The sequence below is a fragment of the Chiloscyllium plagiosum genome, unplaced genomic scaffold (genome assembly GCF_037043375.1).
Source record: "Chiloscyllium plagiosum isolate Xiang-an unplaced genomic scaffold, Cpla_swu_hap1 HiC_scaffold_15, whole genome shotgun sequence".
Classification (NCBI taxonomy): Eukaryota; Metazoa; Chordata; class Chondrichthyes; order Orectolobiformes; family Hemiscylliidae; genus Chiloscyllium; species Chiloscyllium plagiosum.
The window spans coordinates 19,458,747-19,529,584 of NW_028270153.1; the positions used below are offsets into that span (position 1 = coordinate 19,458,747).

The window sequence follows — 70,838 nt, forward strand, 5'->3', positions numbered from 1 at the left end:
TGATTTCCCTCTTAAGTATACTGCTTCTGCCTTTATACTCTTCTAAGGATTCACTTGATCTATCCTGTCTATACCTGACATATGCTTCCTTCTTTTTCTTAACCAAACCCTCAATTTCTTTAGTCATCCAGCATTCCTATACCTAACAGCCTTTCCTTTCACCCCAACAGGAATATACTGTCTCTGGATTCTCGTTATCTCATTTCTGAAGGCTTCCCATTTTCCAGCTGTCCCCTTACCTGCGAACATCTGCCTACAATCAGCTTTTGAAAGTTCTTGCCTAATACCATCAAAATTGGCCTTTCTCCAATTTAGAACTTCAACTTTTAGATCTGGTCTATCCTTTTCCATCACTATTTTAAATCTAATGGAATTATGGTCGCTGGCCCCATAGTGCACCTCCACTGACACCTCAGTCACCTGCCCTGCCTTATTTCCCAAGAGTAGGTCAAGTTTTGCACCTTCTCTAGTAGGTACATCCACATCCTGAATCAGAAAATTTTCTTGTACACACTTAACAAATTCCTCTCCATCTAAACCCTTAACACTATGGCAGTCCCAGTCAATGTTTGGAAAGTTAAAATCCCCTACCATAACCACTCTATTATTCTTACAGATAGCTGAGATCTCCTTACAAGTTTGTTTCTCAATTTCCCTCTGACTATTAGAGGGTCTATAATACAATCCTAATAAGGTGAGCATCCCTTTCTTATTTTTCAGTTCCAAATAACTTCCCTGGATGTGTTTCCAGGAATATCCTCCCTCAGCACAGCTGTAATGCTATCCCTTATCAAAAAGCCACTCCCCCTCCTCTCTTGCCTCCCTTTCTATCCTTCCTGTAGCATTTGTATCCTGGAACATTAAGCTGCCAGTCCTGCCCATCCCTGAGCCATGTCTCTGTAATTGCTATGATATCCCAGTCCCATGTTCCTAACCATGCCCTGAGTTCATCTGCCTTCCCTATTAGGCTACTTGCATTGAAATAAATGCAGTTTATTTTATTAGTCCTTCCTTGTCCCTGCCTGCCCTGACTGTTTGACTCACTTCTGTTCTCAACTGTACCAGTCTCAGAAAAATTTGGGGGATTTTTACAATAAGTTCACATACTTCTAAGAAACTGTGGTAACAGTGGGAAGACAAAGTCAAGGGCTGCCATACGTTGCATAGATACCAGTATTTGCATGCACAAGTCAAATGTATGAATGTAAATATTACATAAATAAATATATACAGTATATGTGCACAGTATGCATATAGTTATCAACAATCAATTTAACGATTTGAAAATCGCATTACGCAAATATATACTGCTGCACATAACTTGTGATGACACAGGTATTGAATCAAAAATGTGTATTTGAATCAACAATGTGCAAATCATGCCCTTTAAGGCTGCATATATGGTCAGGAAGAGAGCCCTGAGAAAACTAGTGTCAACTTATACATGAGGTATATGAAAAATACCAGATTTTTTTTGCCAAAAGCAAGGGGTTGCCCTATATACAAGTATATATGGTAGTGATTTACAGATATGACGAGAAATTTTTTTAAAGCTGAGGCTTTTGTGTCAATGTTGCTCACGGAAAGATGGACCGAGAACATATACAGGTAGCAGGTTTTCATGAGCTCAAGTTGTTAAGAGGTTGGAAAATGCAAGGCCAGCTTGAGTAGTTTGGTACAAAGATAATAAGTGCCTAACTGCTCTACATAAATGTAAAACAATTTCCAAGGAGACCTAGCATAAAAGCAGTTCTGAAACCTGAATGTATACATATCAAACACAGTGAGGAACACATATGGGTTTCGATAATAGTGTAAGAACAGCCAGAATGGCTTTTACTGACCATGATGCACAGACATGTTACTCAATTCTATCCAAGTTAATGAGACTGACTATAAAATGGGATAACAGGTGACAATGCTTCAGTCTCCTCTATCCAATTTCACATCAAACCATCTCTGGGTGGTAATTACATGCCAATTGTGCTTCACACAAATAAAATTTGAGCAATTAAATACAATACAATAAAATTCCAACCTACTATTAAAACATCCAAGCTGTAATATTTGGATCCTTTTTAAAAAAAACTCCAGGATCCTGATCCACATATTGTCCAAAAATGAATCAGCTTTACCTTGGGCATTAAGTTACCTGTGTACAAGTTTCAAAGAGATCAGTCTATTAGTTTTTGAGATGTATTGTTGACAGACAAACATACTAATCAACAGGGGCAAAAACATTATTTCCACCCACCTGCAGTGTCAAAAGTAATAATTGAGTAATGTGCAACACATGCATCATTAGCACACAATACTGAATTAAAACAGACATACCATTAAGGTCTAAAGAGTCATTTAGACATGATGTGGGAGGAGGATACATCTTTAAATGAAATCACAGCATTAAAAAAAATTGCAACTTGCTCAGCCCAGAATTATCCAGTTGCTCACAACCGACATTTGTTTATTCCGAGGGTCATTTCACATAACTATTCCTTTAATTTCAATCTCCTGCTTCAAAAAATTGCACTCGGTGATGAAATGAAAAATAAACGTGAGGCAATGAGCAGGCAATGCTTGTCAGTCCAAGTAAGAAGTAAAAACATCAGCAAAAAAGATCACTTTCAGCCTCAAGAAACACAATCACCACCAAATTACATTAGAATTTTTTTATTAAAGAAAATTGCTTCCTGCAAAGTTAAATAATACAATCGTCTCTCCTTGCATGCCATGGCCCATTTCCTGTTGTATTTTTCACACTAACTAGTAGATACTTGTGACAGAGGAACTGTATAAAGAATCTGAATCAAATTAACTGTACATTCTAACTGCATTAGGTGCTGTCAAGCATAGCACTTTCACTTCATACATTTGTACCTTGGGAGTAAACAATTCGTACCATTTATCTCCAAGTAAAAACGGACAACTCACATAATGGAGTGCTGCCGTTAAACTGTTTGGGGGAATTATTTTTCAGGAAAGGGTTGTGGTAATGCTGGGGAATTGTGGGGAGATAACAGTGTATTAAGAAGTAAACAGAAGACATTGATTCATTTTGCTCTTCAGCTTTTATGATAGCTAGACTTCGATCCGTTTCTCAAAATCTGAAACACCATCACTTCTAGTATCATAATATCATAATATCTGACTGCCTGTTCTACTTGGCCTTTGCCCATATTGATTGCCTGAGGCTGAGAGCCCTGATGGATCATTTTATAAGGTTTTTGCAAGTGTTACATCCAATTTATCAATAAACTAAAAAAGCAATGAATACCCTACATGGAAGCTTTTATCTTTATTCTGCTGCCTCTGATAGGGGGATGGGGGTGATATTTGAAAGTATAGTCCCTTACTCACTGAAAAGCCTGAGCAATACTACTTTTACCACAGACAAGGACCCTGCTACCACTGATTTACACTGAAGTAAGTCCTTACCTATTTACTGTTTATTTATCGAATCATAGAATCCTACATTTACTGTTACAAACTGACAAAACTATGCAGCTAAGGTGGTTAATATACATCAGGCTTTATAATCAACTCCTTCTCAATTTTGTAAAACCAACAAATAACAGAACGTGAAGACTATAATATTCTGGAGAGAAGAAGCAGTCCTAAAAGTCTAGGATATCTATATATTCTTGACCTGCTTAATAGGTGACACTATTCTCTAATTCACCTTTCCCTTTGTCAGTCATTTTTTCAATGCTGACCCAATGGACTTTCCTCTTGTCCCTTTGAAGTGCTAATTATGCATTTTTAATGTTTTATTATCAAAACATCATCTTGTTTCTATTCAAATACATTTTCAAACTGTGGAACTCTTTAAACCCTGGTCTTTTATTGCTCCAAAAAGGCTTTAAAAATCTTAGTTATGTGTTACTCTGCTCCATTCTATTAATACAGAGAAGGTTGTGAGGAGATTTCATGTGTTTCAAATCATCGTGGTTTTGACACTGTAAAGAAACAATTGCCAGGTAGAAAAGAATTGGTAACCAGAAGACAAAGATTTAAAGTGGCTGGCAAAACACACAAAGACAACATGAGGAAACATTTTTATACTCAGTGCTCTGATATGATCTGGAATGTACTGCCTGAAAGGGTGATGGAAGCAGATTCAATAGCAAAAGGGAAACGGCTAAATATTAGAACAAGAAGCAATTATAGAATATGGGAAAGAGCAGGGGAGTTGGATTGATTGGATAGTTTTACCAAAAAGGTAGCACAGGCTCTTTGGACATATTGGTCTCCCTTCATCTTGTATCATTCTATGGTTCTATCTGTTCCCTTACACTGGAGTTTTCAGCCTTGGGCCTTGGTCAAAACTTTCATTGCAAGAAACAAACACAAGATTATTAAGTATGCTAGAGTTCTTATTTATTCAGCAGCGTCTAAATGTGTAACTGTATGAAATTTTCTTTATCCAGTAGGACAAGGGTCACACATTTTGAAACTTAAACAAATTGCAAAATGTAACAGTTAAAGTCAACAGACATGAATTGTGTAATTTCTATCAGCAATGCAGCCACATGATAGATAGCACTTGCTGAGGAACTATGATAAACTGTTGTGAATAATGTCATCAATTGTTTCATCTTTATCAATGCTGAGCTCAGCATGGTGTTATGCTGTTGGCCTTGGCTGAATGATAGGGCTCCTGAACCATGAAAGTTGCAGGTTCAATTCTCACTCAAAAGACTTGAGCATATAATCCAAGCTGTTACTTCAGTGCAGTGTTGCTGGACTTGGGAGGTATCATCTTTAGACAAGACGTGAACCAATAGTCCTGTGACACCCTCTGAGGTAGATATGAAAGACACAGTGGATGTCCTTCTGGTCAATCTTTGTCCCTCAGCCAACATCACAAAAACAGATTATCTGGTTAGTTATCTCATTGCTGCTCAATCTGATTCTCTGCATTACAACAGGGACCACATTTCAAATGTGCTTGAAAATCTATGAAGTTACAGTGTTTCCAGAAACATATTGAATTACACACATACACAGAGATGAAGTGCAATTTTATGACAAGCTCAAGGAAACTGCTATAGAACTAATAAATAAAGGCAATGCCAACTCCATTAAACTGTCCAACAATTCAGTTGGCATGCACTTACAGCTTATAACTTATCCCTTACAGCCAGCCAACAGGACCACTGGGCCAGTTGAAAGAAGAGGTAGTGAGCTTTAACTTGGTAACAGTTTGCAAACTATTGGTGACTGTCGGATTAGAAAGAAAAACATGGGGAGAATCTTATAGGGCCCTGAACTACATCGGGTATGGCATGAAACACTCTCTTACATGCACTTTTGCAGGTGATGTGGGGCTAGGAGGAGGAGGCTTGTGGATGCACAGAGCACTTACACTGAACTGCGAGATATTTGCCACATGACTTGTGGAGCAAACTGGGTGCCCTTTTATTGCTGTGATAATTTAATACATCATCATCCTTGTAAATAGACATGGGCATTCTGACAAGGAGGGGACCTTTTTCAAACCTAAGAGCCTGTTCTGTTCCTTATGTTTCCAATGTAGGTTCAGTGCAGCTGTCACTGGGGGATCCAGCCACAGGAGATGTAATCGTCACAGTAGCTGCTTTGTGAAGAAGATGAAGGGAGTGCAGATGCACCAGCAAGCCCTGGAGCAGCAGCCGCCTGGTATGGAAGCCTCCAGCACAGGAAGAGCTCACAGCTGTAGGGACTCCTCAGAGTGCATTGTGGACACATGAGGACCACCATCTTTCATCTTCAAAGCTATTTTCTCTGGAAGAGCCAGCAGCAGTGTCATGTACTCTCTGTATGTGCTGGGACACAGTGAGCGAACTGTGTCAGCTGCTGGATTGGAACCATGACCTGAAGATACCAGTGGCAGGGAACAGGTCATCTGCGTGGAATCTCTGGGTGACTGGCTCCTTCCAGGGAGGGGCCTTTGTGAGATCTCCCAAGTGTCCACCCACACATTTATCAAAGTCACCTGTGTGAGAACACACCAGTTCATTTCATTCCCCTGGGACAAGACCAGTGCGGCAGCCTGGGCAATAGGAATCAGCAGCAAAGATGGCATCACCCAGGTGCAGGGCACCATTGACTGCACACATGTCACACTGAAAGCATTATATCAATAAAAAGGGGTGCCATTGCATTCGATTAATATGCAAGTGATCTATAATCACTGGAACCACTTCTTAGACCCAAGAGAGCAGCGGAGTAGGGCTCCTCAGCTCGGGTTTGTTCTCTATGTCCATTTCTTTTTTTGCTCTCTCTTTTGTTTCCTGTCCTGTTTTTTTCCCTTCTTTCTCGGTGATATTCTGAACTCCCAGGCTCAGCGCGGACTCTGACTCCCGGTCTTGGCTTGTACTCAGACTCTCGGCCTCAGCACCACCCAACATGGCAGTCTCTCAGCCTAGTGTTGCCGTCTCTCAGCAGCTCGGCATGGCAGACTCTCAGCAGTTTGGCATGGTGGTCTCTCGGCAGCTCGGCATGGTGGCCTCTCAGGTGCCCGGTCTGGCGGTCCCTCAGCAGCTTGTTTTGGCAGTGTCTTGGCTTGGCGTGGTGCTCTCTCAGCAGCCCGACGTGACAATCTCTCGGCAGCCCAGTGTGGTGGTGCCTCAGCCCATTTGTGGGGGTGCCTCAGCCCAGTGTGGCGTCTCACATCAGCTTGGCATTGCCACCTCTCAGTGCGGACATCTCTCAGCAGCCTGGTGTGGTGGTCCCTCAGCCCGGACTCTCGGCTCAGCATGGTGGTATCTCGACAGCTCAGAGTGGCATTCTCTCGGCAGCCCAGTGTGGCAGTCCCTCAGCAGCTCAGCATTGCTGTCTCTCAGCCAGGCGGGTCGTCTCTCGACAGCCCAGTGTGGTGGTCTCTTAGCAACCTGGCATGGCGGTTTCTCGGCAGCCCAGTGTGGCAGCCCCTCGACCCAGCATGGCAGTCTCTTTACAGCTCAGCGTGGCAGTCTGTTGGCGGTTCGGAGTGGCGTTCTTGTAGCTCAGCGTGGCCTCAGCATGGAACTGCAGCTTCGAGATGATTCCAGAGCATTCTCCCAGCCCTGAGAGCCTGGAGGTGAAGCCCAGTACGGTCTGGAGTCAAGGCTTGGGTGTGGACTAGGGGTTGGGTGCCAGCGTGGACTGGGTTAGAAAGACTGTTATTCTGTACTTCCTATTTCTTTATTTTTCTAATTTGTTTCCCTTAACAATCTGTACCCAGGTACCTTTGTACCTATGATGGTGTTGTAAGTGACAACTTGTAAACCTTTCACTGTACTCGTGTGAGTACGTGTGACAATAAAGCTAATTCTAATTTTAATTCGCGAGGTTTTCACCAGTACCCTGACAGCAACCACAGCTCTAAATCCCAGAGAAGCCCTACGTTCCTGCTGTGTTGGAAGAACTTGATGCCTTTCAATGCTGGTTACGGTGGACAAAGACTAAGAACTGCAACGATAGCTGATGATACCAGTGCACAAGTCCCTGAGGTGAAGGACTGATACAATGCTGCCCGCAGTTCTACCTGAGCAATGGAAGAGTAGGCTATAGGCCTTACGCCAGTCTAGTAAAGCTCCACTGCAATATACTCCATACAGACTGTGCCTCATCATCCTCTCATGTCGTGCTCTGCACAACGGGAGCACGCAATGAGAAGATGAGACAGATGTTGAAGAACTGAGAGGGTGGCAGCAGGTTTCTGAGGAGGAATTGAGGAGAAGGGAGCTCTCTGTGTGCATGATGGCTCAGCTACAAGCCAGGCATTGACACAACAACAAAGATTTCTAGGAAAGCTCAGTAGGTATGGCAGCATCTATTGAAAGAATCCTTGGGTCCAGTGCAGAACTGATGGCAGCTAGGAAAATGTTGGTTCCATGCAGAAGATAAGGTGGGGGTAGGGGATAAGGAGTAAATGATAGGTAGAGATTGAGCCCAAGGTGAGTGAAGAACAGTTAGACAGACAAAGGAATGTATAACGATCAACCTCGGAAAATGAATAGCAACAAATGGGGATTGTTAGTGCCTAACAATGAGTAGAGTCTGGATAACAATCTGTAAAAGCAGACCATATGATAACAAGGCCTGGTGTGTGAGGATTGGGATAAAGACGTGGAGAAAGTACCTCAAGCCCTAAAATTGTTGAACTCCATATTGAGTCCCAAGTGGAAACTGATGGTGCTGTTCTTCCAGCATGCACTGAGCTTCACTGGAGCACTGCACCAAGGCTGAGACAGAGATGTTGTCCAGGGAACAAGGTGGAGTGTTGAAGTGGCAGGCAACTGGACGTTGGGCCCATAACAGAAAGAGCCGACGCTAAAATTAACCAATTACAATTCCATGCTGTGCAGAGCAAGAGAATGTCTTTATCAGATGAAATGGAATCTCGAATAGATGGACTCTCAGCCAAGATTTACCCATCGCTGAAAGGCCTGCAGGTCTGCCAATGTTGAGACTGTCTTTGTATACAGAACCAACTACATCTGAGACAATGGGAGAGAATGAGTGAGGTGAAAGTGCCACGCTCAGTGTTGGTGTTGATGGTGAGAAAGGTGATAAGGTATTCTGAGTGAGTGAGTAGAAGCCACTACATCTATGCAGGGTTAGTAGTGATGGGGATTGGGGTGGGTAACAGCAAAGTGATGGAAGATGTTGCATGTAATAATGAGGGATGGGAGAGCATGAGCTTTGATGGGAGTTGGGTAGGGTAGCAGAGATAGATTGAGTGTGAGGGAGAAAAGTGAAGATGGTGGCACTTGCTTTTGTGGAGTGAAGAAGGTCATTGAGGATCTTCCAAACAGCAGAGACCGCACTGAGCCTGATGGAAACTGGAGTCCAGGCTGCCCGGACCTCCTGTCACAGCCTCCAGTGGAACACCTGAGGGAAGTGCATAACCCCTCTTAAAGCAGTATCCAACAGGTCCCAGTCCACAAAGTTGGCACCAATTCCCTCCCCCCCCCCGTGCTGAGTCCGAGGACAAATGTCAGGAGCTGCGTATGGCAGCATCGTCTTCCAGTGCATGTACTAGTATAAAGTGACCTTTTAAAGATGGCACCAATATCAGGGATGATTGACATTAATTAAACTAACAGCTTTACTGCCACCATGGGTGAGAATCCTGCTTAGGGCCCTGTCCACTTCATATTAATTGAGGACAGTTTTCCAGATGCTAGGAATCCAATGTGCCCAATCTCACATACAATCCTCCCAAGCCCCACCTACCCGATATCCACATCCACTTGGGCAGGCTCTGCCAAATCCAGCCATTGCATTGTTAGACACTTCAGGCATGTTTCTCCTGTAGTAGCCCATTGTTCACCAATGCACACATGGCTCTGTATTGTGAATGGCTCATATAATGGACAACAAACTAAGCTCGTAAAACTCAATAGACTGACCGGCAATGTTATAAATCATTGCATCATCGAATGCTCAGGGTGATGATTAATTATGAAGCAAATTATTTACTGTAGAAGCTAGGATGTTTAATTTCTTAGCCCCAAATTAAGTCAAAATTATTTCCTGCCATGGTTGATGCTTTGAAACTGCATCTGAGCTGACAGTAAATAAGCATTTATTGCATGTGCACACTGATAGAAAACACACTCTCACCAGTGACCTTTAAAATACATCAATATGAGACATCCTTAAGTCCCCGTCTCCTGAATCACTTAACAAGTAGCTTTGTTAAGAAGTGTTCGAAGAAATAAAGAAGTTTGTGCATTCACAAATTCAGGGGCATCCAACCTATAGTAATGTTTCCATTTGTTTCCTCTAGTCCAATGATTAGATTTGCATCCAAGCTGATTATTAAGGGAGTTGATAGGAGTTTGATTTATTGTTGTCACAGGTACCAAGATACAGTGAAAAGTGTTGTTTTCATGTTATACAGGCAGACCGTACCATACAAAGTGTAACAGCATAGCAAATCAGAATGCACAATATAGTGTTAAAGCTGCGGAAAAGGTGAAGAGAGAGGATCAGAATTACCGTTTGAGAGGTCCGCTCAAGAATCTGATAACAGTGGCGAAACTGGTTTCAGGTTCAAAAAACAACCTTCATTCAGCAAGCAGAATTTTGAATTGGCCCTTAGTCAATGACAACCCTCAAAAGGACAAACTTCCATCAGTACGTCTGCTGTTTAATTGCAAATAATAAAAAGGCTCAATCTCCATTGGTAATGCTGTGATAGTAATTAATTATATAATATTCTTTTAAAAGATTGCAAGCTGTATAATCTTTGATTAGCACAGTTATTCACCTTCAGCAATACAAAATGAATAGATTATTAACCTAAATATAGGTGTGTAACTGGTGGTGGATCTCATGCATAAGATCACATGAGGTAGTTTCCCTCATCCACCAAAGCAACCCAAGTTAACTTCAGTCAGTAATATCTTTTAATAGATCCTATTTAATGCATGTAGTTAGATTTTGTGAAAATGAGTGCTTTGCACGCTTTCTCATGGGGTGTTACACATGTGCTCTTTCAAATGTTGAAATGAAGCTCATTGAATTTTACATTTAACACCTATCAGATGTCAGAAGTGCAAAATGACTGTCAAAGATTCAAACAACTGCAATTAAACAGGGCACCACTATCCCATTTTGAGTTACATGGCAAATAAAGTTGAAATGCAGTGGTTGTAAAATGCATGCATGTATGTTAATCTAAATGCATCCCCAATATCCAGTGAGGAAGTCCCATCCAAATATTCAACTTACCCTGGAGTGAGAGCTGGCATTATTGTCACAGTCAAAAGCACAAGCTTAGTCTGAGCTAACAAACACTGTGGTCTAAAACCCACCATAAACTGTGCAGAGGAGACAGAATGAAAAGAGGACATGAAATGAAATGACAAAATTAGAGAGACAATAAGAGAAAGCATTGAAGAAAGGATGGACTCAGAAAGGTTTTAGTTTTAAAAATCTGCATTTATACATGCACATTTCAAAGGACTTTACAGCCAATGTAGTTTTGTATTATACATCTTTGAGACATGGATGTTGCTGGCTGGTCAGCATTTATTGCTTATTCCTAGTTGCCCTTGAGAAGGTGTTGGTGAGCTGCAATCTTTAATTGCTGCAGTCCATGTACTGTAAGTAAACCCACAATGTCCTTAGGGAGGGAATTCCAGGATTTTGATCCAAATGACAGTAAAGGAACAGCAATATATTCCGAAGATAGGATGGTGAGTGGCTTGGAGGGAAATTTGCAGGTGGTAGTATTTCCATGCATCTGTTGACCTTGTCCTTTCATATGGAAGCGGTCTTAGGTTTAGATCGAGCTGCCTAAGGATATTTGATGAATTTCTGCAGTGCATTTGTAAACAATACACACTGCTGCTACAGAGTGTCAGTAGTGGAAAAAAGTAAATGCTTGTGGATGTAGTGCCAATCACATGGGCTGCTTTGTCCTGGATGGTGTTATGGTTCTCGTGTGTTTTTGGAGCTGTATCCATCCAGGCAAGAGGGGAGTATTCCATCACACACCTGATTTGTGCCTTGTAGATGATGGACAGGCTTTGGGGAGACAGAAGGTGGGTTATTCACCACAATATTCATAGCCTCTGACTGCTCTTGTAGCTATTGTGTTTATGTGGTGAGAGCAAGTGAGTTTCTTGTCAATGTTAACCCCCAAGGATGTTAGTGGTGGGGAATTCAGTGATGGTAATGCCATTGCATGACAAGGGATGGTGGTTAAATTATTCATAATTAGGGATGGTGATTGCCTGGCATTTGTGTGGCATAAATGTTACTTGCCATTTGTCAGCCCAAGATGACACACACTGTGAGGTGAGCTGATTCTTTCTTCTCTTTACTGGAGGGTGGGAATTAGCCCTTAAGTTGTCATTCTATCACCAGTAATAGGCCTCATTTGACCAAGGGGCTGGGAGATGAAGCTTGAACTTTCCTCCCCAGGTCTTACATGAGGCAGAGGCAGGAAGATGGCTGAGTTCTGGTCTACCACCATCATATCTGGGAGAGGTGATAGCATAGTGGTAATGTCACTGAGGCTAGTAAACTAGCAACCTCAGGTAAATGTTTTGGAAAACATAGGCTCAGATCCCACCATGGCAACTGGTGAATTTGGATTAAAAAGAAATTGAAAAGACAGTTGAGCTTAATGGTATCCATTGTCAATCTATTTAGTCTATAAGCATCTTTCAGGGAGGGAAATCTGCCATTCTTACCTAGTCTGACCTACAGGTAACTCCAGAACAACACTAACATTGTCAACTCTCAACCCAGCTCTGATCAATTAGGGATGAGCATTAGGCAATACCCACATCCCACAAAAGAAAATAAATAAACCTAATAAACCGAAATAAAGCTAGTTCCCCTTCTACCTCCAAGTTCAGAGGATTCTACCATTCACACTGCACTCTCCACAAAGGTTGACTGAGCTGTTGAAACATTTCTAGCATTTTACTTTTGATTTCAGACTTGAAAGAACTTGACAGAGGCTGCTATCCCACCACTAGGTCACCCTTTATTTACACATACAGCCTACTTCACACTGATCCAGCTCCCTCAGAGCCAGCTCTTGAAGTGAAAAGAACCTCTGATGCTCCTGTTTGTATCTGTCAGCATGGCTCCCTGATTGGACCAAATCAGGGAACTCATATTCTATGAGGTCCAGCTGGCTGACATTGTTACAATCACTACAAAGTTCTGTAATATTTTTCTTTTGTACCAGAGAAGATGGCTATTTGACTTGGTAGAACTGTAGAAGTCCGGAGGCTAATCAAAACTGGTAATCCAAACTACTGCCCATTTTTTGGGACAGCTGCAAATACTTAGAGCACTTCTGGAGACCACTTGCAAATATTTACACAACAAAGGCTGGTATACTCCCAAGACCTTTCTCCTGACAAAAAATGTGTTAAATCCACAAAGGAAATAAGTTCCATTCTTGCATTAAACATGGTTTTGCTTTGTACATAACAAAAATAATATCCTTAACCTTAATGAGTTAACAAATACAGAAAAATGAAAGTCAGACAGACATTTATAGTTAATTCAGGACAGCCTGATATATCTTTAGGGTTCAATGTTTACTTATCAAAAGGTAGAGTTGAGGAGTGGGGTCATTGTCGTAAGCAGTAGGGAGGAAATTCAGAGGGGATTAATTTCATAGTTGTAAAACATATGCCCATTAAAATATCTCACATTTGATTGTGACATTAAATTTCATCAATGGAGACATTGGCCATTAGCTCAGATATTGGGGTATGTTTAACAATCCATCCTAGAAAACATTACTACAGATTACTGGCTGAGGCAGTGAACCAACCAAAGTCAACTTCCAGCTTTTGCATCCTAACATGTTTCGTTTATTGGGATCGTTACTAGTGACTACTAAAGACTTAAAACAGATGCTTACTTTCCAGTTCCTGCAAGCATAAGCAACCACAATACTCCACTGAGCTTAATACATTGAAGAAATAAAAAATGTCTCCAGATTCTAACTACTTCATGTGTGTGGCATATATTTTGAAAAAGAAAAGATAAATGCACATGACATAGCCGCACCACATCTGAAGCAACACCAGAAAATTATTGTGCATGATACAAAACACCACAGCGAAGCAGATCAATCCATTGTGGACAGTCAGTGGTATTATGAGGCTATGACTGCCTATTTGATTATAATGTTCCAGCAACTGGGCCTTGAGAAAAAAAGCAAACGTGACAACTGTTCTCAATGCTCCACAGAGGAATGAGTGAATAAGTATGCATTACTGAGACAGGTTAGAACTTGCTCCTGACACCATGTTATGGCCATTTGTATGATAAAGTGTAAATAACCTGTCAGACAATAACTAAAGACTCCTCTCCTGTACCTTTCCCTGAGGACTCAGCCTCTGAACAGGAGAAATAATTGCTTTAACAAGGTGGGAGATTCCAGTGATTGTTTGCCTTCCATTGTCTTGCTGCCAGATGGTGGAAATGATGTAGTGCTTAGGAATACAATTCGCAGGTCATGACCCAGTGATCTACAACACAGCCCAAACAAGAAAAGAAGAATGGAGAAGTTTGTGAAATAAGGGAATCTTCTTTGAAACAGTGATAACAATTGCACAGTTACAATTTTTTTTTCAATTCTTCAGAGATTGGGTCAATGATAAAAAATGTTGTGTTAGATTCATTCAGCCCATCCTCATAACTAACAAACTAGCTCCAGAATCTGCTCTCAAGCACAGCCTGTTAATACTATTCTAATGATGTCCCGAGAGGACCGTAATACCCTGTCATAAACATCACTTCCCTTCAGCACGGGCATATTCCAGCTCTTCCAAAAACACTTAAAGATGCAATAAAAACAGAAACACAAGTTCACCAGCATCTATAAAGAAGAATGATAGATTAATGTTTCAGGTAACGGCCCTTTTTCAGAATTCTATTTCAAGATGCCACTGTCTGTTCACAGTGATTCCAATGAAGGGTGTGTTACTGAAACATTAATATACCATTTACCTTTGTAGCTATTAAATGTATTTCAATTTTTAATTTTAAATGTTTGCCTTTTGTAGTTTTTTTGTATATATAGCCGTCCCATTTCTCAAATGCCAATAGAGAGAATGTTCTTAGTATATAGCATTACCGTTGGAAATGATTCAAGTACTACAATTCCATTTCTGGATTTTGACAAACATGCTTACTTTACTGGTGTAATGTAGCTCCCCTAATCAGACTGTCTAATCACTGTTATGTACCCATTATAAGAACACAGGAATAGTAAAAGGCCATTTAGCCCTTTAAACCTGCTCAGCCATTCAATAAGATCATGACCCGCTTGCATTAAGTACCTGCCCTGACTCTGTAAGTCTTTACACACTGAATTATTGGGTTTAGAATGGACACCTTCAATGAATTATGGATGGAGATACAATAGTAAATTTCAAATTAGAAATGGATAAATACCTAAAGGTAAATAGATACAGGGCAAGAAAGCAGGGAGTGAAGCTAAACCAATAGCCCACTATAAAGAACCAAGAACCAGCATGATAGACCAACTGGCCTCCTTCTGTGCTGTGTTATTCAATAGCATACATTTATGTCATTATTATAAGATGGACCAGAGAACAGAGAATTAACTACCCTACAGGATTATATTACATCCCTAGAGATCTATCGTTCTCTTTTCCATTAATACCTTGATGCCCATCCTGTCTATCATTTACTACAGAAGAAGGGCTCATGCCCGAAACGTCGATTCTCCTGCTCCTTGGATGCTGCCTGACCTGCTGCACTTTTCCAGCAACACATTTTCAGCTATCATTTACTATAGAAGTGTAGAATTCTCCTCTACTTTCACAGGTACTGAAAGCAAACCCAATCAGAGACTGTACTGATAGGGGCAAGAAGGCAGAATAAGCTTTTCGATCGCGGATCACCTTTTTAAAAAGGACGAGAAGGCAAAAGGTGAAAACCATTTCATAAAATCTGTTTTTTTTTCATTTATTAAACTGTTTTATTTCAACATCCTTAATACTCTTGGAGTAAAAGTGCAAACTTACATTTATATCATTAAAAATTACACAACACCAGGTTATAGTCCAACAGGTTTAATTGGAAGCTCTAGCTTTCGGAGCGTTGCACCTTCAGCAGGAGGTTGTGTCATGATCTCCAAATCATGACTACATTTATATAGCTTCTTTTGTAACATTACATTGTCCGAAACATACTTTCCAGCAATTTAAGTACTGTTGAAGTGTAACAATGTTATACTGGAAAAAACGAGATTGCCAATCTGCACACAGCAAACTTCAACAGCAGCAATGTGAGAATGATCAGGTAGTCTGTTTTCAGCAGTGTTGATTGAGGACAATATTGGCACGAACAGCACTGGCAATTCCCCTTTTTCTTCTTCAACGAAGATAAAGCATATGGAACAGATTGGCATGAAGTGCCACTCAAGAACTGATAACATTACTGCTATTTAAAAATAAATCAAAATATTTTGTTAGTTCCAAAATAGAGTGCTAAAAATTACATCTACACAATTGAAGCTTGAAGCAAGTCAATGAGCTGGATAGATCTCAGTATCTGAACTCACATGAAAACATACTTTAAATTGTGCTTTACAATTGAATAAAAGTTTCTGGCAGAACCCATTATACAGGAGAATAGGGAACAAAACCAGATCTTGAACAGATCTATCATTTTAGTATGTTTCTATCCTCGAGACCTGTTGAACATTTGGAATTTGAAATCCCCAAAAACGTTTGCTTTAGATTAAAAGAAAACAGTCCTTGTATTCACCCAAACTTACCACTGAAACATCCTCAAGCAACAATATGTTCATAAATTCATTTCATTCTATTAACTGTCAATTAGTTAATCCAACATCCATGTTTGACTAATTTGAAGGTTTCTGCTCAATCTTATGATGCTCCTGTAATTAATTCCATTTTCCCATACGCCCGACCCTATGCAATAAATTATGTTCCATATCATCAATTTATAGCTTCTGAAAATAATTTATTGTCAGAAGTTGTGGGAAGAATAGATAGCATGGTAGGCAATGGTGGCGATCACAATATAGTTTGACTTTGCTGTTGGACTATTGACCAGATTTGAATGACAGCATAGGAGAGTCAATCATTACAGAGGGAACAGATTGGAAAATGAAGTTGAAGACAAAATGAATCAGCCACAAACTTTTCAAGAAGTGCAAGCTCAAGAAGTTGTCCCATTTCCTCTGTTTTCACAATGCTAATGATGTTTCGGAGTTCAAAATAAAAAGAATTAATGATAACTGGGATCAGACTAGATGTACTTAGTTTCTGCTTCACCGATATTTTGCACAGGGGGTGGGGATGAACATTACGATTCATTTCCAAAGTGGGTTTTGTGGCAGCTCAGAAAAGCTGATGTTTATCCATTATCCATGAAATTGGAGAACATATCTTTGACCTATAACCTAATTATTGTGCCTTCCCCTCTCAAACCCAAAGCTATGCCATTTGCCTCATTGAAAAGAGTGGAGTGCATTTTACACTAACAAGAGCCCAAGTGGATCATAATTACTCAGTACTCTTGCGACTGTGTTCTGAGTTCACTGGTACTGCACAAAAAAAGCATTGAACCATAGAAACAATTCACAAGGCAGTCAATAGAAAAATAATTTACAATTATTTGGTAATAGGAATTAATCAACAGCATAACAATAAACTGGCACCAGATCCTCAAATGCTCCAGAAATGAATTGAAATGGTGGCATTTTTAGATATTTTCTAATTAACCAGCATTAGAGATATTATTAAACTTTTAGAGCAGGTGGAACCTGAACCCAAATCTCCTGGTTAATAGATAGGGACTATCACTACACCAGAAGAGCTTTTAGGGTAGCATTTTTAGTCAGATTTAAAAAAAAAGGAATATTAAAGTGCTCCCGTTAAGAGAATTTTCATTTATTTTATTTTGTATTTTGACTGCCACTGTTTCTGTTAATGCACAGCTGTTGCAAAGGGGTGGGGGCTGGATGATAGACTGTTACATAAACAAAGTGTGTTACACCATTTACCTGCAAATATTATAAGTGCAGAAAAAAATATGAAGAGTAATGGGTTTATCATGTTAAACAAGAAAGTTGTAAATTATGTTTTTGCTCATGGTAAATGTAGAGCTCAGCCAAACACGGATTATGTCAGCAACACTTAGCGTTACGTGTGACACTGATAAGCCTTGACAATTTGTGAACACAGCCTGTGACAGCTAAAAAGCACAAAGCTCACTAGACTAGCAGCCCTCAATCAGGCTGCGAAAGAAACTGTCACCTCACACACATACATATATATAAAAAAACCACACAGACATGGGATGTTTCTCGGCGCCTGTCATTTTCCTAAAACGAAAAAAAATTCATAAAAGAAACTGTTGCTGCCAAAAAAAATTGTCTGACCATGGCAAAGTACAGCAAGACAGATGCACTGCTCGATATGATAGAATACCTTTACCATGGATCACCACTCTTTTTCTCCCTGCACCTTCTCTTTCATGTTACTCGCCTCCATTACTCATAGCAGATAAGAAAATGTGAAAAAGTAATAATAATTAGACAAGGACAAATGGCTGGACATGGATATGGATGGCTTGTTCCACTAAATAACGGCCTGTTACCATGCCAACTCGCCGGCAGAGTGCTGATCTGACAGAGCGCTGAGCCGCTAACACAATGGCACATCATCCGTTATAGCAAGGCTCGGGCACTGTTCACTGAACACGAGACAGTGCCCAGGGCCTCATGCTCCATCAGTTAAAGTCAAGAGAAGCTATTTTTTTCATTACACGGAGCCGCACGATTTGGTTGGAGCAAATTAGGCAGCAGCTCAGTGCATCAGGAAAATCCATGGTCCATTTACGGATTCAGACAACTAGGACAACGTGAAAAAGCATGCTTACAGAGCCGGGAACAGGCTCCTGATAGTGCTCTATCAGTGCATTACACAGAGCAGTGTATCAGACAGTGTCACTTAGCAAGTGGGCAGAGGCATGTTTTAGAGCGCAATGCAAAACTGTAGCACAGGTAGGGGCCATTACAGGGCAGTACTGTACTACAACTAGAAATCAACAATATACACAGCAGAGTATAATAGGTCAATACTTGACAGGATTACTCAGGATAGAACCCAATGCAAGGAACAATGTGTTATTCAGCGTCACAGAAAAAGAGTCAGTACATCACTCAGTAGAGTATGACGGAACATTACCAATAACGAAAGTCTCACAGGACAATTGCTTACACGGCTCAGTAGCATACATCAGGATCACAAAATCAAAATAACACAGAATCTGGAAATCTGAAATAAAAAGAGAAAATGATGGAACTGCAGAGTTTATGGAGAGTGAAACAGAGACAAACCCAGACCCCCCTTCATTCAAAAATCTAAAAGAAACGTTGTGTCAGAAAGAAGGTTAATGGATACAACTTAGGGTGGCACGATTGCTCAGTGGTTAGCACTGCTGCCTCACAGCGCCAGAGACCCAGGTTCGATTCTAGCTTTGGGCGACTGACTGTGTAGAGTTTGCACATTCTCCCTGTGTCTGCATGGGTTCCCTCCGGGTGCTCCGGTTTCCTCCCACAATCCAAAGATGTGCAGGTCAGCTGAATTGGCCATTCCAAATTGCCTGTAGTGTTAGTTGCATGAGTCAAAGGGAAGTGGGTTTGACTGAGTTACTCTTCAGAGGGTTGGTGTGGACTTGTTGGGCTGAAGGGTCTGTTTCCACACTGTAGGGAACCTAATCTAAATTTTGCTTTGTATCATAACATGGGGAAACTCTTGGGGCAATACTTCCTCAGGCTTTTACACTGTAGGAAAAGTATTGATGCGAGTGATTAGATTAGATTACTTACAGTGTGGAAACAGGCCCTTCGGCCCAACAAGTCCACACCGACCCGCCGAAGCGCAACCCACCCATACCCCTACATCCACCCCTTTAACCTAACACTACGGGCAATTTAGCATGGCCAATTCACCTGACCCGCACATCTTTGGACTGTGGGAGGAAACCGGAGCACCCGGAGGAAACCCACGCAGACACGGGGAGAATGTGCAAACTCCACACAGTCAGTCGCCTGAGTCGGGAATTGAACCCGGGTCTACAGGCGCTGTGAGGCAGCAGTGCTAACCACTGGGCCACCATGCAAAGAACACTTTTAAAATTTCGTCCCAAAAGCCAACATGAGTCTTCTATCATGTCTTAGACTGGTTGTGACATTGAAGCTAAGAACTTCTGAACCAAAGTTAAATCATGTTCAGCCCAGGATGGTGAGTGGATGATTCACCTCTGCCTCCTCCTGAATCTCCAGCCTCACAAATACCAGTCTTTAGCCAATTTGAATCACTTCACATGAAATTAAGAAAGGACTATAGACACTGAATACTGAAAAGGCAATGGACCCTGACAAACTCTCCAGCAATGGTACTGAAGATTAGTCAAGCTTTTCATGTAGAACTACCGTACTGGCACTTATCTCACAATGTGGAAATTTGCCCCAGTAACCCTGTCCTTAAAAAAAAGTCAAAAGTCATACAACACCAGGCTATATTCCATCAGATTTATTTAAAATCACAAACTTTTGGAGTACTGCTCCTTCGATCAGGTGAAGTGATGAAAGAACAGCGTTGCGAAAGCTTGTGTTTTGAATAACTCTGTTGAACTATAACCTGGTGTCATCTGACTTTTGACTTTGTCCACCACAGTCCAACATCAGCATCTCCACATCACAAAGAGCAGGACAAAGCAAACCCAGTCCCATCAGTCTACTCTCGATCCTCAACAAAGTGCTAGATGATCAAGCAGCACTTGCTCAGCAAAACTCTGCACCAGATAAGAGCCCATGGTGTTAGGGGCAAGGATAGAAGATTGGATGACTGGGCAGAAGGCAGAGAGTGGGGATAAAGGAGATCTTTTCAGAATGGCAGTGGAGTTCCATAGGGGTCAGTGTTGGGACAACTATTCATGCTTTACATTAATGAACTGGACGAAGGAACTGAGGGAGATGTTGTTAAGTTTGTAGATAACACAAACTGCAAGTACTGTTGAGGAAACAAGAAGGCTGCAGAAGGACTTGGACAGTTAGGAGAGTGGGCAACCAAGTGACAGATGGAATACAATGTGAGAATGAGGTTATGCATTTTGGTAGAAAGAATAGAGCTGTAGACTATTTTCTAAGCAGGGAAAGGCTTTGGAAATCCAAAGCATAAAAAGACTCAGGTGTCCTAGTTTAGAATTCTCTTAAGGTTCAGTTGGCAGTTAGGAAGGCAAATGCAATGTCAGTATTCATTTTGCACGGGGTTGTATACAAGAGCAGGGATGTACTGCTGAAGCTGTGTAAGGCTCTGTTCAGACCACATCTGGGATAATGTGAGTAGTTTTGGGCCCTGTATCTAAGGAAGAATGTATTGGACTTGGAGGGGATCCAAAGGAGGTTTACAGAAATGAAGCCTGGATTGAAGGGCTTGTCATATGAGGAGTGGTTGAGGACTTTTGGTTTGTATTCAATGGAGTTTAGAAGGATGAGGGGAGGGAATCTCATTGATCTAATAAAATAAAAACTTCCTGAATAGAGTGGATGTGGAGAAGAAGTTTTCACTAATTAAAGAGACTAGGAGCCGATGCTATAGCCTCTGAGTGAAGGGACAAACCGATAGAATCAAGATGAGGAGGCATTTCTTCAGGCAGAGGGTGGTGAATCTGTGGAATTCATTGCTGCAGAAGGCTGTGGAGACCATGTAACTGAGTGCATTTAAAAGGTAGAAAGGTTCTTGATTAACAAGGTCAAGGATTATGGGGAGAAAGCAGGAGAATGGGATTAAGAAACCTGATAGTCATGATTGAACAGCGGAACAGGCACAATGGGCTGCATGGCCTTATTCTATTTGTATACCACATGGCCTTCTGATCAATGATATTCCATTTGGGTTCCATCGGGGCCAATTGTCTTCTGACCTCAGTCTTCATCCAAAAATGGATAGAAGAGCTAAATGCGACAAGTAAGATGTGAATGACAGCCTTTGACATCATGGTAACATTTGACTGAGTATGTTGTCAAGGAGCTCAGAAAAACTGAAAACAACAGGAATCAATAGGAACACTCTGCATGAGCTGATGTCATACCTAGTACAAAGAAAGATTTTGAGGTTGTTGAAGGCCATGCAACCATCACAGGCAAAGGACAACACTTTCTTGGTGTAAAGTTCTATCTTTGACAATCAGCTTCAGCTGCTTCACCATTGACATTCCTTCCATCATAAAGTCAGGAATAGGATACTTACTAATAATTGCACAGTCTTCAGTACCATTTGCAACTCTTCGGAAACTGAAGCAAACCAGGTCCTTATGCAGCAAGACCTGGGAAATATTAAGATTTGGGTAGCTAGGTGGCAACTAACATTTGTACCAAACAAGTGCTAGGCAATTAGCATTTCTAACAGAGTAAATCTAAGCATCTTCAATTGATATTGAACTGTATTAAAGTTGATAAACCCCATCACTGCCAGACTATGGGTGTTAACATTACCAGAAATTGAACTCAACTAGTCGCATAAATATAATAGCTACAAGAGCAGGTCAGATCCAGAGAATTCTATGGCAAGTAACCATGAGGACCATGTCTTTTATATTTTTTTTAAAACAGGTCTGAAATAAGAAAGAGTTGCTTTTAAAACTAAAGTGCTTGAAACAGTGGCTACAGTTTTGAAAGCAAGTAACCCTGATAACCATGGTAGGTATTGTGTAAACAATTATTTGAACAAGCAATAATTGAAGTTCAGATCTGGAGCCAAGGGATGCAGCACTTGTTGGGAATGAGAAATTAATTGGTCTGTGAATTAGTGACAATTATTAATGACAGAGACCATTCGCTTGTCGAAACTGTGTGATTTGTACTTGGGTGGCTGAGCAGTTTGGAGCTGGAAGAAAATTACTGACACAGAAAGAGAGAGAGAGAGAAAAGAAGTGCGCAGATCTTCCCCCAGCCAAAAGCTTCCTGTTCTCTGCTGTCAAAAAGTAAGTTTAAACTTGAAAAAAACCAGTTACCTTTCCTACAGCAGTTGCTGTAAGATGTGACTTTTGAATTGGTAAATCAGAGACATTTTCCAAGTACTTCTTACACAAACCTGTGGATGCACACAGAGAAACACATTGCCAGAACTGGGAAGTAATGGCCATTGAACTGACTTTCCTTTTTCTCTGTCTCTGTCAATCATCTGTTGCCACTATTTGTGTAAGGAAGAGTCTATAATGGGATTATAGTTATAGTTAATTGTGTTATATTCTAATTGTTTATTTTATATTTTACCTGTAGCCAGAGTCTAATCTCTTGTTCAACCAAGAAATCTGGTCCATCACTTTTAATCAACCTTGTTCTGAAAGTCGGTGGACTGTGTATATTTTAACATTTAATAAAATCCTGGAAATAGCAGGTCTTGATTTACAGTATGTTATCTCAGTGAGTCACAACAGCACTCAATTCCTGACATCAAATTCTCGATATCAACAACTTGTACTCTCCACTTGCTTTGATGAGTGTGATTTCAACACTCAGGAAGCTCAACACCATCCAGGACAAAGCACAGTTGATCAATACTCCAACGACAAAATTCACTTGCTCTGCCATCAATATACAATAAACAGCAGTGTGCTGTTTATACAAGATGCACTGCAACAACTTGCTAATCCTCTTTCAACAGCACCTTCCAAATCCATGATCTCTACCACCTACGAGAACAAAGGGAGCAGGCGCAGGGGTGTACCACCACCAGCAAACTCCTCTTCAAGCCACATGTCATCCTGATATGGAACTATATCACCATTCCTTCACTGTCACTGGGGCAAAATGCTGGAACTCCCTTCCAATAGCATTATAGGTGCTCATACGCTCCATGGACTACACTGCTCAAGGTGATGACTCACGATCACCCTCTCAAGAATAATTATGGATATGCAATAAATGTTTGCTTGGACAGTGACACTACATTGTATGTAAGAACAATTTTTTTAAAAATGGGTGCCCAGGTAACTTAAGTAACAGACAGTATACCCTCTTCATTGTTGGACAACAAAATCCCATTGACTGGATGAGTGCACAAGTTAACCCATTTCTAAGTCAGAGACCCTCCTATTATTGGCTAATAATCACCAATAAGAAACTTGCAGACAGAGAGACTGCACATCCCTTCGTCTTAGGCTAAAACACGGCTTTCATTCAGCTCCTATTTCTAAGCAAATGTATCATTTGTATTTGATATCGATAGAGAAATTCATGCAGTGATCTGATATTTTGTCTTCCACTCTAAGCATTAACATTTGTAACTAGAGTCACTGAAGCCAAATTTAAATTGGCCAAATCAGCACTAACAACCTTGAAATGGGATCTAATTAACAAAAAGACTGAAAGCACTGCAGATGCTAGAAATCAGAAACAAAAACAGAAATTTCCAAAAAAACTCAGCAGGTCTGGCAGCATCTGTAGAGAGAAAGCAGAGTTAATGTTTCAGATCCAGTGCACCTTCTTCAGAACTGAAATGAGATCTGCTTGATTAGTAAGCATTGTAACCGTGCCATACTGACATGGCTTATCTCTGGACGACTGGATGGTTCAACAGCTTCCGGTGAATGTCTGTTTTTATGTGCAAATAATGAAAGTTGCCATAGTTCCATTGTAAGAATTCACATTGGAGAAAGAGATGACTGACAGCAAGTTTAATCTGAGGGTCACCACGTTCAGCTGAGGGGTGAATTTGAAAAGGCAGGGTGTTCATAGTGGTCTCATCTGATCTGAGAATTGAACCCATGCTGTTGACATCATTCTGCAGTCATCCAGGCAAGTGAGCTATCCAACCGCCACAAATATCCCATGAGTTGCTTGTTGTCTGTATTGGGTCTTTCACATTCATTAGCATTCACTAACTTGAAAGACCCTATACAGACAACAAGCAAAACTAATGTGATTTAAAAAATACCATGCAAGGACTGTAACATTCTCTATATTGGACAAACTGGCAGTAAACTAGCCACCAGGATACATGAACACCAACTAGCCGCAAAAAGACATGATCTCTCTCACTGGTATCCTTACATACAGATGAGGAAGGACACCACTTCGACTGGGACAACACATCCATCCTAGGACAAGTCAAACAAAGACACGCAAGAGAATTCCTAGAAGCATGCATTCCAACCGGAACTCTACCAACAAACACATCGAGTTAGACCCCATCTACCACCCCCTGAGAAAAGGAACATGAAGTGACTTCACCACAGGAAATAACATCACCAACCCAAAGAAACCCAAACATATAAATAGAAAACAGGAATTTTCAGAAGTGTTTCGCCTGAGGCCCTCTGAAGATGTTACCTAGTAGGGTGATGAAACATCTGGAAATGAACCTTCCTGCTTAGCAAGCAAACCTACATCCAAATCCTCAACCTGAGCTACAAATCTCTCAAAACTCACAAATATCCCATTATGGCATATGTGTGCCTTCTAAAGTATCAAGTGGGTTGGTTACTGAGTCTATTCCTGAGTTCTGACCTCTGGTCAATTTTGCTGCCAGTGCAGACACAAAAACAGCTGAAATGCTTCCTTGGATCCGACAAAAATAATCAAAGTTGCTGCTGCCTTCCCTTGCCTCACCCTGCTCCTCCACAACCGGTGAACGTGGAAGCTTCCCCAGGATTAATCTTGCTGCTTTTTGGGTCATGTCTGACCCACCCAAAATTACATTGACCAGACTCTTCAGAATATGACATTTCTCCAATTTGGAAACCAATATCAGTATTGATCATTTCAGTTCTGGTATGACACAGCCAGATGCAAAGAGAACACATCCAATGTGTTTGTTGATAGAGTTCCTATTTAACACTCCCTGAGAAAAAGAACAGGAAATGATGTCACCACAGGAAATGATGTCACCAACCCTTGGAAACTCAAACATATAAAATAGAAAGCGGGCTACATTGCCAGTGCTTCATTCGGAGGCTCACTGAAGATGTTACCTAGTATGGTGACAAAATGTTAAAATGAACCTTCCAGCTCAGCAAGCAAACCTATATGCAAAAACAGAAATTGCTGGAAAAGTTCACCAGCAAAGTAATTCATTTCTAGAAGATTTTACAACTTGCAATGTGGACTTATAAGTTTCTTACATTTGTCATTCTTAAGATCTCTCTACAAATGGAACAGTCAACATGTTAGTAATTTGCATTGAGCGAGAAGTAACTTGTGATTACAATGCCTATTGGGCAGGTACCTCAGTGGGCTAATGTAAACAAGGCCCAGGCCTAATAATGACTCTGGCTTTAATCTTGCATAACAGGCAACTTTGGCTGGCCTGCCAATGTTAAGATCTACCCGACTGATGTATAAAGTTGTTCAAGATAGATATTAGTGATGCTAGCAGATGACAAAGCTTCCCCTATTACCCCACGGGCTTAGTATCCAATACAACCCTGGGAAATGAATTGATATCTTAATCGATACACTGTCGGCTGTAAACCAACATGTGAATAATCATTCTGCTTTATCTCAACCCAGATATGGAGCACCTCACAGAGTACAAAACTATGTAAATTGCTAATATGTTGGCTGTACCAACTTAGAGACTTTATGAATGTTGAGTATAAGAAATTTAAAAGTCAACATTGCAAAGCGGAAGATGTTCTTTCAAGTTACAGCTGACCTACATCGTTGGACAAAATAATGAATGTTTTCACTTTTCATCTGGCCATGCTATCGCTAATCTGGGAAATGATCGATACTACTCTGGTTGCAATATTGAAGATATGTTTCAGTCCCCAGTAAAAGACACCCCTTACTTCAACGTGGAGAAAATTATTGCCAAAAATTATTTTAAAACATATAGTACTTGTTACCTGACCCTTAAGGCAATAAAAAGAAAAATTGCTGTTTCCTGTTTTTTATTGTCTAATATAATCCAATCTCAAAACCATCATAAATGTTATATAGACCAGCCATGAATACAACTCAGCTTCTTTTCAATGACACAAGCAATTCTGTTGACATTTTCAACCCTGGAAGTGTCAGAACATCTGAAAAATGCTCAAATGGTAAGACTTTTTCTTATTTTAAACAATTTTGGTGCACTTTGGAAAAAAAAATTGATGCTTTATTCAATAAGTAACCATGGCAAACATTAAGACAAAACTAGCATGACTTAAAATGAATCTTGTAACAACAATACATCCCTTTTTAATCAAGCTGAATAAAATTATTTACACTCACATTCATTTGTCATTCCCTCAAGAAGCATCCTTGAAGAGCACAAGTTGAAGTATTTGTCCAGATTTCAGATCAGGATCCTAGTTTCAGGGAACACATTTAATGAAATCCTTAAATAAACTGTCAGACTTTTAATGAGATTCTGGATCAGGAGATCTTCTCTCTCACACCAGTTACATTCCATTAGAAATATTACTTCTAAAATTATTTGTCAACCAAAAAGCTCACCAGATATCAGTCTGATGTTCAATATATAGTATTCACTATATGCCAACTTGTAATGACAGAGACAGAAAGGGGGAAACGATCCATACAATGTCAACACTGCTATAATAAAACTTGTCTGTAAAACTGAGATTAACAATAAAAAGTAGTCATTAGTTTGTTTTCCCACTATATATTGCCACACAATTTTCACTTTCCTGAGCTCTCTTCAACCTGTCCAACTTCCTAAGAGTTAAACTATCATAGCTAAATATTCCAAGTTATGGCAAAACTTTATGAAATGTTTCCCTCTTACATCTGAAGATAACCAATCAAACGTTCCAGGCTATCTACTTGACATTATAATCTGGATTGATGAGCTCTGGATTGCCATAATTTAAGTGTGACATTCTCTAATTCCAACATGCCTGGAAAAGGAGTACTATGCAAAGTTTGTGAGAAGATTTGCAGCTCGGGTGCTTGTTGTTGTGGTTCTGTTCGCCGAGCTGGGAATTTGTGATGCAAACGTTTTGTCCCCTGTCTAGGTGACATTCTCAGTGCTTGGGAGCCTCCTGTGAAGCGTTTCTGTGATGTTTCCTCCGGAATTCATAGTGGTTTGTCTCTGCTGCTTCCGGTTATCAGTTCCAGCTGTCCGTTGCAGTGGTCGGTATATTGGGTCCAGGTCGATGTGCTTATTGATCGAATCAATAAGGAGGAAACATCACAGAAGCGCTTCACAGGAGGCTCCCAAGCACTGAGGATGTTACCTGGACAGGGGACGAAACGTCTGTAACACAAATTCCCAGCTCGGCGAACAGAACCACAGTACTATGCAGTATGTTTGACCAATTGCTCTTTACTCACCCTTAGAACATTTAATTCTATTCCTTTTTAAAGGAGTTAATAATCAAAGCATAACCTTTTCTACATTTGTGTTAATCAAAGAAAAAAACTGTATTTCAAGTCTGTATCTGCATTTCAAATTTGACACTTTTCTGCTTATGTACTCTGGTTATGAAATGGCATTTTAAATATTCGGTGTGTTTGTGATTTCTGTCAAATGCTTCACACATAATCATTTTTTGTCTTCATGAAATAAGTTTTGTCTATATTAGATATATATTTTGTTAAATTTTGTATTCATTTCAGTGATGAGAGCTGGGACTCTGCCCCTAACAACTTGCCTCTTCTACAACCTTAAGATTTCAGTCTTTGCAAATCAGTTTGGTACTTTCTTATTTTATGACTTCTGACTAAGACTTGTGACTTCTGAGTGAGATTTTCACTTTAATAACCAGGTAATGGGTAATTATATCCACAAAGTGTTGCTCTAGAAGGTCTATATTTCTTTCCAATAGACATTTTGCAGCCAGAGACCTTAATTCTTTCCATTCAGTTTGGGTTTAGTAGCTATTTCTTTCAAACCATTTAGCTCACTTTATACATGAGTCTCAAACCCAAGGACCAGAATCACCGCTGTCCTGTGAAAAGTTCAAGGTATCTGGAAAAGAGCATCTTATCATGGAAACCACTGTCATATCTGTTGTTCACATTCTTTAAAATTACTTCTTAAGAATGGGCATTGGTGGCTAGGCCACTTACTGACTGCCTCAAAGTCCAAGAAAACAGGAGGTGACTTACTATGTCATTGGAATGGGAAGGTAAGAGCCAACCACACTGAGTAGGGAAGGAGGATAGTTCTTATTCCTTGAAGGACATTAGTGTACAATTTGATATTTTTGTTACACTAACAATCCAAAAGCTTTGTGGTCAGTTTTACCACATTTGACTTTACACTTTATCCAAACTGAACTCAAATTCTCAAACTGTGAGGGTGTGATTTTAAATCAAGGTCCCTGTATTATTCATCAAAACCTTTGGATTAACAGCCCAGTAACATAATTACAACAGTGCCATACTCAAATATTACAAACTCCCAGAGTATATTGTGGAAACTATTCTGTTACATGAATGACCATTATAAAGTCATTTTATTCTTGATTAATTAAAAATAAGATAGCTGTGCTCAAATACATAAATGAAAAATACTGGGAGATTTACTTTCACTGTAAACCTTAGGTTCACCTTGCCAACCATTGCCCCTTAGGACAAGATAAGAAATGAAGATACAGACTTTATTTTAATAATTCCCTCATCTCATCTTAATTAGAACAAGCTTCTGCTTTGCTGCCCAATCATTGTTATAGCAGTCATCTTGGAAAACAATCTCTTATCAAGTATGACTATAAACTCTAAAAGGGACTTCATAAATAACTAATGATGCAGAATGCATACTTGCCATATATTAATCATGTGTTGATGGCTCTCAACCACAACAGTTTTATATAAAGAATGCAGCTGTGTGGTGCAGCCAGTAATATGGCATCGAGTGTGTTAATGGAATATTAGAGACTTCTTTATGTGGGTTAATGTTAAATCAAGAAAGATTTCAAATATGTATGACAAAGTTGATAGCTAATCCAATGCAAGGAAGTGTGGTTACTCAAACATTAGGCTGGACTAAGCACCTGAATACTCATTGAAAAACATATTGTTAGTAATTGTCATTATTATTGGTATAAAGTGCTATTATAACCTTTGCAGAGAGTTAAATAATTTGATGTAGAAAAGTAAAGACATGCTGTCTGCTGTTTTCGGACCAGACCCCGATTAAGGTTCGTCAACTCGTTTCAGTTTCAGACAGAATATTTTATGCTGTTAAAGTCCCAAATTAGGAGGGATAAATTGGTTCGCCTTTGATTTTAAAAGGATGCTTCCCTGTGAATGTTTTTCTTTCACACTCAAATGAAAGTATTTTAAAAAGGAGCCAATCAAAGCCAGATTTCTTGAATTAACAATGAGAGTGAATTTATTCATTATTAAATGTGAAAGAAATCAAAATGCAACCCACATACATTCACAGATTAGAATTAAGAGTTGAGTCCAAAGAGATAAAATGTTTTTAGAAATGGATCAGTTTCTGAATTGTTGACGAGGAACAGATCATAGAACATTACAGCCATTACGGTGGAGACTACCAATAGCATTTGACTTTTTAAAGTAAATGGCCAATTTCAGGAACTTTGGCTTTGTAGGTTGATTGAGACTCTTTTGTTTTACTTTCTAGCAGTGAATGAGTGAGTGAGAGAGAGAGTGAGTGTGTGTGTGTGTGCATGTTAGAGAGAGAGAAAGAGAGAGACAGAGAGAGTTTATATCTATTTTTACTTGTGGGGTCATTTTGATTGCTATTCTCAATGTTGTGTTTTCAAGTCACAATGCTCAAAACACAAGAATGTCAAGCCACTGACACACAAAGGCAAGTGTTGCAGTCAGTTTTTAACCCCTTTTATTGTATATTCCTGAAAAGCTGAAACATTAAAATGCTGCAAAGGGTGGCTTTATCCTGAGAGGGGTCAGATAGTCAGCCCCTTCATTAACTCTTCCAGTTACACTTCTCTCAGTTTGAAGTTTCTCTGATGTACTACAGATGTAACATTCCTTGGGTGCTACACAAGATTTTCTTTGACAGCAGTTTACTCTGAAATAACTTGTTTTAGCTGTAGCAGACTTCTTTGAGAAAAAAAATTCAGAATGTAAAGTTAACAATGTCCATTTTACACCGGAGTTCTGATCTGTCAACGTTACACTCTCCTGCAGGACAAATGAAACAAGATCTATTTCATTACAAAGGAGAACATGAGGAAATAATTAGATCAAAACAATAATTACACACACAAATACATTCCATTCCCTAGTCTCGGTCAATATTATCTTTTCAGTTCTGTTCAGGTATTTTTAAGTTCTGGACAGTGCATTTGTAATCATTATTGACTTTGTGCAACGAAGGTGATTTTTATGTGGTATGTTTGAAGGAACAAACTCCAACAGAATAATCTGGTGTTCTGAGCCTTTAGCTTTTCCACAAAGGTTAACAGACTATGATCTCTCTCTGTAATCATTGAAGACATATAACTCAGAGATAACAGTAAACTGAGAGTACAGCCTGGCTTGCCTCTGCACAAGTCCTTGAACTCAGTGAGCAGCCTCATTAACAAAATCAGAAATTGCTGGAAAAACTCAGCATGTATGGTAGCATCTGTGTCGACAAAGCAGAGTTAACGTTTCGGGTTTCTGAAGAAGGGTCACTGGGCCCGAAATGTTGTCTCTGCTTTCTCTCCAAAGATCCTGCTGAGTTTTCCAGCAATTTCTGACTTTGTTTCTGATTTCCAGCAACTGCCGTTCTTTGGGTTTTTGAGCATCCTCATTAAGTCTACTCATTATTCTGTACCCATATGTGCTAATAAGGGCTTTGCAAGTGATTTTGTGCTGGTTAGCTAGGTAGTAAGAAATTCAACACGGGTCTCACCCACATCCCCCTCCTATTCATCCCCTCTGCCCACCCTGCAGTGGGGCAGACCCGTAACTTCTCGTCCACTTATTGATAGTACAATTAGTTTATCAAACAGAAAGAATGCTGAAGAAACTGAGCAGGGTAGCCCTAGTACTCCAAACTGAAGCAGCTAATCTGCAAGTAACAGGCAGATCTAGGCTACACCTCAGTTAAGCAATCTATTTAGACTAACAAAACCCTGGTACTTATTCAATTAATGCTACTCCTGGCTGAGTAAGGAGAATAGCGATCTGTCTGTATCTGGCAGAGGGGTCCTCATTATTGATGGTATAAAAAGGGGAAGGCTCCTTGATCTTCCTCCAGGCTGAATCAAATGTTCCAATACAAATGGAATGAGTTGTGTTGATTTCTCCTTGGAACAGCCATATCAACAACAGTAGATAAGGGGAGCTAACTAATGAATGACCAGACCAAGAAAGGGCAGCTTAATGCCAACTCAAAAGCCATAACGTCAATATCAGAATGATGTGGTTAACCTAATATCTAAAACGGATAAAGGTAGGGAGGGATAAATATGACTAAAAAGGAAAGAAAAGGGTATTACTTATTCAAAAGAATTCAACAAAAATGAAAGTATTAAGTATTTACTGAGGGAATTTAACAATGAACAGTTTTCCCTTTAAAAAATAAGATGAGGTTTCCAGCAGTGTTGTTTTCAAAATTCAACCACAATTCTCATAGGATTTGTTGAGGGGACGGTGTAAATCTGAAAAGGCATCCTTTAAAAGCAGGTCACCAATAATATAAATCTGGAATGTTATAAATGAGGAAAATCCACATTGAATGAGTGTTAAGGCCTTGAACTCCTGATCATGGATTATCTATGATCTGTTCTGATATGTCTTCCTTTATTAGTGAGTTTGGCCTTCTGTGTCTCTGTTTTTGATCAATGCTGTTCTTGATCTCGGATGTTTTTTAGGCCACTGTCTAACTGCTCTTAACTATCTCACCTGATAAACAGCTGCTTTAGTGAACACTGATTCCTTATTGATTTTTTTTCCCATTCTGCCACAATTGTATGTGTCGACCATTTCCCTTGTGACAGATCACAGAGATTTTTGTTGTAACTTATTTTTTTTTGTCTCACAACATAGTGTTCAGCCATTTAACCCCAGTCAGCTTTCTGCAAAATACACGGCTGTCTGTTAACACCTGAACACAGGTTACAGAGGCTTTCAGATTTTGGGAAATGGGGAGCAAGATAATCAAAAAGACAGCTTTCCATGTTTGAGAAACTGCATCATTTATCATTCAAGGATTCAGACACATTCCGTGGAAAAATAATTACTTACATTTTAATCATTTTAATGAGTCAATAAAATGCCTGAAGGAGCAGATAGGTTCTGAGTTTTCTCAAATTATACTTAAAATATCTTGAGCATTAAAATAGTCACTGCATCCCACTCTTGTCAATGATAATAGATATAAACAGTATCCGGGGATGTGCAGGAAATGTGGGAAGGAAGGTGGGTCCAGGTGGAATGCTCTTCAGAGGGTCAGTATGGACTCAATAGGCGGAATAGCCTGCCTCCATGCTGTACAGATTCTATGAGTCCACGATCTTCTATGGAAAACTAGGAAAAAGATACATGGTCAGAGGTTTAAATTCCACATATTGCACTCACCAAGAAAAAAGGTCTCTTGGAAAACTGGTTTGATGATATAGAACTTAGTCAAATGCATATATAATGCAATGGACCAAAGGCAACCACCATTTTTTTTAAAAATGAGTTACCTCCCTTTCAGTGTGACATACTAAGAAGACAGATTGAAGATCTACCTTTACCTTATATGTTATATTGATCAGCAGGTAGTTTGAAGAACATAGCAAAAATTAGAAAAGGTTCAAAGCAGACTTAGGAGAGCCTTTAAATTTGCAATAGTTCCAATCATATTCCATATATGGTCATGGATGTCACTGGTTGGGCCAATATTTATTGCTGGTCCCTAGATGCTGGTGGTGCCGGTGATGGTGAGATGCTTTCTTGAAGTGCTGCGATTCATTTGGAATAGGCACATTTCTTTTCTCATCCTTTTCCTTTTTTGAATTCCCTTGTCCTTAGAATAATTACAATCAAGTGAAGGATTCAATCAAACTTTACAGCCAGTTGTTTCTGTTTTATCACAATGGTGCTGTCTTCAACAGAAAGGCTCCCTCATTTAGATGTGCCATTGTGTTCCAACATCTAATGAATAGAATATAGAACATAGAAAAATACAGCATAGCACAGGCCCTTCAGCCCACGATGTTGTGCCGAGGATTAATCCTAATCAAAAATAAAATAGCCTAACCTATGCCCCCCTCAATTCACTGCTATCCATGTGCATGTCAATCATTCACTAAAATGTCCCTAATCACTCTGCTTCCAACACTACCACTGGCAACGCATTCCATGTGCTCACAACTCTCTGCGTAAAAAACCTACCTCTGATGTCTCCTCTATACCTTCCTCCTAACACTTTAAAATTATGACCCCTCATGGCAGTCAGTCCTGCCCTGGGGAAAAGTCTCTGGCTATCGACTCGATCCATGCCACTCATTACCTTGTACACCTTGATCAGGTCACCTCTCTTCCTCCTTCTCTCCAGAGAGAAAAGTCCAAGCTCAGTCAACCTCTCCTTGTAAGACAAGCCCTCCAGTCCAGGCAGCCTCCTGGTAAACCTCCTTAGCACCCTCTCCAAAGCCTCCACATCTTTCCTATAATAGGGCGACCAGAACTGGACACAATATTCCAAGTGTGGTCTCACCAGGGTTTTGTGGAGCTGCAGCAAAACCTCACAGCTCTTAAACTCAATCCCCTGTTGATGAAAGCCAAAACACCATATGCTTTCTTAACAACCCTATCCATTTGAGTGGCACTTTGAGGGATCGATGCACTTGAACACAAAGATCCTGCTGTTCCTCTACACTGCCAAGAATCCTGTCTTTAATCCTATATTCATCATTCACATTCAATCTTCCAAAATGCATCACTTTGCATTTATCCAGGTTGAACTCCATCTGCCATTTCTCAGCCCATCTCTGCATACTGTTAATTTTGCACTGCAGCCTGCAATAGCCCTTGATACTATCAACGGCACCTCCAACATTTGTGTCATCGGCAAACTTACGAACCTACCTCTCAACCTCCTCATCCAAGTCATTTATAAAGAGCAAAGACCCAAAAACAGAGCCCTGCGGGACGCCACTCACCACTGACCTCCAGGCAGAATACTTTCCATCTATAATCATTCTCTGCCTTCTGTCAGTCAACCAATTCTGAATCCAGACAGCCAAATCTCCCTGTATCCCATACCTCCTGACTTTATGGATGAACCAACCGTGGGGAACCTTATCAAATGCCTTGCTGAAGTCCATGTACACCACATCCACTGCTTGACCTTCGTCAACCTGTCTCGTCACCTCCTCAAATAACTCAATAAGATTTGTGAGGTGTGGCCTGTCCCTCACAAAGCCATGTTGACTGCCTTTAATCACACTGTGCTTTTCCAAATAGTCACAAATTCTATCCTTGAGAATTCTTTCCAAAACCTGCTGACCATAGATGTAAGACTGACTGGTCTGTAATTGCCAGGGATTTTCCTATTTCCCCTTCTTAAATAGTTGGACAACATTTCAAACCCACGATCAAGTCAAGTCACCATAGCCTTACCAGTCCATAGGGCTGCTCTCTCACTAAAGATAGACGACTCATGGTGATTTAACCTGAGAGCCACCACATCTCAGACGAGGGGAGAGATTGAGAAAGAGAGTCCTTCATGGTAACCTCAGACTGGGTGAGGATCGAACCCGTGTTGTTGGCATCACATAGTTTCACAAGCCAACCAGTTGAGCTACACAGATGCCCCCAAATCCACAATCACTGATATGGTCCAGTTGTGTTGAGATGGAAAACAAAGATGTGGTCTGAGCGGAAAGAGAGAAATAATCAGGGATGAGTCATCTCAGATTGCTTTTGATGACCCAACTCACATCCAGTTTAAGAACAGTATGGCAGATGCTTGAAAACAATTAGGTTGCATGTTTTCTTTCCTCCACAACTACCTGGTCAGGTCCACGCCCTCTAACATGCCACCCTCCCCTCCTGGCACCTTCCCCTGCCACCATAGGAATGGCAAAACCTGTGCCCACACCTCACCCCGTTATCTCCGTCCAAGGCCACAAAGGAGCCTTCCATATCCATCAAAGTTTCACTTGCACTTCCACACGTCATTTACTGTATCCATTGCTCCTGATGCTGTCTCGTCTACATTGGGGAGACTGGACACCTTCTTGCAGAGCACTTTAGAGAACATCTCCGAAACACCTGCACCAACCAATCAACCCCACAGTCCCGTGACTGAGCATTTCAACTCCCCCTCCCACTCTGCTGAGGACATGCAGGTCCTGGGCCTCCTCCATTGCTACTCCCTCACCACCCGACACCTGGAGGGAGAACACTTCATCTTCCGCCTTGGGGCCCTTCAACCCCATGGCATCACTGTGGACTTCACCAGTTTCCTCATTTCCCCTCCCCCCACCTTACCCCAGTTCCAATCTTCCAGCTCAGCACTGCTATCATGACCTGTCCCACCTGTCAATTTTCCTTCCCACCTATCCACTCCACCCTCTTCTCCGATCTATCACCTTCATCCCCACCTCCATCCACCTACTGCACTTTTTAGCTACCTCCTCCCCAGCCCCACCCCCTCCCCTTTATCTCTCCACCCTCGAGGCTCTCAGCTTCATTCCTGAAGGGCTCCGGCCCGAAATATCGATTTTCCTGTTCCTCAGATGCTGCCTGACTTGCTGTGCTTTTCCAGTGACACATTCTCTACTCTGATCTCCAGCATCTGCAGACCTCTCTGTCTCCTGCACGTTTTCTTAGTCAAAGGATAATGCTTGGCTCAAGGATAGGAAAAGAGCATAGAATACCTTGAAGTGATTCCTCTGACATAATCAATAGTCAGTGTTAACGTGGACCTGAGTCCAAACCATTTGAACATAAAAAGAAGGAAGAAGTATAGGCGACTCAGTCCTTAACCTGCTCTGCCATTCAATAAGATCATGACTGATTTCATTTTAGTCCCTTTATTTCTGCCTATCACCAATAATCTTTCATCCCCTGAGCAAAAAAGTCATAAGATGTTGTTAAATCCAATTATTAACTTTGGAGGAAAGATTAGTTTTACAACTGAGAACAAGATGAGGTTGTTGAAATTTTCAAACTTATGATAAAGTTACAACAATTAAAACTGACCGAATCCAAACACAAATAATCAATAGAGTGTCACATTAATGTGAACTAACCTACTTAGGTCTTAATTTTTTAAGTTAACCTATTTTTCTAACCAACTTGTTCAAAGATATTATCAGACACCTCTGGAGCAGTTCAGACTTGAATCCAGATGGGACACTGTCACTGTGCCACAAGAGGGCGCCTCTTTAGGTCTTATTTGATAATCAATGCATTGAATTTGAACCCATTCCATACTCATCAAAGCCACGTGAATCTAAATGTATTCATAATCTAAGCAAAACTGGTCTAATTCTTTGGAGGTACTTGATTTTACACAGTAAGATATATTACACAAAAGTAAAGATTCTGGGGTTTTTCTTTATTTCATATTTCCAGCAATTCAGTTATAATTAATCTGATTCAAATGGAATTAATCAATCAAATCTAGTCAACATGATCGATACAAACTCAATGTAAACTCATCTGCTTTGCTGCAATCTATTCTGATTGGTTATAAATGTTTATAAAAGAATCAGACAGATCTCTGATGGTGGTCTTCCTACCTCTAACCTATATATCTGTGTTGAAGCCCTACTACTGCTGGATGTTTGTCATAACATTTCCAAGCAGATTGTTTGACAATAATCACCTGATTTAGACTGCTCTCTTGGTACGGTGTTAGTCCCCCTTGCTCTTGCCCAAGAGACCTGGGTTCAAATCCCACCTGTGCCAGTGAGATGTCATAATGTGTCTGAACTGGTTAATTTAAAGCATCTGTAAATCAGGCAGAATTCTGCTCAACTCCTAAGTTCCCTTTGAAAAGCATAAATTGCTACAGCCTTAAAAAAATGTTTCTTTTTATGTTCTCCCACGCCACCACTTACAAGGTTTTTGGATAAAATTGAATTCCCATGGCCTTCCTTTGGAGGCAATTGATTTTACAAAGTAAGGAATAATATACGTAAGTCAAGTTTCTCTTTGTTTTATTTCAGATTTCCCGCATCCACAGTATTTTGCTTTTATTAGTAGAAAAAAAGTACTTGTTCACAATTCATGGTAGGTAGTGCACTGCTCAATTTTCTTCTTGTGATTAAACCAGTGAGTGTAAGATGTAGAGGCAAATGCTACTATTTTAAAATGCAGCGTCTATTAGAAAATTGAAACAGCATAACATTAAATGCTTTGAAATTTACCCCTATAATCATTCACATTTGTATTTAAAATCTGAGTGTCATTGACCAGGAATATTGCCCATACTAATTGATCTTGAGTAGGTGGCAGTGAACTGCATGGTGTGTGCAGTCCATGGAAGCCCTTTTCAATGTATTGGTTTGACATTATTAGCTAGGTGGGACTTAAACTCATAACTCCAGAGTATTCATCAGTTTTTGGATTACTAGACCAGTAAGATTACCATAACAAAAACAGGAATTGCTGGAAAATCTCAGCACGTCTGGCAACATCTGTGGAAAGAAATCAGAGTTAACGTTTCAGATCCAGTTAGCCTTCTTCAGAACTGTTCTAAAGAGGGGTGATCAGATCTGAAATATTAACTCTTATTTCTGTCCACAGATGACTACCTGCTGTCCACCTACTAAGATTTTCCAGCAATTTCTGTTTTTATTTCAGATTTCTAGCATCTGCAGTTCTTTCAGTTTCTTTGTCCAGTTTTTTTAACCATTTCACTGCAATCACCACATTCTGTGTTCATTTTTAAAAGCCCTTAACCATCTACAACAATTAGTGAGTGTAAACTCTTTGAGTAATGGTAACATTTTCTGGCAGTATTTAACTGACTGGGAGATGTACAGTTCATTAATTCCAAGTTAATTTAATTAGGTAATACATTATCCAGATGCCAAGATAGGTGATGTGCTGTGACTCCAGGAAGTCGGAGTTCCTGGATGCCAGTGTGATTAAAGGCAAAAGTGCCTGCAGCAGTCAGTGGGCTGAATGCAAGTTGCAGACAGTTTTGTATATTTGGGGTGGGGAGGATTTTATTCCAGGAGTTGGTCACATCCCTTAGGATAGAGTCATCTGATTTCATCAGTTGAGGAAAATGTGACTGTCAGAGAGTCAAGTTAGGAGACCCAGAGAGCAAAAGCACGGTAGATTCAGTCTTCAGTTTGCTTGGGTGAGAGCAAGGGCTGCAAAGTGGTTGAGCAAACTGACCAGGGCACCATGGAGCAGGAAGGCATTCAAGTAGAGTAAGCAGAAAGGAATACAGTGGTTGTAGGTACAGTAAAGTGAGGGTGATTGCCCCAGTTCTCGGCAGTGACCAGCATAAGTGCAAATTACTGTATTGTCTACCAGCGTCATGGTTTGGGACATTTGTTCAGGAATGGAGAGAGACTTGCAATGGAAGCAGGTAGGATCCAGCGCCCATGGTGCATGAAGTTATATTGAAGGAATATCAGGAGCTAGATGCTAAATTCAAAAGAACCTCAAAATAATAATCATTGGATTATTACCTAAAAGCTGTGTGCAAATTGGCATTGGGCAAATAAAACTAGAAAAATAAATGCAAGTTTCAACGATTGGTGTAAGAGCAGTGGGTTCTATTTCATGGACATTGGCATTAGGACAGAGGAAAATGGGATCTGTACCACTGGGACAGTAGACCCCTTGAACATTAGATGTGATTATGCAATTGGACAACATTTGCCGAATAAACCTGAGTGTGTGAAAAAAGTATAATGACAATCAATTCATAATCATTAATACTATTAAAACTAGTCTAGAATATGGTGCTGGAAAGACACAGCAGGTCATGCAGCATCTGAGGAGCAGGAGAGTCAACGTTTCGGGCAAAAGCCCATCATCAGGAATTATTAATACATAGAGCCCTGTTCTTTCCAAACAGAAAGAGACAAATCTGTCTCTGTTCAGCAACAATATACAAACAACTGAAAGTAAGGATATTATGCTTCAGTTATACAGGATACTTGATTGAAGTGTATAATATCCTGAGCGGTCTTCAGAAGGTGGATGTGGAAATTATCTTTCCTCTTTGGTCCAAAACTAAGGGGTATTGTTTTCAAACAAGAGGTTGCTCATTTGGGTCAGAGATGAGAAGAATTCTTTTCTCTCAGAGAATTGTGCAAATTTAGAACTCTTTACCTCAGAAAGGGGTGGAGGCAGATCATTAAATGTTTTTACGGTGTGGATAGATTGATTCTAACAGCTATCAAGAAGCTAAGTTTATTGGAAGTAGATGGAAATGTGAAATTCAAAACATATGCAGAGAATCCCTGGTCTTATTCGAAACACATAGCACCCATGGTCTCATTGAATGGTGAAGCAAGCTTGAGGAGCCAACTGGTTATTTCTGCTCATAATTCACAGGTTTTGTGGATAATTAATATAGTTTAAATGAATTAGTGAAATGGCATTTAGCCAAAACTATATTACATACATGAAGGATAAAAAGGATTGTATAAAAAAAATGATTTCACAAGTCACAGGACAGAGATAGTTAGGTTCTTGATTAGACGATCAAAGGTTTGGGGGAAAAGACAGGAGAATGGGGCTGAGCTACATGTCAGCCATGGGAAAGCAGACACAATGGTCTGAATGGCCTAATGGTGCTCCTGTGTCTTATGGTCTTAAGTTAATGAACCACACCTGGAATTATCTTATCAGGTTGAATCAGATGTAACATGCATTCATGAAATATAAAATAGATATGCCACATTGGTGAAAAAGAGACAAAAAAGGGACAAGAAATGTTATTCCTAGAACGATGAATCAGTAAACTGCAGTAGTTTGTGCATAATGGAAAAAATATAAACAATATCTTATGATGTGGTGTGGGGATATTGAAAAGAAATATTTGAAACTCATTATAACCTCAGTACTAAATTGCCACTTTGTAAATTCATACAACATCCAATTAAAAAGATATAATTTTAAATGAAATGTTGATAGAAACTTGACTCAGAGAAATGATTTTTAAAGTGCAACAAAACTTTACTCACACACTTCTTGTTCATTTATAGCCTTCATACATCATTATCCAAGATAGTTTGGGAGCAGTATAGGGTCAATTTTATGAAGGACCATTACAGCAATTACAGATTAGATTAGATTAGATTAGATTACTTACAGTGTGGAAACAGGCCCTTCGGCCCAACAAGTCCACACCGACCAGCCGAAGTGCAACCCACCCATACCCCTACATTTACCCCTTTAACCTAATACTACGGGCAATTTAGCATGGCCAATTCACCTGACCTGCACATCTTTGGACTGTGGGAGGAAACCGGAGCACCCGGAGGAAACCCACGCAGACACGGGGAGAATGTGCAAACTCCACACAGTCAGTCGCCTGAGTCGGGAATTGAACCCGGGTCTCTGGCGCTGTGAGGCAGCAGTGGTAACCACTGTGCCACCGTGCCGCCCACAATGACATCTCAGCATCTTCCCCAATATGAACTTCAATAGGCTGTATGGAGAATAAAGAGACAGCACATCTGTATGACAAGAAATGACTTAGTTCCACCAGGATGACCATTAGAAAAATAAGCATAATTTTGTGACAAGTTCTGTGATATTGTGAAGTACATTGTCTTTAATTTGCAGACACATATATAATAGACAATTATAACTAATCTCTATAGAGATAAATTCTCCTTTTTATGGTCAAGCTATAGATGGTTAGGACGGAGGCAAGTACAGAACTCGATGATATAAATGATCTCCTTTCTGCCAGTTAGGTGTCCACTCAAGGGTCTGCTCTCTAAATTCTGATGGGAACATGTGTCACCTTCAGTATAATATTCAATTCAAATTTTTTAAAATTATATTTAGAGTTTTCATGATTATTTTTGTCCAACTATCTTCTTCAATATTAAGGAATACAAATTATCTGGGTTGTCGGGTCCCATGATCTAATTTGAAACGTATCTTTTGAAACATTCATCTCCAGTAGACCCAGTCTTGGCTCAGTGGTGGCAATCTTCAAAACTAAATATGTGAGTTCACATTCTACTCCACGACCTAGAACTCGTAATGTAAGCAGAAAAATCAATGCTTTGCTGAGAGAGTCATAGAGATGTACAGCATGGAAACAGACCCTTCGGACCAAACTGTCCACACCGACCAGATATCCCAACCCAATCTAGTCCCACCTGCCAGCACCCGGCCCATATCCCTCCAAACCCTTCCTATTCATATACCCATCCAAATGCCTCTTAAATGTTGCAATTGTACCAGCCTCCACCACATCCTCTGGCAGCTCATTCCATACACGTACTACCCTCTGCGTGAAAAAGTTGCCCCTTAGGTCTCTTTTCTATCTTTCCCCTCTCACCCTAAACCTATGCCCTCTAGTTCTGGACTCCCCGATCCCAGGGAAAAGACTTTGTCTATTTACCCTATCCATGCCCCTCATAATTTTGTAAACCTCTACAAGATCACCCCTCAGCATCTGACACTCCAGGGAAAATAGCCTGTTCAGCCTCTCCCTATAACTCAAATCCTCCAACCCTGGCAACATCCTTGTAAATCTTTTCTGAACCCTTGCAAGTTTCACAACATCTTTCTGATAGGAAGGAGACCAGAATTGCACACAATTTTCCAACAGTGGCCTAACCAATGTCCTGTACAGCCGCAACATGACCTCCCAACTCCTGTACTCAATACTCTGACCAATAAAGGAAAGCATACCAAATGCCTTCTTCACTATCCTATCTACCTGAAAATCCACTTTCAAGGAGCTATGAACCTGTACTCCAAGGTCTCTTTGTTCAGCAACACTCCCTAGGACCTTACCATTAAGTGTATAAGTCCTGCTAAGATTTGCTTTCCCAAAATGCAGCACCTCGCATTTATCTGAATTAAACTCCATCTGCCACTTCTCAGCCCATTGGCCCATCTGGTCCAGATCCTGTTGTAATCTGAGGTAACCGTCTTCGATGTCCACTACACCTCCAATTTTGGTGTCATCTGCAAACTTACTAACTATACCTGTTATGCTCACATCCAAATCATTTATGTAAATGACAAAAAGTAGAGGGCCCAGAACCAATCCTTGTGGCACTCCACTGGTCACAGGCCTCCAGTCTGAAAAACAATCCTCCACCACCACCCCCTGTCTTCTACCTTTGAGCCAGTTCTGTATCCACATGACTAGTTGTCCCTGTAGTCCATGAGGTCTAACCTTGCTAATCAGTCTCCCATGGGGAACCTTGTCGAACACCTCACTGAAGTCCATATAGATCACATCTACTGCTCTGCCCTCATCAATCTTCATTGCTACTTCTTCAAAAAACTCAATCAAGTTTGTGAGACATGATTTCCCATGCACAAAGCCATGTTGAATATCCCTAATCAGTCCTTGCCTTTCTAAATACATGTACATCTTGTCCCTCAGAATTCCCTCCAACAACTTGCCCACCACCAACGTCAGGCTCACTGGTCTATAGTTCTGGAGAGTGTGAGACTTTAGGAGTGCCATCCTTCAGACAACATGTTAAGCTGAGGCTCTGTATTCCAACTCTTTTCAAGTAGAGCTTTATACCTAGTATCCTAGCTAATACATATCCATCAATCTCTATCACTCGATCACACTATGTGGTCATTATCCAACCTTTACCTCATTTGATGCTGTTTACAAATGTACTGCAGCATTTCCTACATTATGACAGCTAATACACATCACAATGGACTTCCTTGGTTCTAAAGTGCATTGGGACACCCTGAGATTGTGGAAGATGCAATATCTTCTTTCACATATCCTCAGTTATTGCAACTTTCTCTACAAAAATCTTTGGAAAATATGTAAGAAACATTATTACCCTTAATCTTGCCAAACTAGTCATAAACTAGTGTTGCCCCTATTTTAAATGCATTAAAGCAATGAAGTCTTCCCTACTCCTTTCTAGAATTTACAGTTTGTGCCTATGCTGATTTATTAACAGAAACATCAATTTGATTAAGTGTGACCTTATTAATTTTATTGTTGCATTTCTTTAAGCTTTGCAACTTAATATTGTTAGTTCATTCTTAATAGTGTACAGTTTAGAGTGTGCAGTAATATTAGCTCTCATGGTTGATGGTACTTAACTGAATTTCTTTTGGTTCAATTCACTGATTAATGCAGGGTACATTGAAAGGTGAACTCATTTTGAAATCACTATTATACAACATGGAGCAAACCATTGTGGTGGTCTTGCGTTGGCTCAGTATTGTATAATACAAACTATATTACCAGATAAACTTGGGTTATTTCACTGCAGTTTGCAATGTAAAGTAAATGAGAAAAGATTGTTTTACAGAGTCCAGTACCAGATGTAAGTGAACTATTAACGTACAACCAGCATATTGAAGATAAAGTTTTGCAAGGAAGGAGCACATCCCAGCTATCCTAGGTGATAGATTTCCATGCCCCAAGACCTCTGCAAAAATTGGCAAGGTGTCTGATTTCAAATGATGGATGCTTTCAAAATTAGGGAAGAAAAAGTCTATGGAACTCAAAGAGGTAATGTTCTATCCCTCTTGTAAAGGGACGCCACTTCAAACACAGTTGCCCAAAATCTTCAAAGCCCAAGTCTGGACCCTAGTTGAAGTTGACCATTTGAAACCTTGTATAACCACGCTGAGTGCAGACCATTATAATCCTTGTGAAGCTTATGGCATAGGATGCTAAGGCATTAAGAGTTGCTATCCCTGGCCCGAGTCACAGGTCTCGTAGTTCAAGAAGGCAGCTGACCATGCCCTAGCCAGGCCAATTAGAGTAACTACTTGCCTATCCAGCAATGCCCAGATCCTGTAAACAACCATTCCCCTTACAAGTATCCCTTAAGATCCCCTCAAAGTTTAATCCCCTCACAATGTCGGAGCAAATTATTGCAGATGCTGGAATCTGTACTGAAAACAAAAAATGCTGGAATTCACAGTGAGTCAAGCAGCATCCATGGAGAGATAGCAAACCAATTTTTTCGTCTAGATGTCTTTTCATCATAGCTGATGTGTAGTGTGGAGGTGGCAGCATTTATGCAATGGTGGAGGGGTGGGTGGGGTGGGTACATGGAGTGCTAGGGAAGAAAGGATGTTGATAGTTCAGATTAAGCAATCAGAATGTCAGAATGGCAGATCAATAGTGTGTCTAACTGCCAGACTGGGAAGAACAGAGAGTCCCACTGGGAAGGGAGAGGGGACAGAGGACATGGTGACAGAATGTAACAAGTTAAGCTAAAAGAAAAGGAGGGAATGGGAGGGGGTTCACAATTTGAACTCAATATTAAGTCCAGAAAGCTGTAAAGTGCCTAGTCTGAAGTTGAGATGTTGTTCCTCCAGTTTGCCCTGTGATTCACTGGAGCATTGCCGTGAACTGCCTACAGACAAGTGGGCATGTGAGCAGGGTGCTGTGTTAACATGACCTTAAGGCACAACTGGTTCTGGTTTAATTTCAAAACTGCTGGCTGGCAGTACTCTTCCCTGTAAATGTCACTGTCTCGCTGCTTGTAAAGCAAATGCTGTTACCTGGTGAAATAACTCCACAGAGGACAGGATCCTACCACCCTTTATATACACTTGGAATCTCCTTGACATTGATTCAGCTCCCTCACAGCCAGCTCTCAGAGTGAACAGGATGTTTGACACTCCTGTCCTTACCTGTCAGCCAGCACTCCCTGATTGGACAAAACTGACAGCCCCAATCAGGGAATTCATATTCTATGAGGTCCATCTGGCTGACCTTTGTTACAATCACTACATCCATCTCCTTCTGAGTGAGGACATAGGTCAGTTCTTTGTAGCTCCTCCTGGGGCATTTTAGCACCAGGTCAGGTTCCTTCAATCCTGCCTCTGATGCGGGAGGTGTGTAACACACAGTAACTCACTTCTTGTGCCCAGAGCAACTCAAAATAAATTCATTCTCCTCTTCAGGCAGCAAAGGCATCAAAGTGGCGACATCTGCCATGTCCTTCTCAGATTCTGAGTTCTCTTCAATACTTAACAGAAAGGGAAGACGCGCTGGTTCTAGAACAGTCGGAAAGGCTATCGAGGAGCAGGTTATGTTTTGTTCCTACACCATTGCAGTTTTCACATGGTCCACGTGCTTGTGTAGGACTGTCACACTACCCGAACCTTATACACCACTGAACCTGACCTCACATCAACCATGCCTCTTACCCATGCAGGGCCCCATTCCCATGATTTCTCCATCGAACATCATCCCCTGGAATAAACTTTTTCTCTCACTCAGTGGGGTCTTGCACCCAGAAATGGCATTCCTGATGTCATTTCGCCTCCCCTCTCCCGATAGAAACATTCATCCCCAGGTTTGATGAATGGATTCTATGCATGTCCAACCACTTTGACTGGGCATCTACAATGACTAAGAACATTAAACACATAAATGTACCAGTATAGTTGATGCGTAACCGAGTCCAGGGTTACTGACTATTTCCACAAATTTGGGGGCTGCTGGACCAGGTTAACAGCCCCAGTCAGGGAACTTATATTCTTTGAAGTCCACCTGCCTGACTTTGTCACAAGCACTATGTCTGGAAGCAGAGAACATGAGCCAAATTTAATACTTGAAAAGCCGCAAATTCTGAAACATTTTCAGTCTTACTGAGGAGAGGAGTAAATCTGAAGTAAATGCCATGAACAATGAGAACCTTTTGGAGCGCACAAGGGAAAATGAACAACTAAAACTACAGATGTGATTTTAATATATATATGGATGCAATGATAATTGCATTTTTAAAATATCTGTGATCATTATATCCACATCAGAAATTGATTGGATTTGTTTCAAGAATGAAAAAAATCAACTTTTGATTAACACCAGTCTAGGTTCCTTCAACACCGTCAACAATGCAACTGCTACCCACTCCCCTGGAATTAGTAATATTCCAATCCTAAATCTGTATAAGTTATCCAGCCCTTTTTTAAGGGTAATTATTGGGCATATATAACCAGAATAATCACCTTATCCACACTGCATAATTATTAATTCAGCATTAAATTGATATTAATATTGTAAGCGTTAAGTCCCCATCTAGTTTATCAATAGATATTAACTATAATCAGATCGCTTTGGGATAATGCCTACCTATGAATGGTTTTTTGAAACCATGTCAGCTTTATCAGGCCATCAATCAAGTCTGAAGTAGCCACAACAGGTTGATTTTGACCTCAGCAATGGGTCAGCTAAAATCACGCAAATGACAGGCTAGTGGTGGCTCACTATCTGCACAAAACAGAGCTCTCCAGAAGCATTGTTTGTATAAAAGGGATAGTCCACAGCATTGCAAGAATCAAAAATGTAACACTGAGAACTTAGTATGAATATCTGAGGATCCATTGTTAATGCTGAGGATCTTCCAAAAATAACAGTCTGGAATGAAATTGGGAATGTTGAGAGAACAGATTAATTTCATTTAATTGGATGAAGTCAGTGATACCAGTTATCCATAGACTGTTGTGTATAACTTCTGAGCACATACAATATGTTAAATTGCTGCACTTCCAGCATCAAATATACTGTTGGCACAGGGTCCTTCCAGAAAATGAAACATAGCTTCCTAGCTATTTTTGACTTCCCTTTTAAATAGTTTCACAGCCTTAAGTTATTTATATAGCTGGCAATAGCACTGATGAAACTAGAAATATTTTGTTAGTTAGTAATGAACAATCTTTGCTCCACATTCACAAATTGTGAACATACATATAGGTTGAAGGATCAAGTATTTTGTACAGTCCGCTGTCCTCGGTTTCCCAGTCCTGTGCCGTGAAGTCTATTAGCAATTCATTCCATTCAATCTTCCAGTGTACAGAGGAACCTCGATTATCCGAAGGACACAGGTGGGGAGTATTTTGTTCAGTTAATCAAATTCCAAATAATCGAATGCTGGTTACATAGTTTAGCCGAGCATCAGGACCTTGCGGTTTTGATGGATAATCTGATATTTGGATAATCGAATGCCAGATAATCGAGGTTCCTCTGTATTTACTTAACACCTTCTCCTCTCTCCACACTAGAGGCTGGTAACTCTTAGCTTGGATAATTTACATAAGAGATGGATGTCCTTCTGATCCTTGTCAAAATGGTCATTATTCATATGAGAGTCTTGAGAGTAGCCAGCAGGCTATTCTTCTGAAAAAGAATCTGATCTATGTCCAATCCTGTCTTTTTCTCATTTCCACCATCATGGGATATTATTAAAGCTGCTGGATAACAATAAAGACCAAGAATTGTCATTGAACTGTCCCCTCCATTACCCAGTTGTGCTGTAGCCAGTTGGAAATCCCCTAGCATAAGTTGAAATCAACCAGGGATCACATCTTGGACTTCATTGGTCTGTTGGACTCTTCAGATAAATTTATTGAGCAAATGGATGAACCCAATTTAAGTAAATAGCCCAACATTTTCTAATAAATATAACTTTTAAGACAAACTCACACTGCATCCTCACACTGCATCTTAAGTGGGAAACTGTCTTCAAATGGAGCATGAGTTAGAATGAGTCACCTGTTGAACAACTTTTATATTGTATATTAATTGGACGAAGTTCTTCTTCACTATTTCTTTTGAAACCATAAACCCTCCTGTGCTGATAAGTTGCCTCCCTGACAATAATTAGAGATGAGTGACAACTTTGGCTGAACATCAGAAAGCTGCAGCTATTATTTTCAACTCCCTCCATTCGCCTCATTCCCTTGCCTTCACCTGCTTCCTAACTGTTCACTTCAGTTGGAGTGAAACTGTGGAAAACCTCAGTGTCCTGATCAATCCAGATCTAACTTTCCAACATCTTGAAATCATCAAGATTCTGTAAACCTAATCTCTTTCATTGAAATCATTACCCATGCCACACAACACACACACACACACACGTTTGTGGGTTGAATTTGTACTTGCAGAGTTACATTGTACTTTGCTCAAAAACTGCATGAATCCATGTAAGGTTCTGTTAATTCATTTTTTAGATTGGAATCAGTCGAAACATTATGGCACAGATAGCAGCACACAGGGGGCTAACACCTTCAACACATTATTTGGGCTGACACCAATTGTCAAAGTTAACCTGAGAATGTAATTATTTAAAAAAATTGTGATTTACATATGAAAGAAGTGAAACTAACATGATCATTCTAACAGGTGTGAGACTTAACAAACAATCAAGGTATTTTAAATGTTTAGTTTCAGTTACATCACACTGTAAACTTTTGCTATAAATTCTGTTTTACAATTGTGTCCTCCACAACCACCTGATGAAGGAGCAGTGCTCCAAAAGCTAGTGTGCTTCCAATTAAACCTGTTGGACTGTAATCTGGTGTTGTGTGATTTTTAACTAAGTAGATGCAAGTTATTGTTTACATTAGCACTGTAGCTCTACCAACTACTGCTCGGGTCAAAGCATCAGTGAACTCACACTGCGTTTTCTTAAGCTATCAATGAGATTGCATTGATAAACTTTCAATTGTCACTTACTCAAAATTATGCTAGTGCACTTGTAAAGGGCATTCAAACCAATTATATATTTGTCAATATCTGAACAAACAACCTCCAATCAGAATATAGAACAAAGAGCAGTACAGACTCTTTGGCCCTTGATGTTGTGTTGACCTATGGAACCAATCTGAAACCTATCTATCCTAGACTATTCCATTTTCATCCATACGTTTATCCAATGACCATTTAAATGTCCTTAAAGTTGGTGAGTCTACTACTATTGTAGGCAAGGCGTTCCACGCACCTACTACTCTCTGCGTAAAGAAACCACCTCTGACATCTATCCTATATCTATCACTCCTCAATTTAAAGCTATGTCCCCTTGTGCTAGCCATCACCATCCAAGGATAAAGGCTCTCACTGTCCACCCTATCTAACCCTCTGATTATCTTGTATGTCTCAATTAAGTTACCTCTCAACCTTCTTCTCTCTAATGAAAACAACCTCAAATCCCTCAGCCTTTCTTCATTAGACCTTACCTCCATACCAGGCAACATCCTAGTAAATCGCCTCTGAACCCTTTCCAACGCTTCCACAGCCTTCCTATGATGTGGTGACCAGAATTGTTCGCAATATTCCAAGTGCAGTCACACCAGAGATTTGTACAGCTGCAACATGACCTTGTGGCTCCGAAATTCAATCCCTCTACACAATGATCAAAGTACAGTGATGTTTTCTCAAACACATTCTAATTACAAGATACTTTTCTTGATTTCCATCATCAGATTTCTGACTCCTTGTGTTTCTTTCTTCATGAGTGGAATTCCAAACTTGTACTTATTTCATGCAAAATTTAACCCATCACAAAATGTTATGAGAAGTCTCATTTTCAAAGCTCACTAATGTAAATTGTTCCCACTCTTTTTCTAGCATTTCACAGCATATTAGTAGTAACAGAGAAGAAATGTGAACAAAATGAACAATCTGCATAAAGTCCAGCCAAAGCAAAATGAGCAACCTTCCACCCATGGCCCTCTAGCACCACCTCATGTCCCGAAGCTGCACATTAATCATCGTAGAGGTATGGAAAAAAAATGCAACAGTATCTTTCCATACATTTCAAAAGGAAGTGAAGGATGGCCTTGTACATATGAACTGCTCTTCACTTCATCAGATTCTGTAACAAATGGAGTGTCTTTTACACAGTTTTACAATCACAGAGCCTCTCAGTTTAATTCCATTCTCACTCAGGGTCAGGACAGGAGCAGTCAGCATCAGCAAATGCTTCTTTCTTTCACCATGCAGTAAACTATGTTTAGGGATTGTTTCTCGATATGAAATGAATAGGCCATTTATCTACAAGTGCAGGCTGTCGTATTGCTCAGCCTGAATACCTCAGCCTGACCTAATACAGATCACAAGGTGCCCTTTCAAGCCAACCCAGGTCACAGACTTTTATTCTCTTAAATGGGGTTGTAGTTCTATTAACTCTCTGAGCAACCTCCTACTGAGACTGAAAACTTTTATTCAGCTGCAAACATAAGACCAACAGCTGTGATAAAGCCAGAGTCGCCTTTCATTCCAGCATCTTAAAGGTGACATTTTAAAACTAGGAGAGATCAAACATGATCACACATTATATCCACTGCCTAAGAGGAAACAGCTCATTCAATTCTGGTGTGGCTTGTGTGTGCCTTATCAAAACTGCTATAAATGTAGAGCAGGTCCAGTAAATAAGATTATATCCAAACCAAATCCGTTTTTTTATTTATATTAGCTTTCTCGGTGTTGATACTAAATTCCTATTTATGTACTATGCTTCGTACAACCCTTCTTTCCAGCCTGTCTGTCACTGCACTTTCACAGAGGGCTGAAAATTCACTGACCCACAGGGCTCAATTTTACCAAAAGTCAGCTGAGTGTCATTCTTATTGGGTTTCTTGGAGGGTTTCTCTCCTTCAGGCTCACTGCGTTTTCTCATGCTATCATCCCAAACTCACCTCATTAACCAGGTACCAAGCCCCATGGCATTCCATTGTTCCAATGCTAGCTCAATTCCACCACTTGCCGTCAACAAAAGTACCCACCTCTGCCAGTCTATCCTAGGATCTCTGGTGCCATAGCCATCTTTGACCCACAGCTATGCACCCGGTTGAGTATTAGCAATTCCACTTTGCCCTTCACCATCAATGGAGTGGAACATCAGGTGTAAAGCAACACCTCTTATAGCACATCAGTAGCATGGCTAATGCTTCCTATCCCAAAAAAACTGCACATGGTCACTATCGCTGTTCAAGCGCCAAGCCACACAGTTTAACTGTCCTCAGTCACATCCGTCTTACAATCCTGTTCAAGTCATTGCTATTCCTCCCACAGTGCCCACCTTAGCCCAGCATATTATCATTGTTCATGTACAAGACAGCTTTCACACATTTCAAACCAATTACTCTTATTCACCAACAGCAAATGCTAACAGAAATCATGCAAAGATAAATGGTCTGCTTTGTCTTGCCAGTCGCTGAATGATCACAGCTCTCAGTTCACACACATGTACTGGAACTAGGTGTCAATTAAGTCCTGCCTGACACTGCTGCACTTTGCCAGGCAGAAGGTGATGTTCCTCCTACTCAATGTACTCATCCTCCTCAGAACTGTTCCTGCTCTCCCAGCTCAATGGCCTTCATCTCTTTCCCCTTTTTAGCTTGCTCCAGTTGTGCAAAGCACACCCTGTAAGGACTATACAGCACACTCTGTCCACGATATACTGTGAGCTGCTCCCCTCTTGCCCCATCCCCAACCATTTCAAGCAGCGGATCCATACCTTCAGGGAACCTATTGTCTGCCCAACCATCACACTGTTCAAAGAATGGGCTTCATTGCACTGTCAATCAGCCTCGGTCAGAGAGCGTTGTCATGGTTGAAGAAGGTAGCCTTATCCCAAATAATCATCCTTGTGAGCCACCTGGCCCCTAAAATGCAGCAGGAAGATAAGAATTCTCAAGGATATAGGCACCATGGCAGCTCCAAGGATATCTGGCATAAACTTATAAGACCTGGTACAGATCACTTGCATGATAATGGATTGGAATCCCTTTCCATTGATTAACTCAGTTATGTTATGTTATTGCTCTCTTGCTATGACATGTGTATAATCTATAACACCCTGCATCTGGGGGAAGCCAACCATATCAGAAAGCATACAGCCAAGGATGTAGTATTGACCTCATCACAGCGCGATGAGATGATGAGCTGTGATCGAGCGCAAATTGCATTAGTAACCTTGATACATTTCTTTGAATTGCTACAGTGCAAAAAGAAGCCCTTCGCCTTATCGGGTCTACACCAATCTTCCAAGGGGCATCCCACTCTGATCCATCCCCAACCCCATTCCTGTAACCCCACATTTATCATGACCATCCACCTTGCTTGCACATCTCTGGACATTACGGGTCAATTTAGCATAGCCAATTCACCTGACCTGCATGTCTTTGGGAGGAAACCGGAGCACCCGGTGGAGGCCTACACAGACAAGGGGAGAACATGCAAACTCCACACAGACTGTCACCCAAGGCTGCAACCGTCCCGGGTCCTTGGCACTGTGAGACAGCAATGCTAATCACTGATCCACAGTGCCATGATTGAAAGATCCCACAATGGTCTCTAGTGGCTCCTTAACATCCAATGCAGCTGTCACCTTGACAGCCATCAGGATAAAATGGCCACCCATTCCTTCATGATGCAGGTCCCGATCCAGCAGTTGGCATAGTTCAGTGCCAGTGACACAGGACATCCTCAGTCTTTAACAACATTCCACCTTGTTCATCTAAAGGAAATGGCAGTGAGGGTGATACACTCTAGGCCTCCTGTATTTTCTTTGTGCATTTTGAGGGCACTTTCAACTGCAATCTCTTCATGTGGAGGCTGTTCAGTAGCCGTTGGAGGTTATTGCTGGTCCTGAGTTTGCTGTAGCATCTGTTCCTCTTCCAATTCTATGTGTCTTTGTTGCACACAGCAAGTGAATATAGCCCCAGACTTGGCTGAATCCAGCTGTCAGGAGAGTGCATGCCAAAGTATCATACCATTACATGGTACTTTGACATTGCACCTAATTCTGATGAATGTGTCAGCAGTTATATCACAAAGAGACAGTCGGAGATTATAAATGTTCTTAATCTAAAACCATGCTATGTTTTTCTATAACCTCTACCATCGAGGAGGAGGTACAGAAGCCTGAATGCAAGCACCAGCTGGTTTTGAAACAGTTTCTACCCTACTGTTTTTAGAATACTGAATGGACTCTCAAATTCTTAACATTCGCCTGTACCCTGTGTTTTTGTTTTTGCTGCTGTTTAACTATTATTTACTATCTATGTTACTTAATTCTGTGATCTGCCTGTATTGCTTACAAGACAAAGCTTTTCACTGTGCTTCGGTACACGTGACAATGAATTCAATTCAATTCAATTCAACAAGATAAGTAAATTGCTACAATGAATAAGAGTAAATAAATATAATATGATAGCCATTACAAAGACATATTTGCAAAATGACGATGGCCAGGACTTGAATATTTAAGGGTATTTGACATTTTGGAATGCCAGGACTAAAGCTATGTAAATAAAGAATGCAAACAGTACAATAATGAGAAATGATAATAATTCAGAATCAGAATTTAAAACAGGTTTGGGTGGTGACCTACAAAGCAAAGATAAAAGGTGAATGCTGAAAAATGTTCATGGATCAATAATATCTATGCTGTTGGATTGAGAAATAATGGGGGAATAGGGATTGTAAGAAAGATACTAGAATTATTGTGGGAGATTTTAATCTTCTTATAGATTGGTTGAAGAGTGAGAGGGGAAATATTTAAAAGGGACCTAAGGAGCAACGTTTTCACAGAGAAGATGGTGCGTATATAGACTGAGCTGTTAGAGGAAATGATGGAGGCTGGTACAATTACAACCTTTAAAAGACATCAGGATGGGTCTATGAATAGAAAGGGTTTAGAAGGATATGGGCCAAGTGCTGGCAAATGGGACTAGATTAGGTTAGGATATCTGGTCGGCACAGACGGGTTGGACTGAAGGGTCTGTTTCCGTGCTGTACATCTCTATGACTTTAATTAAATTGATAGAGGTAGCCCGGAGGACAAGTTCTTGGAGTATATTTGGACCATTTTCTTAAGAAATATATGCTGTAACCAATAAGGAACAGGTTATTTTAGATCAGGGAATATTTAATAAAAAGGTTGAATTAATAATGTCATTCTAAAGGATCCTCTAGGGAGAGGTGTTCACAACATCATAGAATTTCAATTTCAGTTTGAAGGTGAGAAATCTTAATGGAAATTACTGCCTCAAACAGAGAACAGAGAAGGATGCACCACTATGTCTACTAAGCAAGTTAAGGATGAAATCAAACTGAAGTGAAACATGTACAATGTTGCAAAGATTAATGGTGGCCCAAAGGTTCTGGGAAGAAATTGGATGATAGCAAAATTGATTAAAACAAAAAGGGAGAGGAATAGGAGTTTGAAGGAAACTAGCAGGCTATGTAAAAAGAAAAAAAAGCTATAAACATTTAAACGGGAAAGAGTAGACAGGGTAGGGCTAGGGAATTAATAATAAAGAATGAGGAAATAGCAAAGACTTTGAACAAATATTTTGTACGTGTTCACAATAGAAGATCAAAAAAAAACTGAAGAATAGTTGAAAATCAAGGCAAAAGAGATGGGGGAATTTAAAATAATTATGATTGTGTGGGAAAAAGTAGTAGGAAAATGAATGTGGCTGAAGGCATACATATCCCTGGACATGCATTCTCGACTATCACCGGCTGTAGTGATAATGGATGTTTTGTTTCTAATCTTCCAAAATTCCCTGGATGTAAAGGTCTCAACAAATTAGAAAGCTGTAAATGTACCTACACTAGTGAAGAAAGGAGGGAGACTATTTCTTACATTTGACATGATTGTGCCAAAAATCACAAGTAGGGAATTAGAGAGTAGTGAGAAACATGATCCAAAATGCATAATAAGGGGTTTGGCAAATCTGGGGACTTGCAAAATCAGATATCTTGGAAAGTATTATCTCCGTTCTAAAATATCATGGCAATTTCACAACCAGTTAGCAAGTTTCTGCCCGAGAACCATTGCTAATGATTTATGTTCTTAAGGTCCATACTGTATCCCTTAGATTTCTGCCTATTCCACTCTCATGATAAAGACAAATACACTGTTATTTTCTGAATTCTGCTATAGATTTATTGCTTATTAGATGTTAGCTATTAGTTTATTCAAAGCTGCTGTAGTGCTGGCTACAGCAGGTCGCTCAAATAAATTCTGACTCAGAGATGTGCTCCAATTTTATTAAACGTTCAGGCAGGATCTTCCTCATGGATCTTGAATGCAGGATCACATTGGGATCAGAAGCCCACGTCATGTGGAAAAAAATCACTCGTCTGTAATTTTCACTCGGTTGGTGAAATAATAGCCATAAAATTAAGGATAGCATGTGGCTCTGAAAGCTAGAGAATCAATATAAGTCTCTTCATCTCATGAGAAAAGGCTGTCTTTGCAAATAAGTGAGTGCAAAAGTGTCCTCTCTTAGAAGTGCTCTCTCTCTCTATCTCGATCTCTCCCCAACTTCTTTAACTTCACAAATATATGTTCTTTGCACCTTTGTGGAAAACTGCAGTCAGCCTCTGACAACAAACTACCCAGATGTGGTTCGGGTTGTTGATGGGTTTGGGGAGCAGAGAGGAGTGGGGGGAACAGGCTGACATCAGATACCCTACATGTCAACTGGCGACTTGAAGTTTCACAATCACCCAACTCTGTCCCTGCCTCATAGGAGCCTACAAGTCCCACAACTAGATATTTGAGAATTTAATTATTACTGCTAAGACATCATTGTTTACCATCTCAGCAGAAGAATGCCGATACACCAAAATATTGTGCAGACTAGCAAAAGCTCTGTACCCTCCTCTAAAAATTACATGCAGGAAATATTTGGAGTGTGTTCAGCATTCTTTTCCAGCAAGGGTACACAATGATGTTAATACAGGTTGTTGTGCTTTTGTGTTCCTCTGCAATCTCGCTATAGAAAGTGGCGCTACAGGAAACCTTTGTAGAAAATCACGCTGTAGAAAATAGTGCCATGGAAAACCCAATATACCCATTCAGCAGAAAGTTTGCGTTATGCAAACAACGCCCACACTTGATCAATCGTGTTATAGTCACCTTGCGCTGATGAAACATGCGTTATAGAGAACTACCTGTATGAACACACAAATATTTGTCTCCTAATTCTATTGCAAATAATGTCTAATAGAACTACATCTTTTTGAGGAGTCACAGATGTATCTTCCCTGAAAAGCCAAGGATTGTAGCTCATTCCATATTATAAATTCTATTTGAAAAAGTAAATTTTAAAATGTAACTTTTTTCACAATCTTCATTCCTCTATCACTTTTCTACTCTGATTCTCTTCAATGTCCATTCACATTACAGTTCAATCACACAAAAAGACTTCTCAGAACATGTTAGCACGACAAGGAACATGCCTGCGATAATAGGAAGAGCGCTTGAAGAATGGAGAGAGGTGATTTTTTTTCAGGGAATGACTGAGGGAAGGAGGCAACAAGGCAGAGGTGGGTCAAACTTCCAAAGAATAGGAGTGAGGAAGCAGCAATGAACAAACATAAAGAGGAGAGAGAATCTGGAGATTGAAGGATCAAGGGGATAAGGAGAACTTGGAGGAAATGAGGGCACATTGAAATCAGCACCACATCACTGAAGAATGATAGGTGTGATTTGAAAATTACAAACAAAATTTCTAAATTCAGAGGCAGGTCACAGAGGAGCCAATGGAGATGAGAGTCTGATGGGACTAAGAGTTGAATATTTCTTTATTTGCTTTTTCATGGAGTTTTGTAGTTTGTGCACTATATGCAACAATACAGTATTAGATCAGATTTCTAAGGTGACAGTGCCCTCCAGTGTCACAGCTTGCTGCTGCATTAGCTGCTCTTGCTGCATGGCACGGTTGAAGGAAACAAATGTTTTTTTTCAAATGAAATGATATTTGAATAAAGAAAAGGCAACTTTAATTATTAATAGAAATTCTACACATAGTCCAAATGCAAAAGAATTCATAGAAGAAAATAATTGTGAGACCCCAGCAACAGTGTGGCGTAATGTACCAAAACACTTTCTCACTAACACAATAACTAACTAGAAAATTCCTTTATATTCTTCTACTACAAATCACCTTTACAAAGCTTCTAAAACCCAGGCCTGGCATCAGCTAATAATTATTTGCTGACTTAGATTCATGGCCAATTTGCCTGAAGTGCCAAGTGGATGATCCATCTCAGTCTCCTGTAGAGGCCCCCAGCATTACAGATACCAGTCTTCAGCAAAGTTGATTCACTCCATGTAATATCTACCAACAGTTGGAGGTATTAGATGCTATGGGCCCTGACAACATTCTGGCAATAGTACTGGAGACTTGTGCTCCTGAACTTGCTGCTCCCCTCGCCAAGCTGTTCCAGAACAGTTACAATACTGGCATCTACTCAACAATGTGGAAAGTAGCACAGATATGTCCTGTACACAAAAATAGGACAAATCAACCTGACCAATTACTGCCCCATCAGTCTACTCTCAATCATCAGTAAAGTGATGGAAGGGGTCATCAACAGTGCTATCAAGCAGCACCTGCTCAGCAATAACCTGCTCAGTGACGCCCAGTTTGTGTTCCACCAGGGCCTCTCAGCTCCTGACAGCCAAACAAAGAGCTGAATTCCAGAGGTGAGGTAAGAGTTACATTCCTTGACATTAAGGCTGCACTTGACTGATTGTGGCATCAAGGAGCCCGAGCAAAACTGGAATCAATGGGTATCAGATGGCAAACCCTGCGTTAGTTGGAATTATACCTGGCACATAGCAAGATGGTTGTGGTTATTGGAAGTCAGTCATCTGAGGTCCAGGACATCTCCACAGGAGCTCCTCAGAATAGTATCCTTGCCCCCTCCATGTTCAGCTGCTTCATCAATGACCTTCCCTCCACCATAAGGTCAGAAATGGTGATATTCACTGACGATTACACAGTGCTCAGCACCATTCATGACTCCTCAGATAATGAAGCAATCCATGTTCAAATACAACAAAATCTGGACAATATCTAGGCCTGGGCTGATAAATAGCAAGTACCATTGATGCCACACATTTGCCAGGCAATGGCCATTGCTAATAAGAGATCATCTAACCACTATCCCGCGAAAGTCAATGGTATTACCATCACTGTAATTCCTCACTATCAACATCTTGGGGGTGACCATTGACCTCAAATGGGCTTGCCTCATAAACATAGTGGCTACAAGAGCTGGTCAGAGGCTAAGAATACTGCTAAGAATATTCCTGATGAAGGGCTTTTCCCCGAAACATCAATTTTTCTGCTCCTTGGATGCTGCCTGACCTACTGTGCTTTTTCAACACCACGCTAATCTTGACACTAAGAATACTGCAATGAGTAACTCACCTCCCTACTCCCCAAAGACTGTCCACCTTCTACAAGGCACAAATCAGGAGTGTGATGGAGTATTCTCCACTTGTCGGGATGACTGCGGCTCCAACTACCCTCAAGAAGCTTGACACAATCCAGGACAAAGCAACGCCTTAAATGGCACCACATCCAAAAATATCCACTCCCTCCTCCACTGATGCTCAGTAGCAGCAGTGTGGAACATCTACAAAATGCATTGCAGAATTTCACCAAAGATCCTTAAACAGCTCCTTCCAAACCCACAACCACTTCCATCTAAAAGGACAAGGGATACATGGGAACACCTGCATGTTTCTCTCCAAGCCACTCCCCATCCTGACTTGGAAATATACTGCTGTTCCTTCACTGTCGCTGGGTCAAAATCCTCGAATTCCATCCCAAAGGATTTTGTGGGTCAACCCACAGCATGTGGACTGCAGTGGCTCAAGAAGGCAGCTCACTATCACCTTCCCAAGAGCAATGGGAATGGACAATAAATGCTGGCCCAGCCAGTAACACCCTTACCCCACAAACAAATAAAAAAAAGATTGTTCAACCTTATACTTTCCCACATGGTTAGCTCAAAACCTTATGTTAATCACCCAATAGAGGGCATGGAATTGCGAAGAGGGGAGAAGAGAATAGAGTTGAAAGGTAAGAGGGTGGCAGGGAAGCTGTGAGATGAGTGGAAAGATTGAGAGATGTGGGGTGAGCAGGAGTGAGAAGAAAGGGGAGGAATTGAGTGTGGTAGTGTGTGGAAGCCAGGCATGGAAAGTGGTGAAGGAAGGAGTGCAGAAGGACCATGGGAAAGGAGTGGATGGAATAAATTTCAGGTTTCTGGTCAGTGATTGAATTTATTATCCTCACTGAAGTAGTTTTGATTTGTAACAAAATTAAATTGCTGGAGTGATGCAATGTGCTATTGCGGCCAACCTTCCCTGGAGTTGTGGTTTTGTATGCACAAGGACAATTCCTAAAAATGGGAAATTCAGGAATGACATCAGAAAATGTTTTCAAGTTTACATGATGATGGAAATACAGAACTCTCTTCTAAAAGTTTGAGGATACGATAAATTAATTGAAATTTTCAATACTGATTGTGACAGGTTTTCGTTTGGTTCAGGATGAAGGGACATTGAACAAAGCTAGGTAACTGGATTTCAGGTACAGATCAGCCACAGTCTAATTGAGTGGCAGATCAGGTTCCAGGAATTGACTAACCCACTCCCTTATCCCAGTTTCTTCTCACTGCCCCATTTCCTTGCACCCATTATACACTCTGACCTTCACGTTCTGTTTCAGACATGAACTTTGTTAAAACCAGGGCACAGATTTGAAGGCAGAAACAGTTAGGTTCTTAAATGCAGAGGCAGCAAGTTGGATGGGTGGGCACTTTCCAAGGACATTGGGAAGTTTGATGATGACAGGAGTTTGTAAGTTTTTATACCTACTTTCCTGGTCCATCAGGTTTACTCTCAATATCAATAACCCAAGACAGCTCTAACTATGGAATAGACCCAATGATTTTTATTAAAGCAAAGTACACTACAAAAAAAAACTACAAGAACTTTACCCAGACAATGCTTATAATCGCAAGTGTACCCTTTTACATGGACTTGTCCAAAGATCAGGGGATCAGCCTGTTTTATCTTCTAGCTTTTTGCTCAAATGACCTCTTGTCTGAATTAGCTAATAGTGCTGGAAGGCAAGCATTTTTCAGACTCTTCCCATATAAAGAAACTGTATATTCAAGCATTTACACGATCCAGTCTGCAGTGAATGATCAGATTGAGCATTGGCAAGTTTCACAAACATGGTACATTTTGTACGTTGATCAGTTGCCTCATTAGGATTTGCTTGCATTTCCCTGGAAAGAGTCGTATCATTTGTGCTTAATGAACTTTGACCTCAGCTTTAGCTTGCTTTATGTCATCCAAACATCCGTACAATATTTACACAGTACAATTCCGTGACATTCAGAAATGTAGCTGATTACAAGTCCATATTGTCGCATCTGATCCTCTGTGACTCTTTTAAATAAAACTCCAGTTTTTCCAGAGTTACGATGACAGTTTAGTTCATTATCGCTGACTTAAAATGTTCAGTATAAACATACATATCATGCCTTCAGCATGACACAGAAACACATTAAAACCAGTGACTTTCCTAATTTGTAGGCCATCACCAGGCTTCATGTGTTTTTCTCATTTTGTTCAATTTAATTTAACTTTATTTTGGTTAAACCAGCAAATTTTAAGTTACTGTCCATAGCTTTGAAAAGGAGGAGAGAGACTAAAGTGGGAGAACTATGGGCAGAATCTAATAGGGTCTGAGTGAATGTGGGCTCTGGTGAGATTGGTAAAAAAGGGATGAGAATCAGATAATAGACAAGATCACTCTTAATATCATGTGCAATCGCTCCAGCTCCATGTTTTTGACAAGCAGCCCAAAGAGTTTTGTGTTATTTCTTGCATTGTCATCATGCATACTGATGGGAGAGCTGATGAGGTATTGCGTTACACTAAGAAACATTACAAACTAAATCAAAACAACTGATTGGGAAAAAGGAAGAAATATTCACATTAAAGCCAGCTGAAAGACCAAGGCCAGAGAACAGGATGTAGATATTGTGGAGGACATCACAAAAAACAAAAGGAAGTATGTCCAGTGTGAGGAAAACAGTGATCTAATTGCAAAAAACTCAAGCACTTTGCACACAAGTGATTAACGAGAAGGAAGCAAATAAGATTCTAAAAATGGCTGCTGGATAGAAACATAGAATCCCTACAGTGTGGAAGCAGGCCATTTGGCCCATTAAGACCACATGACCCTCTGAAGAGCATCCCACCCAAACCCACCCCCTACGCTATCACCATAACCCTGCATTTCCTATGGCCAATCCATCTAACCTGCACATCTTTGGATTGTGGGAGGAAACCAGAGCACCCAGAGGAAATTCATGCAGACATGGGAGAATGTGCAAACTCTACACAGTCACCCCAGGGTAGAATCAAATTCAGGTCGCTGGTGCTGTGAGGAAGCAATGCTAACCACTGAGCCACTGTGCCGCCCCAATACATCAATTGATGGTCCCGATGAATCACTTTACACCATACAACAAGCTGGCATTCTCAGGTTAAAATGTTGGCTTTAGCATCAAGCGAGGGTGAAGTGATGGATAAACACTGGTATTTCATGCAACATCATGAATTTCATAGGTTTCCAGACTTGGCTCAAGATGATGACCCAAAAATGAAGCCCTCTAAAGTAAATCGCAAATTAGATGATGGAACAACACTCATGCCAAGAGGTCAAATTAAGTAGCGAGCTCAATGCAATGAATGAACATTGTGCCTTCCAGATTGTAAATGTGAAGCAAAATCTACTCATCACGGCCCTGGCCACTGATAAACAAACAGATCGTACAAGATTACAAAGATGTTTTGTTGGTCCTGGGTGGCTCCTAGTGAAAAGCATCTCGAAGTGGGTGAGAACATGAGAACAACACAGCCTGAGGCCAGATAGGAACAAATTACAGCAGATGCTGGAATCTGTACTGAGAACAACAAATGCTGGAGATTACAGCAGGTCAAACAGCATCCATGGAGAGGGAGCTGATGATGAATTATCTCAAGTTAAAACGTTAGCTTGCTCCCTTTCCATGGATGTTGTCTGAGGCAAGCTTAAAAGACAAGATAAAAGAAATAGAGAAGGAAAGATGCGAGAAAGTAACAACAACTACAGATTGAATTAGCAATGTGATAGTTAATGGTAGCAGATACAAAAACTGGAAAATTGAGGGAATATATAGATGCAAATTATGTCAAAAAATGAGATTTCATTGTCCCCAGGCCGACCATTGAAAAAATTCTGCCAAACCATGAAGTAATTGAGCCCAGTCTGAGGAAGGCAAGAAAAGTGCTCTACTGGACAAACATGAGCCATAAGATTATGGACCACACCAGTCAGTGCATTGCTTGTGATAGCATCAAAGATCCTGAGCAAAACTAGAATTAATGGGTATGAGGGGAAAAACTCTCCGCTGGTTGGAGTCATATCTGGCACAAAGGAAGATGGTTATGGTTGCTAAATAACAGTCATCTCAGCTCCAAGACATCTCTGTAGGAATTCATCAGGGTAGGGTACTAGGCCAAACCATCTTCAGTTGCTTCATCAATGACCTTCCCTCCATCATAAGGTCAGAATGGGGATGTTTGCTGATTGTACAATGTTCAGTATATTTTGTGACTCTTCAGATATTGAAGCAGTCTATGTCCTGATGCTGGAAGAGCTCGATCATATCCAGGCTTGGACTTAAAAGAGGCAAATGACATTTGGGCCACTCAAATGCCAGGCAATGACCATCTCCAATAAGACACCATCTAACCATTGTTCATTGACTTTCAACAATGATGCCATCACTGAATCTCTCACTATCAAAATCCTTTGAGTTATCATTGACCAGAAACTGAACTGGACTAGTCATATAAATACAACCAGTGCAAGAGCAGGTAAGAGGGTTGGAATTCTTCAGTAAGTAACTCACATCTGACTCCTCAAACCCTGTCCACCATCCACAAGGCACACATTAGGAATGTGCTGGGATAATCCCATTTGTCTGGATGAATGTAACTTCAATAACAATCAAGAAGCCTGACACCATCCAGGACTAAGCAGCACACATGATTGACACCACATTCACAACCATCTATTCTCTCCACCGTTGACGTTCAGTGGCAGCACTCTGTACCATCTATAAGATACACTATCAAAATTCCCCAAGGCTCCTCAGATAGCACCTTCCAAACCCAGGACCATTACCATCTAGAATGACAAGTACAGCAGATAAATGGGAACACTCACCATCCTGACTTGGAAATATATTGTTTCCTTCTCTGTCACTGGGAGAAAATCCTGGAACTCTCTCCCTAAGGGCATTGTAGATCTATCTACAGCATAAGGACTGCAACAGTTCAAGAAGGCAACTCACCACCACCTGCCTAAGAACAACTAGGGACAGGCATTAAATGCTGGTCCAACCAATAGCACTCATATCCACTGAATGAGAAGAAAGTAATAACTGATGTGAGTGACAAAATCAAGTTGAAACAGTAGAAACGCATTGCCAGAACTGAGCTATGAAGAATGGAACAGAGTGCAATTGTACAACACTCTCAGTATTGAGTAATGATTTGGAGAAAGTGAGGACTGCAGATGCTGGAGATCAGAGCTGAAAATGTGTTGCTGGAAAAGCGCAGCAGGTCAGGCAGCATCCAAGGAGCAGGAGAATCGACGTTTTGGGCATGAGCCTGAAGAAGGGCACATGCCCGAAACGTCAATTCTCCTGCTCCTTGGATGCTGCCTGACCTAATGATTTGGAGATACCTGTGCTGGACTGTGCTGTACAAAATTAAATATCACGCAACACCAGGTTATAGTCCAACAGGTTTAACTGGAAGCACTAGCTTTCGGAGCGCCGCTCCTTCATCAGGTAGTTGTGGAATACAAAATTGTAAAACACAGAATTTATAGCAAAAGTTTACAGTGTGATGTAACTGAAACTATACATTGAAAAATACTTTGATTGCTGTTAAGTCTCTCATCCATTAGAATGACCATGACAGTTTCACTTCTTTCATATGTAAATGGAAAACCTTTTTTAAAGTTACATTCTCAAGTTAACTGTAACAATTGGCATCAGCCAGATAATATGTTGAAGGTGTTAGCCCCCTGTGTTCTGTTGTCTGTGCCATAATGTTTAGACTGATTCTAAGTTTAAAAATGAATTAACAAAAGCTTACATGGATTTATGCAGCTTTTGAGCAAAGTACAACGTAACTCTGCAAGTACAAATTCACCCCATAAATGTATTTGTGTATGTGTGCATGTGAGTTTGTGTGTGTGTCTGGGATGGGGCTTGTGAGTGTCTGTGAGAGAGAGTGTATATGTGCGTGTGTGAGTATAAAGGGATCTAAGTCTGTGAGAGGGTGCATATGCAAGTGTGGGAGTGTGTGTGTCTGTAGGAGTGTGTGTGTGTGTATGTCTGGGGTGGGGGGGGGTTGTGAGTATTTGTGAGAGAGTGTGTGTGAGAGTGTAAAGGGTCTAAGTCTATGAAGGGTGCATGTGTGAGTTTGGGTGTCTGTAGGAGTGTGTGTAAGTGTCAGTGTACATGTCTGTGTGTGTATAGGAGTGCCTGTGTCAGCGTGTGTGTGTATGCGCACACGCGCCTGGGGTGGGGGGTTGTGAGTGTCTGTGAGAGACAGTGTATATGTGTGCGTGTGAGTGTAAAGGGGTCTAAGTCTGTGAGAGGGAGCAAATGTGAGTTTGGGAGTGCATTTGTCAGTAGGAGTGTGTGTGTGTCTGTGTGTATATAGGAGTGCCTGTGTGTGTGAGTGCGTGTGTGTGTGTATAGGAGTGCCTCTGTGTGTGCGCGCGCGCGAGCAAGCATGTGTGTAGGAGTGTCTATGTATGTATATGGTGCAATGGTGGTCACCTGTAATGTGACATGAACCCAAGGTCCCGGTTGAGGCCCTCCCTATGGGTACAGAACTTAGCTATCAGCCTCTGCTTGGCCACTTTTTGCTGCTGTCTGTCCCGAAGTCTGCTTTGGGGGATGGTCACCCGAAGGTCCGAGGTCGAATGTCCTGGACCGCTGAAGTGTTCCCCAACTGGGAGGAAACACTCCTGTCTGTTGATTGTTGTACGGTGCCCATTCATCCGTCGCCGTAGCCTCTGCTTTGTTTCACCAATGTACCATGCCTCAGGGCACACAGGCACTCCTATACACACACAGACACTCACACACATTCCTACAGACACACACACTCACATATGCACCCTCTCATAGACTTAGACCCCTTTACACTCACACACACATATACACACTCTCTCACAGACACTCACAATCCCCCACCCAAGACACACACACTCCTACACTCACACATGCATCCTCTCACAGACATAGACCCCTTTACACTCACACACACATATATACACTCTCTCTCTCAGACACTCACAACCCCCCACCCCAGACAGACACACACACATACACGTTTGTGTGGGTGAATTTGTCCTTGCAGAATTACATTGTACTTTGCCCAAAAATTGCATGAATTCATGTAAGGTTTTGTTAATTCATTTTTTAAAATTAGAATCAGTCTAAACATTACAGCACAGACAACAGAACACAGGGGGCTAACACCTTCAACAGCGCTCTGAAAGCTAGTGCTTCCAATTAAACCCGTTGGACTATAGCCTGGTGTTGTGTGATTTTTAACTTAGTATTGAGTAAGCCCACATTGCAACTTGGAACCTGTGCTGCGTAATTGTCACCATGATCATATATGGTGTACATGAATGACCAGATAAATTGTGACAAAAGCAGGCACCCACAAATAAGTAGAGAAACTATGGATCAGAAAGAGCTGATCTCATCACTACTACAGAGTAGAGAAAGACCAATAACGCCAGAGGACCACTCTTCTCCAGAAACAGAAAGAGATTAGCAACAACAGTTATAATAGCAGGAGGTAGTATTGTAGTGATAATGTCATTGGACAAGTAATTCAGACCCCCAGATGATTGCTCTGGAGATGTGGGTTTGAATCACACCTTGGTTAGTGATGAATTTGAATTCATTCTGGAATAAAAAGCTAGCCCAATAGTGACCATGAAACTACTCTCAATTATTGTTTTTTAAAAAAACCCATCTGATTCATTAATGTCCTTTAAAGAAGGAAATCTGTCGTCCTTACCTGGTCTGGATTACATGTGACTTCAGATCTACAGCAATATGGCTGACACTTAACTGTCCTCTGAGCAATAAATGCTGACCTAGCATATCCCATGAGAATATTTTTATAGAACAGCACTCATCACAGTAATGAACTCCCACAGAAGAAACATTACCTGAGAAATGAGCAGAAGCCACAGGAAAAGCAAACGACAATGTACGTGTGTGCCAATGCATGTGCAGAGACTAACGAGAATGAAGCTGACTGAAATTAATGAATGACAATTTTCTTGTGACCGTGTATACTGGGTAACTTGTAGCTGCAAATGATAGTGCTTGCAATTGTTTTTTTAAGATGTGGAGGTGTTAGACTGGGGCAGGCAAAGTCAGAAGTCACATGACACCAGGTTATAGTCCAACAAGTTTATTTGAAATCATAAGAGTTTGGCGCACTGCTCCTTAGTCAGGAGAAGTACTGTACTGAGTGTACCAAGTGGTTTGCCATAACCATGTAACTGTTACCTCCGCTATCAGTGTACCAGGTGGTTTTCCATAGTCATGTAACTGTTATCTCTGCTATCAGTGTACCAGGTGGTTTTCCGTCGTTATGCAACTGTTATCTCCGCTATTAGTGTCCTTGCAGGCGATCTATGAGAGCTGGAAACATTTATGACTTAAAAAAAACTGTTATCCAGCTGGATTGGGACTGAATTTAATATGGCCCCATTCCTATCTTTACAATCATAGCTGCGCAATCACCTGCAATGGCTTCTCTTCCTGCTGCCACCTTTGCTGTCCCCAAGTATCAAACCATTGGCTGCCTCCTATTCCTCATTTAAATACTGCCTCTTTGCACCAATGTCTGAGAACACTGCCTCAGTTTCCACAAGTATGTTAACCACACACAAATCACCTCTTTCAATTCTTTTGCTCTCTTTAACTTATCACCCTGGTGGTCCAACATCCAGTACTGAATGAGCAGGATTTTCTTCAAATTAAGTAATTGAAAGACCAAAGCTATTGTCTTCAGTCTCTGCTAGCTTCTTGAGCCACTGACTGACTCTGTTCCTCTTCCTGATGACAGAGGCACAGTTCCAACCTCGGTCATTTTTGACCCCAAGATCAGCTTCTAACTACATACCCAAGGCTTCACTAAAACCGTCTATTTCCAATTCAGTAAATCAGCTAACTTGATCCCTGCTTCAGCACATTTACAGCTGCAACTCTCATTCATGTTTTTCTCATTTCCAGACTTCACATTCCTGGCCAGACTCTCACATAGCACCCTCATAAACTGGAGGTCATTCTTACTGATTCACACCAAGTCCCATTCACCTATCATCCTTGTGCTTGCTGATCTATCATGGTTCCCCATTAAGCAATTCTCTCTCTCCATTTTAAAATTATCATATTTGTTTTCAGATCTCACTGTGGTCTTCCTATCTTCTGTAGTCTCCTCCAATCCAGGAATTTTTCAAGATGTCTGAGCATATTTAATTCTGCCCACTTGATCATCCCAACTTTAATCACTTGCCCCCTAAGACACACTATTAATTCCTTAAACATCTCCACAAACCTTTTATTTTGCCCTCAAGGTAATTCTTAAAACCCATCTCTCTGACCACTAATTTCACTCTGCATGGCTCTGTGCCAAATTATCTTTGCAAAGATCATATGGAACATCTTCGGCCATTTTGTTATTCTGAAATCAGTACACAGATGCAAGTGATTGGCATGACAGGAACAGAGGAGCAAATCTAATTAGACCTATGTAGTTTGGAGATCAGTTTGTCATATTTCTTTCCCCACTGCATGTCCATGACTAGCAACACTCTGTACTGAAAGTGGAACCTCAGGGGGAGAAAGTGGGAATACACCATTTAGAAAGAGGATCAGTAATGATTCTATTGAATGGCACAGCAGGCTCAGAAAGTCAAATTACCTACTGTTGGCCATAGATTTATTTAAAATTATTGTCACTTGTACCTAAGTACAGTGAAAAATGGGGTAATGTCACCAAATTCTGTCGCCACCTTTGATTACAGAATATTACTAAAACTGAAACAAAGTTGAAAGTTCATCTTTCCCTCTCCGCTCCTCCAGACGTCGCCATCCAACATTGTCCCCAGGATCCTGGCAATATGCTCCTTTTATACCGCTAATGACACGTCACGGGGGGTCCCACACCACCCCTGTCCAGCCTGTACTGATATAGCCTCCTGTCACAGAAATTAGTTTGTAATGCAAAACAACCTTGAAATATTCGATGCACCTGTGTTGCCTGAAATTGGCATTGTCCAAGGAGAGGAAAGGGACAGAGGGTAAACCAGTCACCATACTTGTTGTTCATTACCATCCAGTGGCCTCCTTCCACTTCTGCTAATGTACATTTGCAAGGGTTGAGGACTGAATCAAACTTGACCCTCCTAGTCCTACAAATCAAATAGACTGATAGGAGTCTCAGCGATGAGTGAGGAAACAGAGATGGGTTGTGGCTATGAAAAAATGCAGCTAACTCTTCAAAGGAGAATGAATACAAACTTACAATATTACAACCTCTGAGTCTTCATTTAGAACATAGAACATTCCAGTGCAGTACATGCTCTTCAGCCCTTGATGTTGCACCAACCTGTGAAACCAATCCGAAGCCCATCTAACCTACATTATTTCATTCTTGTCCAAATGTCTATCCAATGACCATTTAAATGCCCTTAAGGATGGTGAGTCTACTAATATTGCAGGCAGTGCGTTGTACACCCCTACTACTCTCTGAGTAAAGAACCACCTCTGACATCTGTCCTATATCTATCAGCCCTCAATTTAATGCTATGTCCCCTCGTGCTAGCCATCAGCATCTGAGGAAAAAGGGTCTCACTGTCCGCCTTATCTAACCCTCTGATTATTTTATATGTCTCAATTAAGTCACCTTTCAATCTTCTCTCTAATGAAAACAGCCTCAAGACCCTCAGTCTTTCCTCGTAAAACCTTCCCTCCATAGGCAACATCCTAGCAAATCTCCTCTGAACCTGTTCCAAAGCTTCCATGTCCTTCCTATAACACAGTGACCAGAACTATACGCAATACTCCAAGTGCAGCCGCACCAGAGTTTTGTACAGCTGCAGCATGATCTCATAGTTTTGAAATTCAATCCCTCTACCAATGAAATCTAACACACCATATGCCTTCTTCACAACCCTATCAATCTGGGTGGCAACTTCCAGGGATCTATGTATATGGACACCGAGATCTCTCTGTTCATCTACACTACCAAGAATCTTACCATCAGCCCAGTACTCTGCATTCCTGTTACTCCGACCAAAGTAAATCACCTCAAACTTTTCCACATTAAACTCCATTTGCCAATCTCTGCAGCTTATCTATGTCTCTCTGTAACCTACAACATCCTTCGGCAATATCCACAACTCTACCAACATTAGTGTCATCTGCAAATTTACTAACCCATCCTTCTATGCCCTCATCCAGGTCATTTATAAAAATACAAACAGCAGCGGACGCAAAACAGATCCTTGTGGTACCCCACTAGTAGCTAAACTCCAGGATAACATTTCCCATCAACTACCATCTCTGCCTTCTTTCAGTTAGCCAATTTCTGATCCAAACCACTAAATCATCCTCAAACCCATGCCTCCATATTTTGTGCAATAGCTCACCGTGCTTTACCAAAATCTATATACACCACATCAACCGCTTTACCCTCATCCACCTGTTTGGTCAACTTATCAAAGACCAAATAAGGTTTGTGAGGTACGACCTATCCTTCACAAAACCGTGTTGACTATCCCTAATCAACTTATCCCTTTCAAGATGATAATAAATCCTATCTCTCATAATATTTTCCAATGCTTTACACACAACTGAAATATGGCTCTCTGGTCTATAATTACAGCGTCGTCTCTACTCCCCTTCTTGAGCAAGGGGACAACATTTGCTATCTTCCAATCTTCTGGCACTATTCCTGTAGACAATGACGACATAAAAATCAAAGCCAAAGGCTCGGCAATCTCCTCTCTCTCTCCCAGAGAATCCTTAGATAAGTTCCCTGGGCTGGATGGGATTTATCTACTTTCTCACTTTCCAGAATTACTAACACCTCGTCCTGGTGAGCCTCAATCCCAACTAGTCTAGTAGCCTGTATCTCAGTACAGAGATGGAAATGTGTTGCTGGAAAAGCGCAGCAGGTCAGGCAGCATCTAGGGAACAGGAGAATCGACGTTTCGGGCATTAGCCCTTCTTCAGGAATGTATCTCAGTACAGTATTCTCCTCAACAACATTTACATTTGTGGTTTGAACAATTCATTATCTGTGATCACTGCTTAAGGCTGAAAAGATAATAAAGGGAGTTTTTTCAACTAAAAATAACACTGTTTTTCTCTTAGTTGTTGCAATAAACATATTTCACATGTGTTCAAATGATACCAATCTATTATATACAGCTACTGCTCACAAAAACAAGCCACTACCTTATCTTACCATTTGGAGAGAGACTGGTATGTAGGAAATGCTTCTTAGACACTGCTGAATAATCTATTTGTTCATGCTGCATGTAAAAATTTAAAAATTGATTA

At 40.7% G+C, this 70,838-nt stretch overlaps 1 protein-coding gene across 1 annotated transcript; it reads right to left on the bottom strand.

The window, feature by feature from the left end:
- Positions 1-15,548: 15,548 nt before the first annotated feature.
- Positions 15,549-33,070, bottom strand: LOC148147622 (uncharacterized). The gene is made up of 5 exons (XM_087994609.1): positions 32,642-33,070; positions 26,738-26,814; positions 21,768-21,843; positions 18,732-18,788; positions 15,549-15,921 (listed from the first exon to the last, which is right to left on the bottom strand). The coding sequence occupies exons 2-5, from the start codon at positions 26,741-26,743 to the stop codon at positions 15,683-15,685; spliced, it is 378 nt and encodes a 125-aa protein (XP_087850735.1). The 5' UTR covers positions 26,744-26,814; positions 32,642-33,070; the 3' UTR covers positions 15,549-15,682.
- Between the last annotated feature and the right edge of the window lie 37,768 nt (positions 33,071-70,838).

What these genes read in the sequence shown, in the direction of transcription:
- LOC148147622 (XM_087994609.1), bottom strand. An exon ending in TGAAGACTGTGCAATTATTA is followed by an intron (nt 18,789 to 21,767) that starts GTAAGTATCCTA and finishes TTTTTATTTCAG; the next exon opens with ATTTCCAGATTCTGTGTTAT. An exon ending in GATGTATGCTACTGAGCCGT is followed by an intron (nt 15,922 to 18,731) that starts GTAAGCAATTGT and finishes ATTTTTAAATAG; the next exon opens with CAGTAATGTTATCAGTTCTT.